The 72089-nt window shown below is 42.3% G+C and overlaps 1 protein-coding gene across 1 annotated transcript; it reads left to right on the top strand.

The window, feature by feature from the left end:
• Positions 1-24298: 24298 nt before the first annotated feature.
• Positions 24299-58993, top strand: T265_07010 (hypothetical protein; the record flags this gene model as incomplete). Its single annotated transcript, XM_009172431.1, has 12 exons — positions 24299-24427; positions 32930-32984; positions 33027-33144; positions 34337-34399; positions 34445-34505; positions 34548-34634; positions 35920-35997; positions 37965-38080; positions 48065-48100; positions 50275-50434; positions 57013-57064; positions 58267-58993. 12 exons carry the CDS (start codon positions 24299-24301, stop codon positions 58443-58445), a joined length of 1134 nt encoding a protein of 377 aa, XP_009170695.1.
• Positions 58994-72089: the final 13096 nt, after the last annotated feature.

The following is a 72089-nucleotide window of genomic DNA, read 5'->3' as shown; positions in this document are numbered from 1 at the left end:
GACGACACATTTGGTGGAAGGATATTATAAATATTTCATCAGCATTTACCCAGGTGACCATTTTCTCGATGGTGTGCCAAATCAGGCCGTTCAACGTAGGTTAATATAACCATTCCATTTATTCTCACTTCAGTTAACCAACCCACCGAAGACGATGAATGAGGTTGTTGAGGTTCCTGAACTTTGAATGACGCATAGGTTTGACAACCCCGAATATCAAAAGGAAGAATTGGGTTAGAAATTCAACGGTACTTTTTACACAAAGGAAAGCAAATTTATATAACAAACCTCAATCGTCCACATTCGTTGTGTCAAATAGTACACGAATCTGCCACTGACCGGCACAGTGCGACATCGACGTCGTCACACCAAACAACGGTTAGCGGAATTTTGGCTCAGTAGTGTGGGTTGTGGTCGTCCCTTCCGGGGACAATCTGCTGAACTGATGGCAGTGTGACTACACGGCAGTCATGACATAACAAGTCAGTACAAGCCCACCAAATGGGTCATGAACAAGCCTGGGTAAGTAAGTCAGCCGCGCACATTTACTCACAGACGCATGCTAATCACAAGTGTCGGATGGGACGGTCTTTGCGGCGTGGTGAGTGGCTGGTACAGATGAGCAAAACAAGTGGGGCTCAGAAGTATGTGGGGCGTCAAGTTAGATTCAATAGAGGTTCGACGTTAAACCACTTAATATCCAGAATTTGAATCCACTCATCAGTTGAAGTTTGGCCGAAAAACGCTACTCGACACAAATCCATTAACCCGGGTTCCGAGGCCTAGTCAATGAATGCTCTGTCATGTGCAATACAAAACTTGTTCCCCCGCTTCACACGTGCGTACGAACGCGCGCGCCCAATCTTCCAGTTAATTTAGCTTGATTTCTGGCCACTTCTTAATTCAGTAGTTAGTCGATAATGGGTGAGCTACACATTTGAAACGGACGCTTCTTACTACGGTTGCGGGCTGTGTTCCGCTGCTGTGCGCTGGTATTTCTCAGAACATAAACGAGATCTGACTAAACTATCGGATGCATCGGGAGGAGGTTTGTCATTGTACGCCAGGCTATGGTGGTTGATTCCAGGATATTTTAATTTCGTATTGCCGAAAAGGACCACGGCCAGAAAATGACGGTGCTTTGCCGATGGTTGTTATACTCTCGAGTAAAATGATTTTTTTTAAGAAAAAAGATCAGTATAGTAAAAAGTATTTATACAGATAAAGTGTCGCGTGTTTCTTATCATAAGAAACTGGCTTTGAGACGGAATTAATTGATGCGTTTCATGGGAGACAGAACCGGTCAGTGGCCATCACGGGGATCTCAGCAACCGCACATGTAGGACGTTATCACGAGAAAGTGTTCTTCAGTACGTTTAGTGTCGTGCTAGCTGAAACATGAAGCTGCCTTTGAGCAGCACATTCCGTTGTTATATGCCATAAAAGAATGAGAGATACAGTCAAGCCTTCGGCTGGCACCAATGCAAGTTCCAGATGCATGTATTTTGCCGAGTTCTCTGAGATCTTAATTGTTAGACACGTCCCTGTTAAGTAGCTCAGATATTTTGAGGAAGAAATTCGGGATGAAGCCCCTTACTAGTGCTGCTAGTCAACATAACTTCTCAAAATATCGGTCTAAAGTCGAAAACCCCTCAACAAGAACTTATCTCTTTATAGGGTGGGTAATATTCAAATGACTTATTTTGCTGGTGGAAACAAAGTTTTATCGATAGTTTGATTTTGAAAGTTTATGATATGCTTACCCGAGAAGACGAATATGACCCAAATGTGAGTTAATATAGGCGGCATTCACTGCAGTGTTGATCAATGAGGATTTACTTTACACTCCTGAAAATTAGTCTTCAACCGTCAGTCATCCAAGTGGCCCCAAGCAGATGTACTGTTACAGATATCTCCAGTAATATACACCTCCAGAGAACTAATATTTTATATTGAACCTTCTGGCCCCACCTCAATAATGCTTTGACTTGATGTTTTCACAACGTCACTCGCCCCAAAGAAGTACATGTCTACATTTTCTTACGTTAGACCTTCTTGGCATGTAGAATGATTTTTTAAAAGGTTCGTAACAAGCGTTATCTGCTTGCGAAATACCCCATCTGGAGTAGTTCATTTAGAATTTTCTCATGTTCTTCAAATGCGTTGTCGGATTTCGGAGAGTCTACTTCGTCAAACGGACCTAGTAACTAAGGCTTTATTTGACTTCCACGCCAGGCAAATCAATCTAGCCAGATTATGCTGCATGGTTTCATCCTGGCCGTTGACAATCGTGAATCGTCTTTAAACAAGGAACGGAGAACATTGTCACTTAGGACATAAAACAGTACATATTGCGAAGCTCACGATGTTAAAAATACTCTCATAAAATGCAGCTGCGCGAAAGAATTGTTAGGAAGGCATGCTGATTACATTATCTAAGTTGTTCTGGGTTTTTGCAGATCTCCCCTTGACACGATTGCCGACTCTCGGTCACGCAATATAATGACAAAAAGTATTGTCATCGATAACTGCAAACCTAATCAGCGCATTAGTAAGTACGTCTATTGTTTGTGTTCGTGGACCGCGATATCATAGGATCATTGAAAGTTCGTATCATTTTGTGCTACGACTGTATTAGATTCATGGTAATTAAACTGCCGCATATGGATATGTTATGTGTGAACCATCATGAGCAGAACCTTCCGGTTACAGTACTCTGATGAGTATTCCTGTCGATGAGTATGGACGTATGAACTGTTGGAAAAGCTGCTCTGTAATAAAACAGAACTGTTGAACTATTCCAACCATTAAAACACTGTAGAGAGTTCAACGAAACAGGATGAATCATTTTTGCAACAGAAAAATAGGTCTCAAATGATTTCAATCCTCATTGCAACTTAAGGAGAATGAGTGCCATTCTGGTGGAATATTGTGGCGGTCAACTACGGTCATCTTGGCAGCAAGCATTCTCACGTCGCATGCTCTTCATGTCATTGCTTCTGCATCCTAGTGTCCATCAAAACTTGACGGCATTTGTTGTTGCCGTGCTCCACTACATAATTATGCGTCCTTCTTTGTCTCATCTAAATAAGCACACAAAAGTTTTCTTGCTGTTGGCTGATCGATTTGCTTAAGTGAATACCAACTGTCGACTTCTCTCCACAGCAGCGGGCGATTGTGTTTCTCTATTACATCGCTCTTTGGTCAAACTTTCTTTGCCTAGAGCTTCCTTTCGCGGCTGATTCAGCTGGTTTGGGCGTGACTTAAAGCACATGCCTTTTCTAACGTTTAGGCCAAATATATTTATATTGGCTTTGTCACACACGGATCTATTTTACTTTACTTTGGGAGATCATCAAGCCGTACCATATACAGGAGGGTTTTTAGCGCACACATATTGCAGTTAGGTAATTGCTGTGTTATAAAGCCCAACCGTAGCTTATGGAGGAAACAGTTTATCACGTTTGACCAACCTATTTCTACAGACATGTTGTGTGGCTTCCTACAACTGCAGAAGCACTTTTGCATCCAAGAGGTTTATGGTGAATGGCACGAGGAAATTTTGAACCAAAACCGTCGAAAGCAATACTTGCATAGATATAATATACTGGCGAAATTTCGCTAGTTTTTCGCACTGACCTAGCTACTAAATGGTGTCATTAGGGAAGGTTGGTATCCCAATATGCGAGGAGCGGAACCTTTACGTTTTATATTGAAACGGTTTCAGGGGACTGACAGTCGTACAGATTCACAAAACATGTAACGGATGAACGTCGTAGTGAAGGCAATTAGTTATGTTATAGCCTGTTCCAACCATTTTGACCGTAGAATTCTGCACAGGAGTAAACTTATAGTAGTGTTTTATATAACGAAAAACTGGTTTATTTCATGTTATATTCGGGGAAGACTAATCTCCCATCGTTGCCCATGGCGGAATTTTTACCCGAGAATCCTGTAACTGTCGCGTAGAAGGATAATCCTTATGAATCTTAGTAGATAAACTATCCCCGATGTAGGCCGCACCCACATTAGCGCAAAAACTCGTGATATCACCGATGGCATCGTGTGCTTTATTAAATCAACATATAGACAGCCACGGTCGCGGTGAGACTCAAATTACTCTTGTGTACCATCGGCTATTTTATAACATTCATGTTGTGAGAATACTATGTGAAAACGACTACTTCACCGCGTTGATCACAGAACACATTCACAGTCGTTAACCATGAACGCAAAATTCTACATTTGCTGTTCACTTGCCTTCACATAGGTTCTTATTTACAGTTGGTCGGGTTCGGCTAGAATCTATGGTTATTTACCCCATTTGTAGTCTAGCATCCTACAAACCTAAATGACCTCAGTATCAGTCTGTTTCACACTAGTTGACAGGATAACACACTGCATTGACCAAGAAGGTTGAGTTATTTTCACCCAGTTAGCCAATACGAATCCCGCACGGAAACTTCACAAATAAATAAGTATAATACAGGAAATACACTAATTTGCAAATCAATTTGGTTTTCATGAGAGACTCAACTGATTTTCAAATTAGTGTATTTCTCGAAAACAGTTCAATTAGGGTTCGAGTAGATCATAAGGTTGACGGAAACTCGGGGACTGCGCCTACCTGATGAGCCCCAAGAAGGGCGAAACCGGTCGTGGGCTGTCGAAGAGTTTTCAGCAACCTTGTGAGTAGTTTCCTTCGTGAAAGTATGATACAAGTTTAGTTCGCTCAAATAAAATATGATCTGTGGAAAAAAGCAGTCTCATCTCATTAATATTTTTCTTCAATCCTAAACTTCTGACTCTTCCTTTAATCTCTTGTGGTTCATCCACCTAACCGCAACTTTCAGAATTCTGCAAAGACCTCCTGACTCCTTCATCTCATCATTCGGACTGGACTGCTTGTGGAACAGTATTTTTTATGGTCACTTGTGATACGTACTACTACTACTACTACTACTACTACTACTAATAACAATAATAATAATAAACTCCATGAACTTATTTCGAGTCGTTTTCGAAGTCACTTTGTCCTCAGGAATACTCTCGGTCACTTGTACGTTTTACTTGCACACCATCGTGCGCTCTTCTGGGGGGGGGGCACCCATGGTGCACACAAGTCAGAATACTAAAACAGATTCTTAAAAAGATATTGCCCTGCTCCATATATTGGCCACCTTAATCTGTATACCGTCCTTAACACTAACGAAGGCTGTATTTCTACCCAATCTCAGCGAAGCGCCCGGTAAAATCTAAAAGCGTGACATGTTAACGCACCGAAAAATTTTCTGCTTCAGCCGATCTTGCCTGTTCACAAATATCTCTGTCGACGGCGATCACTTAATGAGTGACTGATCGCGGGGACTTCATGAACACGTTGGCCTAATTTGGCAGCTCGAAAAAAGGCGTGCAGGCATATGTTCTTTGCTGCCAGACACCAAAGGGGCCGCGCACAAGTTTGCTCGGTATCATATTCACTTCTGTAGATAAAATGAACAGCTTCAAAACACGTACTCGTAGGCAAATGTACGCTGTTTTATTCCCTTTCTAACAGCTATACGCCCATCTCCAAAAGCAGGGTCGCCTTGGTTCTGTGGACTGGCCCTCTGCTTCCAACACAGCAAGTAGGAATGGCATCCGTGGGACATTTCTGGAACATTTAGAAGCAAAACTGTGGAACACAGGGATTTTTCTTCTAAAAACATTCAAGATATCCCTTTGAACGGGCAAAATGCCGGAGTGAAATAAGTTGCACAATCTTGTCTGCTCCAGAGCCGTTTCATCAATATTTATCGGGCAACGGTACCCATGTTCGGACCGGGTTAGCTGAAACGGGACAGAATAGAGTTTGTGTATCATTAAGTGTCGGTGTGTCTCCAGATGTTGTGGTATCTCATTAGATGTTCATCTAGTCTTGAGTCAGATTCTCTGGTGGTAGTTGTCAGGACTGAGCGACAGACTTACAAGGAGTAGGCTTTCTCAGTGCGTCCAGATTAGGTTTTGTTCCATTTGCACTAATGCTCCCTGATGCGTATCGTCAGAAGAAAAATGTAAACATTTGGGCGATGACTGAAAGCATACCATTATGAAGGTTGAAATGTGATAAATTACTGTCCGCCTGTTTTCAGTATCGCACGAAATAACGCTCCAGTATGGTCTTGCACGGTGTGCGTATCTGAATTTAAGTGCCACAAATGTGGTCAGTCTTTGAGCACCTTCTGGCGAAAACTGCTTTGGTCACCGAAGCGCAGGTAAGCATGCGGTGTTTGATGATTGGTCTGACGAGGGTGACAGCCATTGTGCTGATTGAGCGTCCCCAAAAGAGAAGGCCCATCTTACTGCCCGGAAATGAAAAATACTGTGCTCCACGATTTTGAGATCGTCGCAAACCGGACACCCCGATCTTCTGCGGAAAAGTGAGCTAGGGTATAACGCCTCTTCTAGACAGGGTGCTTACTGGCAAATACTTGCAATTACTATGAGTGACTTTGCCCATCCCCCAGAAAGCGACATGTATTAGTGTCGCAGAAAGGTGCTGTGCTTTGTCTGTGTAGTTGAGTGGGTACATTATGACGGTCATGTGTCCTTTATTCTCAGGTGTTTTTTTGTTGAACAGCAGGCTGAAAGTTTCGTTTCCTATGATAGCCAAGACAATCTGACGAGTTTGTGTTAAGCGTTCGCATCCATTTTGGGGGATATCATTACTGTCTCCTAGCTGGTCAAGAACTTCAGAACCAAGTTTTCGAGGCGGGTCAGACACAGCGAGAATGGCAGTATCGCCTACAACGACAACAATGATAAAGCATTTGTCACGAATCTCTCCACTAAATAATGGACTATTCAAGAATGGGATGTCCTTACCAGAGGACTGAACTTTAATCTCAAAGACATACTGGTTTAGTATGCTGTATTTCACCTGTTTTATGGACAAGCTTCTTTCGCAATGTAAACCATGCAATCCTTTTGGAGCGGATGGCTGTGACAAAAGATCTTCAAGAATGTGCCACGGTATCGGCATTCCCTTATCAGTGTATTTTTTGTTGGCCTTGAAGCTCTTCCCTTTACATTGGGTTAAGACATCCCAACCCATTCCCAAAAACAACTGTCGTCAAGACCAAATCAACGACTACCACGGTTACCTCAAAGACATCTGTTGAAAGGCAATGGAAAAATCAAAACACTTGACTACTTTACTTACCATCTAAAAACGAGCTCCCCCACTGAACAAACTATTGTTGTTTTTACCCCTGTTTCCCTGTTGTGAACCCAATACTCCCCGGCCTCGATTTAGCTGTTAAGCATAGATGTATTCAAACTACTAACCGGGAGGTGGCGGGTTTGAGACTTTCTGAAATTCCATGTGGTGCATGTATCTGACGAGTTCCAATACGCATACATAGCTATACAATACTTCCCGGCATTTAAACGTACATTGACTTCGCCTACATACCAGTTCTCCTTTAAAATACTCAGACCTCTTCAATATTTACCATCGTTTTATTATCATGCTTTCAGCGGGCTCCCAAGGGATAGCTGTCTAAACTCATTTGGTCCTAACTATTCATTGAAAAGTCTTCCATCTACATGAACGTTAGGCAGTACCCTCGGCTGGAAATTCTCGCTGGTTACGTAAGGACACCGACAGTTGTTGTTCACAGATCACAGCCAACTTCCCACTTGCAATTCATAGGAGCCTACACATATAATGAACCTAGACATCCTCTCTTCCTCGTTTATTTTTGAAGAGAACAATGCGGATCCGATTTGAATGTATAAATACTAAAACATTTGGAGGGTTTGGATTACATTTAACCTCTCCTGCTATTTGGCAGCTTGCAGCTACCCTAAACAAGAAGTCAAATTAAACATGAAACCGACGGTCTCAACAGGCCCTTGGTAACTGCATTTTTCCTCACTGGCATTTGTTTTTCAGTGATTCTGATGAATACAGATAAGGGTTTTTAGCATATAGGTGCGATCGTCTTAACTACCTCCTTCGTACGCCGCAAACACGGCAGCGACCGACGTGCAGCTGATCGTGTGGCATATCCAGTTATCAGGTGCGTCTCAAACTTTCATATGTTCAAGTCGACTATTGGGGTTTGTCGCCTAGCAAGACCGACCCTATACAAAAAACACGTATGCACAGCTTAAATGGCGCCGGCTTTGGCTAAAATTTTATCCACAGCTGCTTCATCACTTCACGAGACGCAGGAGTAAGCGTCTGATTATCAGCTACCTCCTGATGAAGTACCACACTCTAATTCGTGGGGGGTCAACGTTTGGGACTGCGTCCGGCTTTTGATCAGGGAGCGACAGTTGGGACATATTTCCTGGTCACTGACAGGCGGCCCACACGGAGGAATTCCCCAAGCTTTGAAGCTAAACTTTTTGGTCGTTCCCAGACACACTTGCTGTAATAACGCACTAGGGGTTGTATGTTCGGCGTGGGCAGAGAACCTACAAGATTTCGCGAATTTGGAGCACCCATCCATTGTGACGCTTGATTTTTGGTTGCAGAGTGTTTGTTCTGGTTGTCACGGGCACTTGGTCGGGACACGTTATCTTTTTGGGCAGTAGTTATTTCACTGTCACTGGTATTCACCAATAGGCCTAAAAACTAGTCCGGTATCGACGTTGCGTTTTGCGTCACTGTTTCTTTTTTGCTTCTTGAATGCACTAGCTCAATATTTGGTCCACTCAAACGCAGTTCAAAACAAAAAAAAACAGTAGAAACACTACAGAGGATGTAATAATGTGCTCTAACACAACAGGTCTATATCCGCTAGAAGCGTGGTTTGACATTCGGGCAGAAAACATTTTGCATGTGCTTTGATTTCTCTGGAACTGGATGGAGTGACCACTGTCTACAGCGCGCACAGATAGCATTTAATCGGTGACTAAGCTGACCACTCATACCACTCAGAATGCACCTCTAAGTCACCCCACGTATTCTAGCCTAATCTCTGGGTATATAAAAGAGAAACTCTTTTAACTTCGTCTGAAATTCGCACCAAGTCATCTTAAATTTGTCGGAGTTCTTCATAAGCTAAACAACACCCGCAAGGTCCTGCAGTTCAACCCAGTACTGCAAGAAGCAGTTTTAACCTAACCATAAGCCCTAGTCACAAGTGATGATCACGAGAGTGAAAAATTATCCTGTCGCTTCTGAAGGCAGGGTGCACTTGCTCATTGTTGTGTGCGATTCCCGAAAGTCCACAGAGAACTGGTGGATGACACGGGCATTTTGTGCATTTTTGTTTTAGGCAATTTCTGGCATCCCGCTAATTTTCGGCAATGGCTGCCAACCCACCGCAGAACATCTCAAGGCGCTTGGTCCCATCACAACTCTGGGTGCCAAAATACTGTCTTCTGGTTGCTTAAGAGTTATCTGCTTCAAGCTTTGCAACTCAGTAGCTTAGGGATTTTTGTTTTAATCCACGAAATACCTTTTATACTTAAGTACAAATCCTTCTCGCCATTTCCCGTAAATGGGACCTTCTTGATAGTTTCAGTTTTCCAGAAGTGCGGTTCCGGTATTTTCGGAAAGTTGAGAAGTCATTCTCACCTGTATGAAGATATGTTTTGCGTGCTTTTCTCACATCTCTAGCAGGAAGTGTTTTGAACGCGTTCTGGCGCTTCAGCTGGCAGTCACCTTGAATAAGTGCGGGACGTAGGGTACGACGTGTCCAGTATGTCGCACTTACAAGCTTTATTTTAGCACCAAATACCAAGTGCGTTTTGGTTTTCACAAAACGGAGGTCTGATTTGACGATTTCTTCTTTCTCGCTGCTACAAAACTACATATACTCTTGGCGTTTTTTTACCGTTTACCAGCAAATGGCTGAGTAACGGCGGATTGGCCAAAAGCCTGCCAGCCACTCAAATAATGCTGAGGCCCTTCGTTGAAATCAAAGATAGCTTCATATCAACTTGACGAGTTGATTATCTATTTTTCTGAGGGAGTAAAAACCCTTCGTCCTCTTGTGACGAACCGTTTTATTCATTAGTGCTTAGATAAATGTCTCCTGATTTTTTTACTTCCGCGTTCAGAAGCAAAGGGGTTTCAGTCGAAAAAAACAATCATGGCACGCCGAAAAATGACTTAAGAAATGCTTCTTCCGCCAAAAATACAGTCCTATTGTGTTCTGGACTATAAACCTCAATGAAACCAGTCATTAATAGGCAATTTGCGGCTGATGGGTCGACCCTCTAGTGCCGGAGCCCTGATGCTTATGCCTCATTCAGGGAGCTTTCCACGTCGATTTACTTTACACGTCGGAATGAAAACGTGATTAGGCTTCGCTTGCGCACACCGTTGCAAATTTAACGGATCAGTATGGAGGGTGCATGGCAGGGTCCTATCGAAAACAAAGATATATGCACGGGAAATATTTTGCTAACGCTGGTATTCTGCGTGGTAGCACAGTGACTAAAGACTTACAAATGCGTGATTGACTCCGTTGATTGCCCAGGAACAAGTCATATGACTGCGAATTTTAGCCCGGCGCATGATAAGCTAAAAGCACCTCAAGGCCTCCGCATTTAATGACCAACCCCAGGTCCCTTTGGATGATGGAATCAGCTGGGTGATTCCTCAGTGGCGGGGCCGAATTTGGACGGTTATCCTTAAAGTTGATGCTGCTTCTCGGAAATCTGATTTGGCGTGGTGTGTAACGCGTTTTGCGTCCGTCGCTAACGTGCAGAGTAGAAAATCTCCTTATCATTATCTTTTTTCGTGTTCGACGGCATGGGTACAGTTAGAACTATGCCTTCGGAGTTTGAGATTGAGTACCGATAAACCATGGAAAATTTTGTTGACAAAATTCTTTAAATGCATGGAAGTAGATCAAATACTTCAAGCCGAAAAGAAAATGACAAACTCTTTTCACCTCTCAGCTTCCCGGACCTGATGTCTTGGAGGGTCTTACATAACTGGACTCTGCAGAATATACCAATTATGATTGCCTTTATTTTTTTCTGACAGGGAAAGTGCCTTTATATTTGAGATTTGTAAAATAAACTGGCTATTATTGTACTCAGTGCCAAATTCTTTGGAAAATCTTCTTCTTGGTGTTCACAAGATTCCTCATATCACCATATCGATTACCAACATTAGTGAAAAATGTTCTGTTGTGTTTCGCTAACTTGTTTATTGCAAGGCTTTACTGCCGCCAAATTTTAAAACTGTTCTCTGGGCTGGCAGCTGGTTTTTTGTCAAAGGAAATAGTGGTGTAAACCAACGTTTGTAATTCAGAATAACCTGCAATTGGGCAAAAAATTCTGTACCAGCAACTAACGACAGTGTCACTAATTCGGTTTGACGCTTGATCAACAGAATGGGGCTGCAGAGTGCGCGACGGTGCTCAGATAGGCTAAATGTAACATTAGTAAGAAAGTAAGTCTTCGGTCATTACGACCACATTTGAGACCCTCAAGGTGAATGATAGGATGGTTAGAGCGCATCAAAGAGTTACCGAACGTGGGGCTAAAACCGGTTGATAAGCAAGTGCACGTCGCGATCATCGCTTCCACCGGTGCAGGTTCTAAGTAGGTGGACGATAAGGCAACGTAAGTTTGACTCTCTAGGGGTGTTCAATAAATTGGGACAGTCACCGGCATTTCACCCCAGTAGCTGCAGAATCACCCAAAATTGCCGTCGGTAAAGTCTAGGGAATGAACTCGCCTTGGACTCACATACACTTGAATCTTGCAAAATATTCCGAAACCGTAGCGGACTTATATATACAGACTGCTGGCATTGCCCCATGGAGCAGCTTGCCGGACAAGTTGCTTCAGAGTTTGCACAATAAGGGTTGCTGTAAACATGGAAGAACAAGACTCCGATGGCGGATGCAGACTAGCAGGCAATAATACTGACATTATTGTTAAATTTGGGCCATGCAGCATAGCTCATTGAGCCTTCAGACTCACTAATGGTCACACTACGACTTGGTCTGGGCACTTTGTGACGGATATACACGCTCTGAATTTTTGATGCTTACATTAGATCCAGTGTAGCATAGCAATGAAAATACCCCCACCCAACAATAGCCTATTTACTTGTGAGCAGAGGGGTGAGGTTAAATGGTTTGTACAATATTCTTTGGGGTATTGGTGCACACCGGCCATCAGATTTCCATAAGCCGACCAAGTGTCAGTCCCCACTAGGCCGGCATGAATGCGTAGGGCGCTTCGCGAATTTATACATCTGCTTTAACACAATAACAGTGCTATGCTTTTACAAACGTCAATCATAAATAGCTTCCTAGACAAGAATTGATCTGGTAATCCCACGGGTTTGACCCGGGATATTCAGTACCAGTAAACACATACCAATAGGAAAAAGCAATTTGTACATAATGCAGTGGTTGGATTTAATTCGAGTCATTTTAAGGATGTTTTATTCAATAGGGAGGTCATGGCTAAGGTAACGATTGTACATTGCATCTATCACCGTTTGCAAAAATCCTCTTGAGCTTGGAACAAACCTCATTGCAATCCACTGTTCGGAAGTCGTGCGGCAGTGACCAAAATCCGTATTTTTGCAAGTTATTTTTCTTCAGCGAATCCCATGAAAAGTTAATTGAAATGTAATAATAATAATAATAATGATAATAATAATAATAATGTATATTCCCAACTTGTGGGTAGAATTCCGTCTGGCATGATCATGCGTTAACAGTCAGGCTGGGGTATGATATGATAGGGGGCGGGTGGTTGGGATTGTGCAAAAAGGGGACAATGTCGTAAACAGTGGGAGGTACTCAATTAAATAATAATAATATGTTTTTTTGCAACTTGTATGGAACAGTAGGGATGAGGTCCGAGTAATTGAAAGACTCAGTCGGCTGACATGAACTAAAACTGGAAAACCATTGCTGGCCATGAGTGATGTTGGGCGGTTGGGCACATGGCCGGAGTCATAACGAGCAAAAGTGGAGGTGGAGATGGGATAATCCGAATTGGGGGAACACGGCAAGTTTAGTCTCAAAAATATGGTGCAATCTGAGAACAAGCAAACTCACTGGTTGCACTGTTGTTGGGAAGTCAGGTGAAGGGGTGAGGTTGGATGGGGACGCAGAGGTGGTTGAATTCGAACGAGTAGTCCAATAAATTGGAATGAGTGTCATGGTGGTCGCTGGGGTGAATGAAACGAGTAGGCAAGAGGGCACGGTTGAGATGAGGAATGGAACAGTTGCGGGTGTGCTATCAAACTGAGTATGGCAGTGCCGTGCCATCATTGGCCTGACATGCTTCAGTTTTCGGAGAGCTCCGCGACGGACGTCACATTTGAGATGATTCAGCTGGGGATGTGCAGTTCATTGAGCAGCGGTATTCATTTCAGCCTGGTCGAGGAAACGAGCTGGAATGAAACTGACATGGGGTTGTAGGTTTTCTTGGTCCGCTTGGTGATCCCGGAGTTGTAGATCATAGGCCAGGTGGAGTGGAGGTCAGCTAACCAGGTCGTCCAAAGCGGGCACTTCCGAAGTTCAAAGCTTCGGAAGGTGAGGGCATGGGAGGAGATTCGCAAAACGTAGTGAGTTTGAGGGGGTATAAAATGGGATAATATGCATTAATATACACAGAGAGAAAAACTTGGCGTCTGATGCAACCAGGGTGATGACAAGTGATTACATGTAGTAGGAAGTAGATAGATTTGTACTTAGTAGGCTAGCGACCAGGGGCTGAGTTTGCTAACATGCGATATTATATTACAAGGGATTTAGCAAAAGCCGATATAAGCGCGCAGAAGCGTTGTATGTGAATCAGATGTGTGAGGGCTGGCGGGAATGGACTTCTAAGCTAACTGGTTAATCGAGTGTTTATTACATGAGTTGGATAATACCTGGAGAGAAAGTGTGCTTGAGAAACAGTTACCAGTCTCCGAAGCACTGCTATTAGCTGTAACCTGTAGGTGATGCATAGCAATGAAGACTTTCGTGTCTACCACAGGGAGTGGTGAGTAGATGTATTCTCTGTTTGGATGACGGAATGGGCTTTGGTGCGGTGTAGCCTCTGTTCTGACGAAAGCAGATACAACTATGCTCGCCGGTGTAGGTCATGGGCATTGCAGAGTATCTTCGGGCTATTCCAAATGATGATTAGTTTTCTTTTTTTACAGATGAGAGGCCAGTTTTTTCCATCTGTGGTTTATGGCATTGCCAGTTGCATAACTCCACCGAGGCGAGCCCAACACCAGCAGCAACAAACGGAAGTCAGCAGTACTTTTTTGATTTCCTGAATTTAAAGGCCAGACTCAGAACCACCGACGATGGGCGATGCACCCGTGCTACTGGAGGGGTGGCGGGTATACGAACGCACCACTGTGCAACGTAACAGGGCGACCCTCCCTGTAGGGCGTCCACCACACGAGGGTTTTTCTCCCTCGTGCATGCTACCAGAGCTGCAACGTGGAAAACCATCCAAGCAGTCATAAGTGCGGTTTGTGCATTATTAAATACTCCAGCTACCATTGTTTATGGTTGGGGAATAGCAAGGCCAGTAAAGACAACTCAGTCAGTCCGAACAAGCAGCAGCATACAGACGCTGGTAGGGGCAAGTCGCGAAAGAGCAGTGAAATGACCGTTGTCAATGAGTCGGTGGGACTGGAATGTTGATACTCACGGCGATTGCACCATGGCTAAACGGCGTCGGAGCGTTGGTATGGGCTGCCGCGTCGAGCAAAAGCGTTCCGCGATATTGACAATCGGAGGAGGCCAAAGTTTCTCGGTCATTTTTTGGGATAAATATCCACTGTACGCAATACGCATATGGACTTGCTTGGTTGGCCGCTCATCGGAAGTGAGCCGAAATGAGTTTAGTCGAAACTTTGGGGTTTTAACGTTGCGAATTTTACAGGGCTTTAGTATATTGCGTTTGCACGTTTCAGTGATATGTAACCTTTAGCAATTTGTTTAAATTAGCAAAACTTCAAGGTCGTCGACCACCACTGATTCGAATTTCACTGCCGGTTTATGGGGTAAAGCGCAAAATGAAACTTTAACATATTTTAGTGATCTCAAGTATTCTTTACAGGTGGACTAACGTCTACAGAATATTCGGTGCAAAGACCACTAAAAATAGTTGAGTAACATGTCCATGCATAAAACCCCAAAAACATAACAAATTCTATGGGTAATTCAGTTAACTTTGGAACAACACAGTTTTTGGGAAGCTTGCCTTCCGCACAGTGCAATAACGGAAGTGAATTTGGTGCTTTCTGTGGTATCAATTCAAGCATGCGTCTTTGTGGATGAGCCACGTTTTCGGATTTGCATAACTAGCCGGCAGATATATTCATAAAGGAAACTACTCGCAAGGTTAACGAAAACACTTTGGCAGCCAACGAGCGGTTTTGCCCTTCTTGAGGCTCATCAGATAGGCGCAGTCCCTGAGTTTCCAGTAGCCGGTAGCTGCGCAAATGAATGCCATCTCCCTAAATATGTTCCTTACCACATGCTGGGTTACACACTCCGCCTTCTGCAATAGAGGAAAGAGAATTAAAAAACGGAGCAAATTTAGTCGAACATCCGTGCCACTGGCTCATGCTTGCAGTGGTTGAAGCATATATCCCGGACAATGCTTCCTTGTATCCAAAACATCATTTATATATAAGCAAAATTTTCCCGAAGGGGACGCACTAAGCACATGCGGCACGACTCTTCCGAAGCAGACCGTTTCGCAGTGTCCCCGGTCGTTTTTGAGCCCTAATTGTGTCATTTGGAAAGCATCTCATTTTTCAAACGTGCAAAACTACCAGGAATATCAAGTTTTCCTTCAAATTATTGTTTCTGCAATTGCCGAACTATATTAGTTGCGCATAAATTAGTTATTACACGCCAATCATATTCACATATGCCCACACCTGTTGCCATCGACCGCATTCCTACATGTATGAAAATCGATTACCATTTTTTGAAATCGGGCAGCGTCAATTCGCTGCAGCAATTAGAAACTGAACAATCTTGGCTGCCCTCTATATCAGGGCGCAGTCTTACTCATATCATTGTGCCGTCTAGCTGAGTTTTCGGCACTTTTATTTTGGGTCGCCTTCTTGGACGTGGCTGTATTATTGGTTCGCTCGAATAGCAGCAATAAATTATGCCAAGCCCTTGATTCATCTAAGAATATCCTCGATCAATGTTAGTCTCAATCTGTCAGTTTTCCAGAGTTAAGCCTAACTACCATTGAAAGAAAGAAGGCCTTCGCTGCGGATGTATTTATTAGAAAATGCCAAATGACCGATGACGCACCACTGGACAGGGAAGCAAGACTCTCGTTTGCATCTTATTGACAAGAACTGGATGTCTATCTTCTCCTGTATATTCACTGACTCCAATCATTCATCGCTCAAATCCAAGAAAATGCTGCAGAGTGGCTCCACAAATTCCTCAACAGATCTCTCCTTTCCAAGAGACGCAAAGCGAAATTCCACAAACGACACATACTACTCCCCACCAATAGTATCACCGTTACACCATGTCAACCCCAAATGACTCATTCGGAATATTTATGTACTTGACCATCCACGAGCCCAAGTAAGACCACCATGAAGGTATCGTGACAACCACGCCCAGTCCGATGGCTTGCGTGTTGTTTGAAACATCCCTGCCATTTCCTCACTTCACTGTACTGGCCGCCCTATCGTACTGTCCGCTAGTTTTGCCCCTAAAATCCAGTGGTGCCTTCAACGGCACCACCCTAGCTTCAGGTCTCTGTGAATGTAAAACCTTGTCGTGCAGCCGATACGGCGTATGCCGACTATCATAAAAAACTTACTGGCTGTGATAAAGTCCTTGGCTTTGTCTCTTGATACTCCTGTTGCACCGGTAGAAGCCTTTTTCACCTGCAGATCGAGAATGGTTACTGCATTGTAAGTTTATGCGGACAAAGAGCGTAATTATTGTTTATGTGTTCTTGTGGTGATTTTAAAATTTAAAACAGAAGAATGGTAATGTGGAAACCAACTTCCACAAAATTTCTCACCCTCTCCATCTAAGGCATCATTACGAGCCATTTTCAGCCAGTGGCCTAAGAATTCCGCTCTCAGAAGGTGAGTTGATTAGGCTTGAGCAACTTCCAAGAGAACTTTAGTCGCACGAGATGATTTTAGGCGCAAGAACAAATACCATCGGATGTTAAATATCCCGACGTGCTGGATTGTCCTTCGTTTGAACTACGGTTTTACAGAAATTTGCTTTGTACGTCCAAAGGTAGGGGCTTTGTTGTAATGTATTTCACAATTTTTAATTTTGGCACTTTCGGAGAGTAAAAGACTTAGGCTCAGAGCAGCAGCATTCTTTACAATCTTATTGCTGGTACAAGTAAAACCCAAAATTTCATCTACATTTTCTCAGCTACTTAAAGTTTGATTGCCCCAGGACAGTGGTAAAAGGTACTTGCGCAGGCACAAACTTTCGGCATCCGACTATTGTGTTTGCTTGTTCAGATAACCAGATATAATCAGTACGAAGATGTGAACACCAAAAATATATGCCTACTTAAAAAGTAAAAATTATAAAAAGGGTGACCTCTGAAGAAAGTTGTTCCGGAAGATGGATTTCCCTCAGAAAACTAGATGTGGACGACATCCACCTGTGCGATGATGATTTTTAACCTGAGCATACTATTTCTCCCATCCATTTGTGGAACCTACCGTTTCTGTCTGATACGAAAGAGAAGCCAGGTTATCTCTGCACAAATCCTTCAATACACGTGCTTTGACCGTCGACAGATGATTTGTGTTGATTTTTCGGACCTCCTGACCTCACTGCCGGAACATGAGTTTGTGGTGTTGTAGTTTACCGATATTATACCAGCTTATATCCAACCGAAAGTGTTGAGTGTTCCACAAAGATTCATTTACTTACGTACTCCCATACCATATTAATTGATTGTGTATCGAGTATCCCGTCAATGTCACATCTCCGGATAGTTGCAGTAAGTTTTCCATCCAGATACCTATAAGTATCCACCAGCTGCTCACATAGTGATGGCACATTATTATCATTTTTCATTCACAGAGTACTTCCCCATCACTGCATCAACAAATGCCTCTCCTTATGCTCCAATAATTTTCCTTCAGTTTTGTCCACTTCATCAATCCTGTCTACTGCATTCGGAACAAGTAAACGAGTGCACAGAGATAAAAGCTTCCAGGACCCTGAGGATGGTCCTTATTTGCGTTAGTGCGCCTGGGTTCTGACAATGCAGTGTAGGTAGTCATTTAATCCTATGTCTTCTCACATCTATTGAATCCCACCGCTTCCACAAAAATCCAGTTTGTTTTGGAACACCTAATAAGGAACAAAGCCCATAATTTGCGGTTTTAGAAGGTTCAGAAAAGGTTCGGTGGGCAAACAGTATGATTATTCTATTCATTCTCTTCCTCACTCAGCCGGGCTGGCCGATCAGACCTGCATGCACCAGATACAGTTATATTTGTGGCTGCCGAATTCGCACTGCGCACAAGTCCGAAGAGAGCCTTGTTGAAATTTTAATTCACAGAAATATTGCTGACCTTCAAGCAACAATTCCAAGGGCTTCCACGGGCAACATACGGAGAGTTTTTCCCAGCCAATTATGATTCCATTTTGGAGAGGCCTCTCCGTTTTCTTACTTGTGCACATAGCTAACAAACAGCTTGCAGCCGAGTAGGTTTACCTTACCAGTGAATATTTTCACGTCGCTTTCACGTGTCTTTCCGCATTCTGGTGCCCATTGAAACTTACCACTCTTTTTGCCTTGGGCTATCGGCACTCTTGTGACTTGCACTCGAAAACAATAGTGTCACCACTTTCTCAAATAGTTTTTGAAATTTGTGATATAAATGCTTGCGATTTCCTTGGGTATCAGGTCGAGTTTATGGCTGGTGCATATGGTGCTTCTTTGGTACCAGCAGTTATATGGCCTTGATTCTTCCAGTCGGTTTTAATTTCCGCTGATTTAACCGGAAGGCGAATGAATATTACCTAGTTATATCAGTGCCTCCTCAAGTGATCATAGAGAATACCCGAATATTTCAAAAATATTCCCTGAAAACGCCTCAAGATTCTTTCGTATCCTAGAATCTTGTCTCATACTTTTCGCATAAATTTCGTTCTTGTTCTTCATTGGTTCCCGTTAATAATAATAATCAATAATAATTATGTTTATTCCCAACTCGTGAGTGCAATACCGTTAGGCATGATCATAATGTTACATTCAGAATAAAAGTAGGCCTGGCGGGAATTGTGGGCATAGGGTGTAGGTGGGGGGGGCGGGAATTATCCGATGTAGGTGTGGTCACCACTAATCCGGTGCGGGTAGCGAAGCATAGTTACTGAATTTTTGGGGAGAATATCGACCGCGATAGGATCGTTAGGATTTGAAGGTGGAGGGCGAAACAAAGCGAGGGCGCAAAACAAAAGCTTCCTGCCTGACACATGACGATAAAAGTGCAACGGTGAAAAATGAGGAACCGGAACATGGGACCTGGTGCATCAGCAGGGATGGCGTCATCCAGCCGGTCAGATTGAACAAAAGCCTAAAATCACCGCTGAGGCCCCGTGGCTTTGGACTGAAAGAAGGAGCGCAGCAACACTCCTTAGGTTCCCATTGCCGGGTGGTAAAGTTGGTAGCACATGACCGCGCATAAAAACATCCGAAAATGATGTAGATTGGTTGCAGCTCGGCAAAGACCAAGGAAGGTTATTTCTCTTAAAGTGAGGAAAGCTGGTGTCCGTTTAAGTGCCCGCTTCAAAGATAAAGTTGTCCTTACCATAAGCCAGCCGTGTATAATTTGGGTAAACAACCCTTGTTAAAATAAGGCATTAGTAAGTCCTGGGTTTAAATGGGACGAAGGCAGTCTGGGGGAATCAGTTCGAGTATTTCCCAATGCGTTTTACAATCAACAGATCTTAGAGTAATAGCCAGTTCTGCAGTAACACACTGGACACTCTGCCTAGCCTGCGTCTTTTCTTAACCATGAATGGACAATCTAGTTGGCATATCTCGGAAGCGCCAAAATATGCTGTATACAGTATCTTGAAGTCCATACGAATGGTACAGAGAAAGGTGGAGGGCGCCATACAAAGAACAGTAAGAGAATTTTGAACGAATTTTCGTGCTTGAGTGCGGCCGTGTCTGGTTTTAATAACGTAATATCCTCTGTCTATTCTCACAGTGCACGATAACGCTTTTTTGAGTCTGTTCCTAGGACTTGGTCGTCCTCATTAAGGAAGACACCAATCCAGTGACTGATGTTCAGTGTCACCGAAATCCATCTGGTCTTTTGCGGCAACTGTGTGTTCAAAAAATTAGACACAAACTTGAAAGCAATTCCACGGGTCGTTGGACGTAGACCAAAACAAGGAGCGCCTTGAAACCGGCTCATAAGATGAGTAGTTTATCGGTTTTTTGCTCAAACCACTCTATACAAAGAAAAGGCCTTAGCAGAGTAGAATTTTTCATTGCACCCTAAAGGCGTTGAGCCCGTGCAGCAGTAAAGCGTCTGGAGCAAAATCGACCGCTTTTTGGAGATCAAAATAATTGGCGTAGAACACGAGTCTTGTCCTTGGCTGGTGTTGGGCTGTCTACGTAAATGAGTTTGTTCCTCAAACAAGAACGCTGTCTCAGGAATCCTTTTTACATCGGGGTTATTAAGTTGTTGAGTGAGGTGTTATTTAGAATTATCCACTTGAGATTATGTTCTATAAACTTGCAGCTAATACAAGAATACTTGCAGAATGCAAGCATGCATAGTGTTCTTTGTAGGCTTTAACCATCGGTTCACCCGTGAACTCTGAACGTGTGATCTCAGGGAGACGGATTTGAGTCCCTTTATTCAGTCGCCTCATTACCTAAAAAGTATATTTCAACTTTTCAGTTACATGCCTAATATTGTAGCCTTTTTGTAGGTTGAGTTAGTGGATCTCCAATTTACAGCGGGTTCCTGTCCTACGAAATAGCTGCCTGTCTTCTCAGTGCCTGAAAACCAGTTTAAACTGTACTCCCGGAAAACTTTGAGTCATCCTGGGTAGTGTTTGGGTTGGTTTAGTAGAGCGTCTGTTCCTTCAGAGCGCCACTTATGTTGGTTTCTCGAATACTCCAAAGAATGAATCTGCATGTCTACCTGATGAGGCTGGACCCGGAGAATATGCGCACAACTGCCGATTCTGTGCCCCAAAGGATTCCAAATCAACTTTCAGACCCAGGGTTTCTAGTTTAGCAGTCGGTGACATTGAAATTTCACGAACTCTGGCCACACTTTCAGTTGACCGACTGGGTGCTCCGTTTTTGATAACAAGACTCAGTAGAAAATACAGTCGGCACGGGCAGTATCCGGTGGCTGCTCCGGTGTTTTGAGTACAAGCGATCCGTTGCTCGACCCAAACAGGCGCCGATGCAAAATGCCCACTAGATTGGACGTGTAAAAACACCATCCAGAAAGCCTGAGTACTGTCGAATTTGCCCACCAGCAAAATAGGTGCAGTTTTATCTGGGTGTCATATATTGCCTTATATGATGAGGGGCAACAGTATACGGAGCCAAGTGGAAGTGGACCGTCTTCTGCAATGGTATACAAGTCAGCAGTGCATCAGAAAAGGGCGTTAAAGTGTTGTTTGGTGGTCAATTGGACTGAACAAGACTTAAGTATGAATGAACTCTACTCGCCCTTAAGGAAGTAAGCCAGAGTCCTGTCAGTTCGATTGTGAACTGCAGTTCACAGGGTTTTTTGAAAAGGGTGAGACAGCTTGTGGACCAGCAGTTTGACATAATTCTCGCCGTCTGGAAATCATGGAAATCATGATGGATTGCTAGCACCAGTGGTTGACAGGTTTTATAATTTGACAGTGTCATGGACACCAGAATTAGGAATGTTTTTCTTGGTTATTTAAACTGCAGCATGAGACTGGAAATCATGGAAATCATGATGGATTGCCAGCACCAGTGGTTGACAGATTTTATAATTTGACAGTGTCATCGACACCAGAATTAGGAATGTTTTTCTTGGTTATTTAAACTGCAGCATGAGATCGAAACAAGAATCACGGATTTACGTTAGGGTGCACATATGTTTTGCATCTTTTGTCTAGAACTCGAGTGACACAGTTTTCATGCATCTCTTTGGGTATATTTTTGATCTGTCGAAACCATTTCGGAAACCATTTCGGCCCCTCTATTGTTCTCAGTGAGACAAATGAACCGCAGAATGTTGCAAGAAGCGTGAGAGTTAATTTTTCCAGTTCCTGCAACACCCTTTTGGGAGCAGATTCGTATTCAGTCCTTATTCTAACTGTATCAAGGACCCATTTTGCCAGCTGCGTTGGGATGGTCGCTGTATCACTAACGTACAGTCTCCACTAGGAAGTAAAAATAGTGAGCTGCACATATCAGCGATTTCTTTCTTACCTCAGAACACACCAGCTTCGTGTCAGATCAACGTGGGCTGTCTACACACAATCTTCGATGGTCCAGCTTAGAAATGCCATTATTAATCATTTGAATGATGCCAGTCGCTGCACGAAATCGCAGCTGCACTAGCCAGACGGTCTTCTGCATGTCATAAGGGGTTTGTTCCAGTGCGTCAGGTGAGAACTGTGAGATGTGAAGAACATATCACTATCACGAAACAGAGATCCAGGAGGGTGATCCAGAAGTGGTCTCAGTGGCCTGTGTCATTTTGAGACGCTTACGGACACAACCTTAGAGACAACAACTTAACCCGACACGAGTTAACTAGTTTGGGAAAAAACGACAGACGCTAGAATTCCCAAAATGCCATAAACATAATGAAACAGTGGATTGTCTAAGGACAATTCTTGCAGCGCCGATACTGTGCGTCTGTAACGGGTGAACTACCGTCGTTGAACAATGTTGATTATTCTCGACACAAATGGCGATCTCGGAACAAAGATGACTTCTGCGGACTTTGTGAAATTTCGACAATCCTATCAAGAGACAACCTCTCCCATCATCTTGGATGTTTTAATAATCAACATTACTCAGAGTATTTAGTGGCTTGTGAAGAGGCCCCGTTGTTGCATCGGACCGAGGTGAAGCAATTAAGAATGCTGTGTCCCGGAAGTCAGTGTGGGCCTACATTTTTGGCCTCAGGGAGACTCGAATCGGGTTTATACGCGTAGCAGTGGTTTGGAGCGCCAGCTAGAGGCAAGTGAAAAAGCCTTCGGGCCGTTGCTGGGGCAAGTTAAATTGCCTTCGATGCAAACCTGACCTGACAATTGGGCAGGTTTACTACCACGGCGGTGCAAGCCACACTTGCTGGAATTTTCCTTCACCAGGCCTGGGCATTCCAGGAAGGCCGACAGATAAACGCCAGTTCACCTACCACGTCCCTGTTTCCACAGAGTCAGAATCAGTCTTTGAGGTGGTTTTGCAATAAATCCCGTTAAGTATAATTTGATACATGATGCTAAAGAGGACTGAACCTGATCAGATTGTAAGATGTTCGTTCTATACGGGGGCGCCGGATTATTCACGTAAGTACTGTATTACCTAAGGCGTAATCCTCAGCAGACACAAGATACTAGGTATAGCACAGTGAATTGTCACTTAAGAATGATGCCACGCAGGCACGTGTGAACGAGAATGTTCGCCCCCAGAATGCTGGTTTTATAGAGTAAGTTGTGAAATTGATTTGTTGTCGGGCGCACCGAACTCCTAATGAAATTTTGGCAACCTAAAAGAAGTCATGTACTCACCAAATAGGACAAAAACTCACTGGGCACTGCTCTCCAAGGAAGCCATAAAAAGTTTTTGCCAGGATATGTTTTCAAGTAACCAGGTATCGTGGACCACCAGCTGTATTTTATGAGGGATTCCAACAGATAGTTGGTTTACGTTGGCTTTAAAGGTTGGAGTCAGACTCAACAGCTCACGATATGCATCACTAACACCAAATCCTGTGACAGACCTCTGGTGTCGACTGCGAGACTCCTGGTACCTAACGCAGTATGTAACGCCACCGGCAAACATCGTCCCTGAGTCTACATCATTCGGTTTGCCATAAGGTTTAATCCATGAACATGTGTCATGCATGAGGACATTTGCACCTTTTATCCATTTTCTTCAATATGCACGCATCAGAAAATTGGACTTATCATAGACGTATGTGCCTACGGCGTAGTAACCGCGAAAACATTGTAGTTTCCTAGCTACTCTCGGCCCATCGTGGATGTCGCCCTCGCGATTCAACATTTTCAAAAGGTAACAAACAAAGCGAACAGCTTACTGTTCTTGTAGCAATAAAATTCAGCTTCTTACTGGCATAATCAAATTTTTTTACGCTACAATGAAGTCGTTTATCCATGAGTATCATGAAACTGGACGCTTGTTTGATCATGCTATATTGATAATATTCCTACCAGGCGTATATTTGTCTTGTTCACGAAATCAATCATTATTCGCTGCAATGATCCAGGTATGCGGTTGTTTGACCCTGAAGTTTATACATGTTGAAAGAAATTTTTGTCTGTAGATGTGAGTCTATCAAATTCTCTGAAGTCGTCCCTTTTGATTTAACTTGAGGAATATTACGGAGCAATGCAACTCAGTTTGTGTTTCCTAGTCTTCCCATTGTCTCGGGTAGTACCTTTCTTGCTAGAAAAGATAGGCCTCAGACCAGTACACCTATTACTAAATGCAGTCACATTCGCACGAACCATCAAGGTTCCTTATGGTCCTTGCATCACCCGACCGCGCTTCAAGACAGGAAGTGCGTACCAAAACCGCTGGTTGTATTTGATAGGCCTGACGTCGTCTAAGTTTTACTGACTAAATTCTCAAGTACGGAAGGCGAAAATTTGCAGCCAAAATGAACAGAATTTGGTCACAAAAACTGAGGCACCCGAGTTGCATCCGTTGGTTGGAGCATGAACCGTCTATCTTCGCATACCACTGCACTTTATTGAACATGATTTTTTGTATCGGAACCTGGGAGGGCGGGAGATTTTGGTGTTATTTTTGACTAAACAGACTTCGCGGAGGTACAAGTACAGGCTTAATAAACTCAGGTTTTAGGGGAAGCTATCAATTTTCTGCTTATTTTCAGGGCTGTAAAATTGTGGAGTAGTGTTTTTATGGCATTTCCTATTGTGGAGTTCAAGCGCTTGCTTCCCCTAAATTGTGGGATAGCTCCAAGAATTCAAACAGCGGCCCGAAGACTAGAGTTTGTATCATACAAACATTTTCAACTTTGTTTCTATCCACTGTCGTTTTCAAGCTGAACGTAGGTCTGAACTGATGAAAACCTCTCACAATCTGAATAGGATATGCTCGTCTAGGCACATAGGCATCCACCTCAGCACCACTGTGAGACAAGCGTTCAAGCGACCCAAGGAACCCGATTAAACCTCTACGTGTACTAAGCTTATAAATGTGCTCAAGACAGGACAGTCAGTGGTGCAAACATCAGATTAACTCTCTTGTTAGCTGTTAAAACTTTGCACGTGGCTTGGTGGTGTCGGTTGACAAGCAGCCAGAGATGTACTTTTAGCATTCCCCTCAACTGTCATCAAAGAACTGCAGCATGACTATGGCCTGAGTTGCCCAATCTTTGAAAATAACCATAATATCAGAAAACTCATTATTTATCCTCCAAATCTTTCAGTTTTGAATAACACCAGCGGTCTTACTGCCAAATAAGTAAAATGAATTGCTTTTTCCCTCGACGATTCAATGGCCACATATAGAAGAATTGCAGAAAACTGCAGAACTGGAGTATCCGGTAGCACATTCAACCTTAGGGTAACCTTGTTTGTTGTACTGTGATCCTGAACATCAGAACTGCTCCAAAAGTCTGTTGTACTATTCAGCTGCTCGTATAAAACCTGGATCCAATATCATCATTAAACATGTACGCGGATTTAAAATGAAGCAGTTTTTCGTCCTTGGTCTGTTTTCCTTAGCAAAGTACTGTTGCGCTGAAAAGTGTCGACTGTTTGCGGAAAAATAATGCATCTCAAGAAACCATTTGCTAACAACTTTTCATGATGATTCTAAAAATACATTTTTACGTTTGAATAAGATAAATCCAGAGAGTCAGAATGATGAAGAGTAAACATTCATGTACTACGCTGCGTTAGTTAAGGTACTTGTTTACTTGCGTAGAATGGTATTCCAAAAACGCCCAAATTGTCTAACTCTACTTACACGGACTTCTACCTCAACACAGATTTTGCTTAATTGTGCCGCATAAGTTTTCGAAAGTCCTGCTAATTCCTCATTTCAGTTGGTAGATTTTAGCACATTACTAGAAACGGACGTGTTCCAAGGCAACTGAATTTGAACGCGTATGTTGTCTGTCACTGTTCTATAGGAAGGATGCTCTGGAGTCTTACTCTTATAAAACCCAAATCAATGATGCTGCTCATTAAGAGTCCACGAAAGTTTTTATATTTTGTCTCTGAAGCGCCCCAATGTCTTCTACCAGTATCTGACTCCACGGAAAGTGTTTGCCGTTCAACTTCACCATCCGTGAGTGCAATCTATATAAGGCACTAAGCTACGTCACTTGAGGCCTTTTATAATAGGAAGGCGGAAAACACATTCCAGTTTCACACTGACATTCGCTGTTTCAGCAAAACGAAATTTTCCATTTATTCAGGGTCTTGGATTTAACCATTGCCTTCACTTCACAAGCCACCATGGGTCACTTACGTTGGATCGCAGCCGTTGCGCCAGCGGACAGTAATGATCTTCTTGGTTCAAGGCGCTGTATCCCTTACGGTTTGAAGTACTGTTTAGCTTGACTATTGATTAGGCGGCAACTTGGACGTGTGTGTAGACCTTTGTGTAGACAGAAAGGCGTGGTGGAGTCAGAAATTCCAAGAAATGGAGGTCAGTGCAACTTAAAGTGCACGAAATTCTTCCTAGCTAATCCATCAAACAGGACATAAGGTCTCTTGGTAAGTGAGCTACGCAAAGACAACAAGAAACTAGTCTAAGTCGCTGAGCGGGATACTTTTGACAGCAGTATTGAGCCGTATTCTGTGCGTTTAGGTCCCGCCTTACTTGATGAGATGTTACTGTATCGTTTTGCCTTGAGTCAGTATCAGACTTCTGGATCATATTTGCCAACCCCAGCGTTGTCCAAATATAGAGAAAAACTTCGTACTCCACTTTGTATAGATTTTATGTACTTAGTTGGGAACAAGAACAGTTTCCAGAGTTGGTGCTTGTTATGCATCTTATTTGTGTTCAAACAAGGTGTCTAAACAGACTATTTTGACTGTAGAAATATAAGTCTTACGCCTGTTGCACCAAGATGACTGGCTTGCGCTACATTGTGGCACTTATCTTCATCACGTGAGGCCAAGCCTGGGAGCACCAAGCAGGATTTTACCGTAACACATGCTGCAGTATCTTTACGTTATGTCAGTTGCCTGAGGAACACCACTTACAACGCCGAACAACAATTGCGGTTTTAATCTGCTTTAAATGGGCCTCTATCTCTTGAGATGTTTGCTCTAATCATTTTGGCTATAAGTTTTTAAACATTCTCCACGCTCTTTATCCCCTACCCCCGGTCGGATTGGAGTGTACAATGGACTCTCCAGAAGCTTCCGTGTAACTATTTGAGCTCGCCAAGTTTGTCTCCTTCATTATTTTTCCCCGTTCGCTTTTGTTACCAACTTCATGATAAAGAGAATACACCAGACGGACGTAAATTCGAGTATCAAAATTGCGTCTAGAGAGAAACTAGTTGATTTGGATCACACAGTTGACGTAGTTTTGTTATTTGGTGATTACTTATCTGCACAAAATACTTTAGCCAGAATATTGGAGGTGATCCCATGTTCTCGTGCACACTTCTCGTTGTTGAAGCTCAGAATCATACTTCAAGCTACACAATCCATTTGTTCTTTTCTGAGAATTCAAAATGGAAAGCTTGAGTTTTTTTTATTAGTTTGCCAATCTTAGCAGCTAAAAACGCCGTGTTTGTAATCTAGGGGATAAAACCAACGGGTTAATGATGGAGTTGTGAGCAGCGTTTGAAAATACTTGCCGTTTACTCTGTCAGGGTCCTAATTTCACCAGAACCAATGGGCCGTGTATACAAGGCAACTGGATGAGCGGTCTTACTATGCAGATTTCAGACTTGAAACTGTTCAGGCTCCTATGACCTTAGACGTCTTTATATGTTTGATCTATGGTGTTTCTGTACCATGGAAAGAGTTACGTGGCTGCATCAAATATGCACTGAAGTAGTGTGTGAGTGGAAACTTGGTAATGATTCCAATTAGTTGGATTAGCAGATAAACTCACCAGGTTAAGGTTGTTGTGGCATGTGCTATGTATTCCAAACCTTAGGATACATAAGATTTTTTACTGCTTTGTACGGCTGTTGCCAAATGGTCGTGGGTGGACAGGTCACGACTGCTGTCAGACCAAATGCCGTGGGATATTTGTGCCTTACTGGCTGTGTCCCACGTGAGCGTGATAATCTACGCGGTATTCCATTTGGTTCTTTTAACAAGGATTACTTTTTGTACTCCTTTACGCATTACCAAAATGTATACCACTAGAGTGCGATCTCCATCAATTCGGTGATTAACGGTTTTAAGTTGTTGCTTTCTTTGTGAGTTTCTCGTTGATTTTCACTGCCATCAAGGAATAAAATCATTATGCTTGAAATAACTTCGCAACTTGTTGTAAGAGACATCTGCCCAACTGGCACTTTTTAGTGCCCGCAAATTAAGTTGCAAATTAGACTTCATTAAGTTTACCTTAAATTTGACATTTACGACTTTCTACAACCATTTTTTAAAGGTTAAGTGGATTTACCTAAGTTTGAGAACACAGTACAATTTCTTTTTAATCCGCGTTTTACCTGGTGAAGCCAGCTATACTTCAAAAAAGACAAAAAACGGATTAAATCCATGAAGCAAGTTACGGTAAGGACGGCGGCAATTGTGGTTGTTTGCTGCTCCCTCAAACTAACACAAATCTGACAAGAAACACTGGAGAATATAACAGCACTCTAAGGTGACTGTTTATTTCTCGATCCTACTGTATCAAAACAACATGTCGTGGTGCGACCTCAATACATGATGTAATGCCCCCGGAAAGAGAATATTGTCTATAGGTTCAGTGACTTAGTGGACTTGTACCACCTAACACATGTGCAGGTGTACACGGTAGTCCTAGTTTTTTGAGCATATGGTTTTTTCCCTCTCGAAAGATAAAGACTTTTCATTTCTTTCGTCAATTCCTATAAGGGACTGTCAGCACTGATATTTTGCGCATAATCAAGTTGCTGTAATGTGAAATACGCAAGAATGTACATTATTTTGCTTAAACTTAGTAAATGATATCAAATAAGGTTTTAGATCGTCTTCACTGTGTATGTATTTTTACCGCGTTTTACATCAACTCGCTTCAGTTCAGCTCAGTTCATTTTTAAACTCCCTACTAAGTACGCTACTAAGTAGTAGCGCACATTGGTTTGGGATGCTTTGCAATTCACGCGATTTACGACATACCCAGGGCCGTGCACATACAACATTCGAAGTGACAATCTATTCTTATCAGGCTAGCTGAACTTTGTTTGTTACAACTGTTACATCATTCGAATTCTCTTTACAGTTGTTGTTCGCCTAGCATGTGATCAGCAGATGAACAATTCGTTGCAACCTCTTATATAAAACAAGTCTGACAGGGCTCGCACACTTTATTCGTAGTGTTAGCCTTATTTGCAATGACGTGACTGTCCCATTTGCCGCATGTTTCTTTGGTACTGGCTTCAGTTTTTGTGAGAAATCTGTTTACACGCTTGGGTGTGTTTCTCTTCTACTTAATCTTTTCCCCCAGTCGACCACACTTTTTTTCTTCCTAACATCTACACAGTCGAGTACCACAGAGTTTGACACATTCAAGTTAAATCACAGTGGAAAATTAGTGAAACGTTTTTCTGAAAATGATTGACAAGCGTCCAAGTAAGGGGAAGGTTGAAGCAACTTTTCCACAAAAACAAATACGGCTGTGACGTCTGCTACCTATTCTATTTGATTTGCTCAAAGCACTTTTGTGTGTTTTATTTTTATGAGGATTACACATGGCGTTTTTTATTATGGAGAAATTCCCTATGCTAGTTTGATTCTTTATGCATTAGTCACGAAAAATCAGTATTTTTATCTCTACAGTGATTTCATAAACTGCCACATGAACACTCCCGGTTCTTTTGAGTGGCTTGTTCTGGTTGAAAAGCTGGATTCTCAAACTAAGCTGTTGAGTAGATATCGAACTGGTTTTCACGAAAGACTCAGCCGAGTCTTTGAGTTATGATACTTTTTAACTGAGTGTGCTTCACAAAGATTGTTTCATGTTTCAGTTGGTACGGTATTCAAGATATTGCGGCTTATTTCCACAAAGGAAGCTACTCACAATGATGCCGAAAACTCTTTGACAGTTCACGACCGGTTTTGCCCTTCTTGGAGCTCCTCAGGTAGACTCATCCCCCGAATTTCCGTCAATCTTGTCAAAAACAAGAGAATTAGTTGAGTCCCCAGTGAACATCAAATTCATGAGGGAGTAAGAGTATTTGTCGAAATATGTCTAATTTTGGTTCAAGATGAACATAAGGTTGATGGAAACTTGGAGACTGCACCTACCCAGTGAGTCCCAGGAGGAACAAAGCCAGTCGTGGACGGTCGAAAATATTTCAGCAACTTTATGAGCAATTTCTTTTATGAAACAAACCGTTAGGCACTTTGTGTATCCATCTTGATTGGTTCGAACCCAGCCGGTATCCAGTAATTGTTGAATGGCGTGAATGGTTGGTGCAAAAGTTCATGGACCAGTATCTATAGATGCGAAAGCCCATTCGGAGATTTTGAACTCGAGATGACCGTGGTTAATATGCGAAATTACCAATCGAACGGTCCATGGTTTGAACCCAAAACCAGCCTTTCGACTACTCCCGTCTTGGCTTAAGTAGTATCTCAGTCCCAGTTTTTCATTCGATCGGCATGACAGCTTGGCACCGAATGCATAATAAAACTGGACGAATATACTATTTTGTTATTTTATCCGAAGATGTTCCAGAACAATGTGTTTTTAATATTTCACTAGTCGAACAATTACAAAAATACTATTGTGAGCTTGTGTCGTAGATAAATTTACCGGTACTAAAATGCCTTTAGCGGTGTGTTAAGGTACTGGTAAATCGGCTGCACTTTGTTCTGTCAGGGAAGAGGTTTTCATGGTCGGTGAGCATAATAATCGTCATTGGAATTGTGCTTCACAAAACTTGAGTGTGGCCTTCATAGATCAGGGGGCCATGTGCATATATAAAGTGTGAAGTTACAGAGTTTAAAATAATCATTTCGCCTTTCAGTTGTTCGTGAATTTAAAAGCACCTTGGTTCAGTCATTAACTTAATTAAAGGAAAACTTTGCTGCAAAACAAACGATCTTTTTCTTTCAATTCTGACAAACCCCGAAGAACAAGTTTTTCATCTGGCAAAGCTTAGCAAACACGCTGGACGACGTTTTTGAGTTCGATTTGAAGATTGCGTCACCACAAGGTGCATTGGAGAAACACACATCTGGTCTCGTGAATTGTTGATCGACAGTGCATTCCTAACCGACAATTTTTTCTACGTAAATTGTAACATTCATTTCAAAGTGATTTCAAAACGTTTGCGAATTTCAATTTTTTCCCTTCATTTGCTCTCATAGAGGTTTCTCCGCAACTGACAGGGCTGCTCATTGATTAAGCATTATTGTAGTGTGGCGTTTCGGTAAACGTTTACAAGGGAAGTGGAAAGTATAAGGAAGCTCACTGGTCACATACCAATTAATAACAGGGGTCAGGCGCACATTTCCAGCGTTATAGGTTTTCGCTTAATAAGTGAATTTTTTCGCAAACGTCTACTGATGTTGAACTTTTCCTGATCCATCGGAAAATAGACTGATAACCTGTAAAAACATCGTTCGGGACCTTCTAAACCCTGAAAAATTTAGTAGCCTGATCCTTTTTGCGTTAAATTTGTTGCGATTTAAAAGGGAAGAAATGGAACATACTGGCGTGAAATCGCACAGATGCTCATAGTACAGTTTCAACAAAATGTATCTTTTTAAGCAGCAAGTTCATCGTAGATTGTGTCTCCATTCAGTTCTAAACAAAAGCTTTTTAAATCCTCTCAATCGCTTTTATCTCTATTCATGATGAAGTTTGTTTCCTTTGTTTCTACAATGCGGGTGCAATTTCCAACGTGACGAAGTTTGAGCGAAGATGCAAATTATTAGCTGGCGTGTTTATTTATTTTGCCTTATAGCAGCTGACTGACACTACGGGACAATCCAGCTTCTGAACACAGTTGTAACGAAGCAGATATTATTGTGTCGTGCTTGCTTTTCTGCATCTATATGCATATACACATATAATGTACATAAACGAAGGTGCTTATTCTGTCTAATCGTCTGGCCTTTTTTCTTGGTAAATCTGTGTAACAGTGTGTTTCCTTGTGTATTTCCGTTGGGGCTAGAAAACTGATTGATTTCCAATAGCAAGGAAAGTATACGGACTTCACATCCAGCGTAGCACGAATGGTTGTTTGCAGCCTTTGGAGGTTATGGAGTTGTAGTACAGTGTCGTTCAGTGATGCGCACCGTGTGAAAGGAGTAACGAACACTCTTTTACCACCAGTTGATTTATGGTACACTCGACCAGGTAAATTGTAGCGGAAAACCGGCAGAAAGTTAAACGCCTAGGCAGTTAACTGACTTTTGGGCAACTTTACTTCGCTTTTACGCAAAACAGGAGTCCGTGCTTTTTCCTATTTAATTCTAGCAAATAAATAACTCGATGGTTTTACGCGATTTTCACTTTCAGCCTGAAGTTGTAGATACGAAGACATGCGGACGAATTATCGTCTACAAACAGGCACGCATCTTTGTCTTTTTAAGTGCATTAACTTCAGGGAGCACAAAATTCCAAAGTTGTTATTTTGACTGTGCACGATTTGGGATGCAACCGTAAGTTCACCTTCGTAATTTGACGTCAAAACCTTTGGATAGAAAACGAAATGATCGATTTTGTCTCTCAGGATTGTATGGAACAGCTGGCTGCAAAATGTAGCTGGGTTCATGTCTTGATTCCCGGACAGGGCGATGGTGATCGTGATCTTCCTCCAAAGTGAGTTTTATGCAACGAAGTGACTGCCTGATTATGAATAACTGTCGTGGAGTTGTTCCTTATGGAATACGCACGTCCTTGTAGTGTTAAACTACTCTGAATTCAGTAAAGGTAAATCCTGTGTGGTTAGATGTAGGCGATAGGTGAGTTACATTGCGAATGTGAGAAAACAAGGTTTCAGGTGTTGTGAACGGATGTCTGGAACTTGAATAATGTAAATGAAGGTACAAGCTGTCTTGAGTGGAACTCGGACGAAAGCTTTTTCGGTTATCCAAATAGCAACAACTTGCGATTCGCTGTGGAAGCCATCAGTGGTTGATTCATTAGGTATGACGGAACATCATGGAGGCTAAGTGCAACGCCAAGCAGCCTCCTCCATACCTAATACGGTAGGGCACTTGTTCTCTAAGCGTCGGACATGTTTTGGTCCCTTTCCACGAAAGCTCTTGTTTATGGACTTCAGGATGGTTTACCTGAGTATAATAGTCTCAAAATGTAATTGTTAAATTTGTATTAACATATTAGTTTTATCAGAGGCGTTGACGTGACAAGCTTCGTGTGATTACAAGGGCTACCAGACAAAAACTTATCATTCATCCTAAGAAAGTCATGACAGTCACTTTACTTTGCCGCTTGCCGAATCCTAGGTGACCTTATCCTAGCAATAGTTACATCAAACTAATAAATTATGTCTTTTGTGTAAAGCGTAGGTTTTTAATGCTGGTTGAAGATTGAAAAGTTGAAAAATTCTGTTTTATTTCGCGCGAGTGGATCACACAACTGATCCTCCCAGGTTTTGACGCTGTTTGATGAGTGAAATTACTCCATTCAACGTGAACGCTGTTGCCGCCAAAAGAGAGTGTTGTACCCACAATCACATATTTTTCTCTAACCCTGCTGACATTATTCATTTGATCGACTGAGATGCCACTGCAGATGTTCGTTTGCAACCCACCGTTTGGTCCGAATATCAGTTTTACGGCACGCAGTGAGCGCTTAATTACTGTTTTATGATCTTCAAGGAACGTGAAATCTAGTTCCGTAAGTGAAATTGAACACGTTTGGCGAATACTTATTGGATAAATTGTGAAACATCAAGATTGACTCTGGGCTTCCCGCTGATCTCTTGTGCAGTCCTTAATTACCTTGAGGAATCTGCTAGAGCTTTTCTCTCTGCTTGCCCCTTCGTCAGCTACAATTTTCCAACCATGCAACAGCTTGGTGAGGCGATGGGTGAAGTCTGTGATGCAATGGGGTAAATCCACTTTTTTTTTACTTCTGATCATACGTCTTTATTTAGTCTAAAGCAGGTTGTTCTCTTTGGCGAAGGTGCTGGGGCTAACATTCTCGCAAGGTTAGCGGTAAGTCCCAACCAAACAGTACTATTTTGTTTGCATATCTAGATGCTCAGAGAAGACTTGGTTCTTGGGGCCGTTCTGATACATTGTACGGGAACGGCCGCTGGATTTGCGGAAACTATTCGGGATAAAGTAAGTGTAAAAATCTTGAGATTTTCAGCTCTCTCCTGGTCCCATAGATCCCTGTCTTAAGTTGATGATTTCTACAGGTACCTTTGTGACAACGTCAGCTCTTGAATTACCCAGCCATAGTGAAGCTATCCTCTTTTTGAATGCATATTATTTTCATTCTGTGAACATGTAATGCTCTTGCGGTACAAATAACCCTATTGCTGGTTGAAATTAGCCTAGTATTTCAAAGTTTTTGGCAGCTCTCTTATGTGTTACAATGGGATTCTGAACTTATCAGATAAAAGTGTGGAAAATACTTTTGTCTAGGTTTATTCACCTCCGGTCGAATCAGCTTAGGCTGTTTTTGTGGATCAGTTCATCAGCGGACGAAAAATGTAAGAATGTTCTTACTGTCGGGTCTATTTATCATGAAATGAAACTAATTATACGAAAAATTCACGATCGACTGGTGTGACGCCACTGTGTACGCTAAATGTGCGTTATCGGATTACACAGGTAGGGATATTCGACTCACCCAAAAAGACAGAAGCTTACATGGCATTGCCCAAACGATAAACGGACTGACTAGTTAGTAGTAGCGTTTTAAACCAAGTATAGCGTCATATATGAATCCGACTTATAGTGAGAAATTAGGATTGATTATGTAGAAATTTCAAATTTTTGCATGAATAAAACAGCTGAGACTGACAGGTTTTTAAGAGCCGTCGAAGGCTCGCTGTGTGGTAACAAACCTTGAATTGGGGTCACGATATCCCGAAGCAAAAGATCACCTATATCTCGCGTCTACTATAAGATAAATGGAGTTCAGGAACTTCTTGTTGAGTTGGAAACCAGAACTTTGTTTATCAATCTCCTGGCATCTTGGACTACAACTGCTACACTTGTATGATGACACTGTCTCTGTACACCGTTGCTGATGCGCTGACTCTTTCTAAAGTTGTTCCCAGGAAAAACCGCATTTTTCATGAGATTTACTCACAGTTGATCTGTTTGTGTCCAGTTAAGCGGTTTGATGCCTCCAAAAACGAATTCTATCTCTTGAAAAATTAATTCTTGCAGTTCTTAATCGTTCACTGATTCAGATGACTGTGTATCGAGCCTTATGTTTATTTTAAACTTGTCGACCGAGTTCCCGTTTTTCACCGCCGTAAGAGTCTAACCTACTGAAATGTTTGATTGAAAAGATCCCACTAGCACTACTAGGCGGCTGGCGCCCTTTTCCTTGCACAGAAGAGGTTTGCTTGTTCGTCATATATATTGACTAGTAGTGTTTCTCTTTTCTCAGCTGATCGGGTGGAAACTGAATTCAATCGGGATGAATCCAGCTGCAGAGTCCTATATGCTGTTGCATCGTTTTGGATCAGTAAGTGAAAAAACAGTTCTTCCAAACAGTTTTTCATGCTGACAAATCTAAAGCTTATATGTTTTGAAGATAGATCGTTCTTGTCACATGGTTTTCATCATTGCCTTGATCAGAACATTTCATTGGAGAAGACGTGTGCCATTAATAGTGTTTATAGTACTTTGAGACAATCTTTCGTCTTAAAGCTCGATTGTGACGGTCTGTTTAGAGCCATTCAATAAATGTAGTCCGTTTGAAAATCCAATTGGTTTACGGGATCCTATATTTCGAACGAAGTGGGATATAAATCTATGCAGATCTTGCTACCTACCTCCGCGATCGGCTAATCATGGACCTTGAAATTTCTGGGATTGGCTGTCACTTAGGTGGTAGGCTGTTGCTCACAGCAGATTAAACTGAAGTTATCAACCTTGAGCAATACAGTGAATTTCGAAGTCCAGAGCTCTAATTCTAGGATTAAGTGATGCAGTAACGTGAGGCTTGTAATCCGATTGAGCTTGTCATCTGCCAGCTTTAGTTTTCCGAACTCAGTCACCCTCGTAATAGGCTTCAGGTTACAACGCATCACAAACTAGGCTCCTTACAACATAAAAGCTTGTCGGCGAGTGCATAAAATCTGGTTGATTAGACCCGTCATACACTTCAACACGCGTTATTTCGAGTTCACACCCAGTTTTCCGCTAGCAGAAATTAGTGTCAGTCACGAGCTAATTCTACTGTGTGCACATCTTTTTAGAAGGGAAACGTTTATCCCCCTCGTTTGTTGTCCTGACCTGATTCGCAGAATAGTTCGTACGTCACTTCAGCCACCTCTGAGGGTCAGAAGATAAGGCAGTGCGACTACCCTCATTTGAGAGCTTTTATGAGAGAACAGTTTGCATGTGAAATTTCTTCAAGGACAGACTCCTCGATAAGCGCGTTCCGTTCGACACAATGAGATTGCTCTCTACAACACGTTCGGATTTTTCTTCCTTCTTTTATTTTTACACCCTTATTTCTGAAGCAATATGAGTAAAGCTTATCAAGACGTGGGCGTGAACCCAATTCGAAGACAACCCCTCGTCGAAATGGTAATCCGTGAACAAAACACCCAGCGATTGCACCCCAAACACGCTGACTTTACCACTTGACCTTCAGTAAGGTTACTTACGGCTACTGCATTGCACCAGAAAGACTGCACAATGGTCTATGGTTGACTTTGAAACGCCTCCGCTTCTCCTCGATTGTCGTGCTACAGCGTTAGTTTGACTTCCTGTTCCGCTTTATATTAGCACGTTTATATAAACGTTTCCGTTTTAGTTTTATCGTTGCTTAGTTTGACCCAGTTCTTTATTGTGGTGGCCAAGTGCACATGTAACAAACGATCAACGTACACCTGGAACAGTTTAAAAATTCTAATGCACTTCTGCATACAATGTCTGTCTGAATTCAGTACGGGGACAGATGGTGATATCCGTGAGGACTTTCATAATGAAGACCTTAAATGAATATGGGAACTTTTGGGTGTTGCTCCTTAACTACGTACACTTCTAACCAGCCTGATCCGCATCACCAAATTTCTTGTTCGACCTCAAACGTATGAGCACCCCGCTGATGAACAGTTAGCGAGTGCTGATCTAGTCTGTTATGAAAACGCAGTCAAAATGGATCACCCATGAACGTCTTTTATTTTTCATAGTCCCAGTCAACAAGTACCTAGCCTTGTCAGCCTGCCAGATAACGTGGTAATGAGGATTTTTAGATTAGGCTGCGCTTATGGCAGCAGTAATTAACCATAGGTAGTTCCAAGCACGGTTTCTTTTTTAACTAATCGCAGACTGTCTGTTTCATTCCATTAGGATAAAAATGTCATTGGTTTTTTTGAGCGACTTTTCGAACCTCAAGTGATGTAGAAACTATCCTCTCAAAAACGCAGCACTGTACAAAACCTATGACCTTTCTGATACATTTACCCATCCGTTGTTCAGATTGGGGACGCTACAGACGAAATGGAAATGAGGCATGCGTTGGACAGGTTCAGACATTCGCTCCGTGAGGCAATTAATCCAAGAAATTTGAACAAATTTATCATGTCGTTCATGGCGTAAGTTTATCTGACTACCATTGATGTGGGTCTTTTATAAATACATTTTATTTTAGTTTCCCAAAGCAGATTAATTAGTGACGTGTTGCACGCCTCGGAACGATTTACTCAAGTTGACTGTATGCGACTAAGATATTTCGCAGTGCTGCCCACGTGGCTTCGGTGGTTTGAAGAAACATACAAGTGTGGCCGTAGGCACCAACTGGGAATAACATGCGACATTAGTTAAATTTGAGTGGGAAACGGATTCAACGACTTTTCTCCAAAATTTCGGCTTGCAATTATTAACGATTCTTGTGTTGGATAGCGTTAGTCACAGGTGAACAAACAAGTGGGTAAAAAGTAAAGTAATGGGAGAAACTGTTGGATACATTCAGCAGACGGAGTCGCTTGGAAAATTGCTAATTCTCATGCGTACTTGTCCTCACTTCCTACTTCAAATGAACGGTTGTCGTTCTATCTGTTTTCATAGTCAGCTTCTAATAAGAAAAGAGAAGAACGGAGATAGAGATCCTGTTTCCTAATGCGTCACACCTTTATGTGGTACCAGAAATCACGTGCAAAGGCTATATGGAAATCACGGCTACAAGCTCTTTAATTAAAGCAAAAGGAGTAAGGGGTTAGTTGGGAGGTACATGGGTCAGTAGGTCACAAAATCCTCTGGAAACTGAGAATGACAAGATGCAGGTGATTGTAAAAACAGTGTCCAAAGTATTGCTACGCCTTAGACAATCCGGAAACTTTAATATGACAACAAATCCTAGGCTCTGTGATCTCCAAAAGTGCTTTAAACCGGTATAGTTCTCAAATCCGTCCTCTATATATTAGATTCTCCTCATACTGCTTTGGCTAAATTGTTAGTCAGACTGTTAGATCCAATTAGGAGAAAAGTGTGGACAGCCTGAGAGGTGGTTTTGAGTTTGTCGACCAGATCAAAAATTTGAAGTTTGGGAAACATTCTATGTTTTCTCATGAAGAGACAGGTAACTACATTTGTGACTTGATTAAATGTGACGGAAAAGATATTGGAAGTCCCATCTTGGACCTTAAGGAACTGCCGCTACTTTGTGCCCACAACGTTCATTTCGACAGAAGAACGGTGTCTGCTTTGGGTTCCGTCTTGGCGAATTTCCACATGACCAAACTTAAGACACTTACTGTGCAGTTTAGTTTTTTCTTTCATTAAAGTGTATGTACCCATGATTTCCGCATAACCTCTGCACGGGATTTCTGGAATCAGAAATTTGTGATCTATTAGACAAGACGAGAAGTCACCGAAAACAACTCCTGTTTGCTACCTCCGTTCTCCTCGTGACTTTCATGGGTATTCCTAATGGAGTGAAATAAGATTTCATTGACTTGCACTCAGGGAATGATAAACAGAACCAGAACATTCGGGAAACCCCAGTCTGGCTGGATGAAGTTATGTGTCAGCATCATTTCACCTTCGTCGGTGGATCAATGTACTATCACTGCATGTGGACAATTTATGGTAATAGGTGAGGTGTTCATGCGAAATTACTTAAGCAAAAGGCAGCTCACATATGCTTGTTTGAGTATACCAAAAATGTCCTACTTACAAACACTCGAAAAGGTGCCGTGCGATCATATTGTAGTCGTATAAACTGAATGGATTCTTTGTCCAGTTTCTGAGCTTCTACTGCGGTAATTCGAGTGAAGAACTATGGTTCGTCTTGGGTGGACCTGATGTGTACGTTTGTCAACAGAATATTGTCTTTATTTTATTCTGTTATGTTTGAAAAGACGAGACAGAGCTCCAAACGCTTCTTGGTTCCCCATGCACATGTTCATTGTTGAAGTTCCCAATGCACCGTGGTTGTTTGTGTTTCGAACGACCTGAAGCAACATAGTTTTTCCAACATCATTACCATCTATCAACAAAAACTCCTTAGCACACAGGATGGCTCTGAAATAGATATATGTTCACCCGGGATTACAAGTATTGTGGTCTTAAGACAGTTTCGCAAGTTGCGTCAAGCATTTAGTAACAGCTCTGTTTGAAACTATACCCTTTCGGCGTTGAAGGAAAAAGGATTATGACAACTTACACACTCTTTACATACTTGCCTGAGATTTTGTTCGTTTACCTTGCTCATTGATTTTCATTACTTTCCCCTGCGATACGAATCCCCTGGCAGGCACGTTTCTTCCAGATATTTCCGGAAAACTGCTCCGATTTGGACGTTACTGCGGTCAAGTGTATTGTATTACGTGTTCTGGTTGTTTTTTATTGCCGGAAGTCCCATGACTCTGCTACTGGAATAAACGCTCATCGGATACCAAAACTATCGACTGTAAAGCCATTTTCTAACAAGATCATGATTACCTTTCCCTTGTGAGGGTTCCTTGAACCGAAAAGCTCACCAGGCCGTTAGCATAGGCGAGAGTAAAGGTACACGCGATCGTGGCACATAAACATTCAAGACTTAGTCGAGGAGCTGACAAGTGAACTCGGCATGTGACACTGTGGACAAACGTGGGGACAATAGTCAGACGGTCAATCGGTCAGTCAGTCAACCAATCAGTTAACACCCCTTCGGTGCAAAACTGCCGTGCCATCCGAATTAAGTACGAGGGGTGAGATAGTTCCGGGTTACCCAAGCCCCGACAGGAGAAAATACGTGTTTTTGACTTAGCGAATATACACTCATTTGCAAACTAATTTGGTTTTTTCGAGAGACTCACCTGGAACCCAGCTGAACCTCTCGTTTATGATGTTCCCACGTCGAACGGACGGCGTTACTGTCTTACGCTACGGTGAAGCTAATTGCAGTTGGTCGGACGCAGCAAAACGATTGTGTAACAGAGTCTTCTGACTAATCTGCATCCTACTGCGGTCATTCAACTCATGCTTCGTGCAAATAACCCGTTGCTTTCCTTGAAAGTTCACTCATATCGTTGGTAGTAGGCCGTAATCCTATTGCGCGCACCTACTTTGGGGAGCGTCTTTCCTTTTAAAGCCGATAATTCTGGAACCAAGCAACTTCGTTCATCTTGAAAATGTTTTCTCTCCTCAAGGGTGCTCTATCGTGAAATGGAGCACCAAACTCATACAGAGACAATGAACACAACGCAATGGATCCAGTCGATCCACCGAGTTAAAACCTACCGTTCAAACAGTGGTAATAATTTTTATTGGTTTCGAGCGAGGCAGATAAATAAGTCACCTGGTATGGATAAAAAGCTAGAGGAGAGGAGTAACTCGAGTGAGCGGAGAATTGCAAATCAACCACCTCAGTCAAAGTGAAACGTCTCCACAACAGTCTCTGCACTCGTTCCAGCATTTGATTCGTAGGAGAACGGGACAAGTCACAGCCGCGGCGGCACATTAACAAACCACCTGACGTCATGAATTAGGGAAAGTGAGTTTCGTTGGTGTGCTAGTTTGAATGAATGGTTGTGCCACCAACACGAGCTTGAGAACGACCGATCACTAAAAAAGGAGTTCCGGCGGCGGCCTCGCTCTAGTCTGGACAAAACTCCTTGCTGGTTGAAAAAGTCAGATTAGGGTCTTATACGGATACCAAGTAGAAGTATGCCTTAACACCGTCAACGGTAATCCTTCCCGATACAGAATTGATCATATTACTCCAGCACTAGTGTTTTGATACAACCGACGTACCCCAAACAAACTCACGGCTATAGTTTTGCACTAAGAAGGTTCCTTATGGGTCATCTCTAACACATATCTCAACCTGGCTGAGAATGTTTTGACGTCATCCAGAGGACTTTAGTCTTATTGATATCAAATAAATGATCTTCTCATATGAAGAAGACGAACTTTTGCCATTGGAACCGGGTTAAGTTCGGTGATATGTATTTTCGCTTTATTGAGTAGAATTTACTACACATGAAAACCAGGAATCAATTATTAGCATTTCACGACCCCCACGACATGACACACAGTCCAAGTTTGTCCTTCTGTTTATTAGAGATCGACGGTGGAAGCACGAGTCACTTTTTTAATTTAAAATTTTACTGAAAGTTTAACGGATCAATTATGAATGGGATCTGAGATCTCCCGGATGAACTGAGGTTTCAGGTCATGACATTTCCATCGGTCCATTTCCAATAGCTGCGACATCATTAGTTTTTGAAAAATGTGTCAGTGACATTGGTTGCAAGAAAAAATATCAGTGGTTCAATCGGGAGAATCTGTACCAGTTCGAGTTTGACCACTCACATTAGACGAAAGGCTACATAGAATTTTGAGCAATATGCAAGTGAGGACTCGGCATGTCCGTTACAATAGAAACAAACCGACAAGTATGTAGTATGTGACACCAGAATCAAGTATCACTATTGGGGACGGCTCCTACGACCCTCATTACGTTGAAGTAAATGAGAAACCTGAGAGTTACTGGGTATGCTAGCTTAACAAAAAAACCGATAACCAGGAAGTTTGTCAACAAAATTGTTTTGGAGTGCGATGTAGTAGACCAGGCGAGGAACAGCGTTTTCGTTATATAACCTATCGATGCTAAAAGGACCCCAAAAACCTGATTCAAATGTTATTCACACAACTATTGCAGGGGGTTTCGTATTCACATTTCACGTGAAATGTAGACGAAAATCAATTAGATGGACTTTGTTCTTGTGAATTGTATGCTTGTGAGTTTTTCTTGGGTGGCCTTAAAGGGAGTAAGAACAAAACCTGAGCTTGAGAGTTTACCTAATGATGCGGTCAGCTTACAAAATGCCAAGTTACGGGTGGCCTTTCGTTCCTGCTTGAAATAACGGATTTGACGCAGGTGGGAACTGTTGAGTGGCCCAGTTGTTTACAGTTATAAGCCTCTGGCACTCAAACCGTCTTGTTAGTATGCAGTGGAACACTTGGCGTTTTTGTTGATGATGATAATGATGGTGATGACGGCGAGAGAGCGATTCCGGGAGATCAGATTTGCTTCTGTGTGCAGTTACCCAATGGGAATTTCTATACATACGTGCAAAAGTCTCCGTCCACTCAATGAAATCTTAACAATGCTTTTGCTCACATAGCTTGCTTGTCATTATTATATACATTGTTCATTAGTAAGTTGCCTACTAGCAACGTGTGACAGAACATTTGTTTTTAACATGGGCTTTATCACTAACAGTTCCAATCGCAACGTCAGGTTTATCTGCATGAGCACAAGCCTGTTGGGAAAACCGAGTGGCCACTGTCGGAGGTATATCGCTATCTCTTTTGGTCCTACCGCACCCTAAATATAAGTTTTTTCCATTCCTTTGAGTGCCAGAAACAACAAAACTTTGTATCCACCATTGAAAAATGCTCAGCACACCATCTCCTCGATGGGTTGACTTGTGTCGCTGTTCTTTCTACCCAAGAAGACGCTATCAATAGTGACTATGCCCTCCTATATCCAGGCGTTTCCCAGACTTCATTTCGGTTTGTCTTGTGATTGACTTGCTGAGTATTCTATATTAACAATTAGGGAGCACATGTTGAAGATAATCTAGCACGTTCATTGACAGACAATTCAGAGTTGCCTGAACAGTTCCAAAATGAAGGCAGACTGGCGGACGTTATTGTTTTCGGAGTCTCGTCGTCAGAGAGTGCGTATCTAGGGGTCATTATAAGGTAAATAATGAAATAGACAGCTAAGATTGGTTATCAGGTTAAACAGGTGGAGTCGCACATTTGATTGTCAGTACAAACCAAGTATAATCTAGCTAGATGGCGTAAGGTAGTCTGAGGGGCCGTTTTGCAAATAGGTTGATCGATTCAACTCACGTAACCAAGGAATACTTAGAATTCGTACGAATGGTTTTTGACAGCCTAGCACCGGATTTCGCAAATGCTCCGGCCGCAGTCAAGCAGTGCCTCCGGGTCGATATTGGGAGTTTGTGAGGTGCTTAGTAAATAACGGTACATGGTTTGCTCGGATTGACCGCATGACCGGATTTAATAACGGGACAATCTAGCTTTTGACCGGGTTATTAAGAAGTAAGAGAGATGCCTACGTATTCTCTTAGCAAATCGCTGTGACGTGTGCCCAATGTATTCCGCTGAACAATAGTAGACCAAGCAATACACGGCCATATTCTCAGTGAGGGCCGGTATTAGTCCTCTGAGGTTTTAATCGAGGAAAGGGATGTTCGCAAACCAAGAACATAAAGCTGCAGCGGGATCATGCGTTGTGGTGATTGAAACAGACTGCCATTGACCGTGTCTACTCGGCAGATTAACTTCATGGGGATGAAATCAAGCAGATTTGCCTCATTATCAGGGTCATGAAAGACCGCCTGATAGGACGTTCACGCATTCTTGGCCTTAAATCTGTCTGGATAATCGTCCTTTTCAGTCCAGAGTCCACTGTATCTGCGGACCGGATCCGCCCCTCGGTTTGTCAAAGTGTAAGTCAGGATTCGTTTCTCTCTCCAAGTTATGTAGTACAAATAGAGAAAAATTTTTTAGTAGGTCTAGGCCCCCATTCAGTCGTTCGAGTTCGAGTTTATTCATAAAAGCATCACGCAACAGAAAACTCGAAAGATAGCATATGCTGTTTCCACTAATTCCTTTTTACTATGTGGCATTCCGTTGAGAGTGTACGCTGTAAGTGGTCCCCTCAGGATCGTGGTAGGAAATAGGAGTTTCAAATCTGATAAGTCAGAGTAATTACAGATTTATAATTTCCATGAGTCAAACGTTGATACGAGGGGATGTTTCGTCAGACAAACAGGTAGTTGTGAAGCTAAAATCAACATCTTTTGTCAACTGCACGAACTCAAGTGTGCGACGGGGAGTGAATCGGCATAAACGTTGGTGTACGTTTGCGTAATTTTGGTCGACCCCTGGGCAGTTGCATCATGTGGCGGAATGCAATATCAAAATAGTTCTCAATGGGATATCTCTTTTATGAACCTTAAACAGACTATAAGTTCGTCGGATCATGGTGCAAACAGGTTCGAGAAATTGAAATAGGACTGGAGAATAAATCTTACCTCAGATATTTCAGGTAGGTTTTTTGCTGCTCCTCAATTACTTGAACCTGGTATTTTATCCTCTGCTTTCTGCCAAAAGTGTCACCCAAGATCTGTATAATCTTTCAAGCACTAGCTTAATAGCGTCCCCTCAGCTTTTTAGGCTTTTTAGCGGTGTACCTATTCTCATTTGGAGGGCACCTGGCACGTCCACATGTTTCTTAGTGAGATTATTGTTATACACCACCTTCACGTGAGTGCACTCGAATTTAAGGTGGTCTAAGTTGAGGTTGCTGAGATCTGGACGAAACCACTAGTCCAATCAAATAGAACCTCAAATCGCACTTTAGCAGTTATTCAATTATCCTTACAACATGGACAGCAGAATTTTGGCCCTAGCGATAAGAACTTTGAAAAAATACTTTGTACATAATCCTCCGGCTTCTCTAGGAATCTGGCTATCGGCTTTTGCTTACGCAGTGTTCTTTTAGCTTGGATGTTTTGTTGATAACCATTTAGCGCACTATATAGGCTACTGACGTTCATGGCCTGAAACATCCTTTACAATGCAATCAAGACTTGCTCAAGCCACGTGAACTCTGGAGGTTTCAGAAAGGGTCAGTGAACAAAGGCTCGGTGCTCATACTCACCACGAATCGGGCATTTCACAAAGCATTATCACGACAGACGGCTAAACTTACGATGTATTACTCGCTATCGTTAGTTGAACTTAAACTGACATGACAACGGACAGTGTCTTTGCTCAACCAAGTGTATGTACCACACTCCACGAGGCTCCAAGATTCTGTCTTAGGTGGATCAATTGTCACAACGCTATCGTTTGCCGAAAGCCTCTCAGTGTTTTGTAGATGGAGCATGGATAACACTACAGTACTGACAAGACTGCTCCGCTTTCTAAAGTGATCGTACTGCGATTACCAGGATTACCACTCGCAACAGGCACAACCAGAATAGATAGTTGATGTACGACCTGATCCGTCTGATCAGACTGGAATTAGAGACCAGACGTTTTGCTTGGTCCGTTTTCGCTCATACTACGGTTTTGTTTTGCTGTTCTTAGTTACCGATGCGTATTGCAGTTTGTAGTTTTCATTGCCAGAGTTAATAAAAAAAGTATCCGTGAAGTGCAGTAACTTGGAGCCTAACTTGGTTTTTATCGTAGTATGAACGGTTTTTTTAATTTTTACTTGAGACCTCGTTTCGTGGGGAGAACAGTCTATGCTGGATAGCCTAGAAAGAGGGTACGGTGTACAGTGTCTTACTGTCTCTATTGGGAGTCATCAGCATCAAACATGTCGCAAAGCTATACGGAATTTCGAGTCCACAATCTTTCGGCCAGTTGGTGAACACTTAACATGAACCTCAACTAAATATCTCATTTATGCTATTCTTCAACTAAACGTGTTGCATGCGCAAAGCCGACCTCGTGTTCTAGTTGTTACGATATTGAAGATCTCACAGTACATTTTCTTGACGGAACACATTACTCATAAGGTTGCTGTCGAAGAGTTTTCGGAAGAAAAAAGAAAGCAAGTGCATAATATCTTAAGGCAGCATCCGGCAGCCATCTCAAGGATGCTTTTGCGGAGATTCAAGCCCATATCGTCGAAACGCAAATCCGTTGAACTGCGCGATTTCAGGCATCGGTAGAACAGCGAATAGATCACACCGCACAATGCTTCCAGTGACACGCAGATCCTTCACGACTAGGGACTATAGGAATTCACTCGTGCTTTGTGCTTTAGATGGTTGTGCTGATGGGTTGTTTTGATTTCAGAAACCAACGAGCCTCTTCTGTTTCACTAGCTGGTTTGCTGCAACTGTGCTGCGTATTCATTTCCACATCTTCGTTGGTAAGTTGCACCAGACCAACAAGAAACAGACTAAAAAGGTGTCGGATATCTTTTGGAACATAGGACTTCCTATGAGAACACAGCAGAGAATTGTCCGGGCCCAACTCATGCTACCAGACAACGACACAACTGCTTTTGTTGGCGTAAACTGTGACCCCTGAACTTTAGAAAGAGAGTGTGATGAGAATTTTTACGTCAGTATTTTTCATCAGGAAATCTGTCATTTATCGGTGACACTGATGCCTGAGATTTTGAGTAGATGGCTGTTAATGTGTGGCAATTGTGCCCAGCGGGAGGATGAATCATTTTAAGTCGTGTATACACGGTTGACTTCCAGTTAATATACGTCGCATTCACCGTTTGCGTGTTAAACTCGGATACTACAACCGGGGATTTCTCAATACTACGAGTGACTTGATCTGCATGCTCCACTTTTGAAGTACATAGTTCACTTGTGGGTCACTTGACTGTCATTGTTTGTGTAAACTCTGAAACCACATATACAGTGCGGCTTGCCTGGGCGTTGTTTGTAACATGCCACCGATGCGATCCGACAGTTTCGAACATGTGAGATTTAGTGGTTATCAGTTCACTTTGATGGTCAATCACACGATATTGCCGACAAGCAAGCTGAAGCTGTGGGGGATGTACTTACACACCAAAGTGATGGTGCAGATTTTATCGTTGCAGTCTTGACCTACATAGCCGCTTGACAAAATAGTCAAATAAGTGTTAACTTTCACCAAGGTTTCGGCCAACGGTTCGTCCATGAATACTGGTGCGTTTGTTTGTATTGGGGGTTGCAATATGCACGTGCTAACGGCGGTGTGGTGGCTGATGATGATGGTGGTGGTGGCGGTGGACCACCAACGAGGGATTCGCAGGATGCTATCAACTTCCGTTGATTCTACCGGCTTCGGCTGATATTCCGCTGGCAGATATAGTTGACCTCAAAATGTAGGGGCGATTGGTCCGAGTGGTTTAGGTCTAACAGCTCACCAAGGAACAGCAGAAATTTGGTCCATATTTAGGTCAAGTTGTATCCATCACATGGAATTCGTGATGCAGTCAGGACTAAACACGGAGTCTTGTTAGTTTTCTTTGAATGTAGGCCACGGCCACACTAACACTTTGTCACACATGAAATTTCCGTTTTCCATTTTAGACGTACCAAGATAATCGAGAAAGTCGACTTGCTGAGGTGAGTGTCATGAAACGTACCAGAGTTTGGATGTGGAATCTAAGGTCATTTTTCTAATCAGTGACTCGGGTGATACCGTTCGCTCGATTTAAATACGCAACATTATTGATACTACGTTCATTCGAACACCTGCTCTCGCTTTGGGATTTGAAATATCCCAATCTTGCAAGTGACATTTGTGGAGAGAAACTGGTCTTATCGCGTTTGTAAAATGTATCTGTGTGAGCTTCAAAGTAACGTTATCACGACCGCCATCTTCAGCAAAAATCCTTTATATAACCCTTCTTTGTGCACTACGTTTGGGTGACATAGGGAGAAATGCTCAGACACAACCAAACTGCGGGTCCGTCAGGTGTTTCTGTAGATGAAGATAACATTACCGTGCATGACCGGTGAATAGTTCATGTAAAATGCCTCTTGGGAACTAGCAGTGCTACAGTGAACTTGCACAGCCACAACAAACATTCGAGCTTTCCTATACAAGTCGAGCTATCGAAAAAACTTTAATCGTCTGTGCCCAACTATGTGCCGCATTTCTCTTTCTAAGAAAGGCGAACTTTTGGTGATGTGGAAAATTTTTTTAATGGGAATCCTCTTCTAAATAGTAAACTGTTCATCAATCCCCAAAGTTTATGGGGAAAGGGGGTTGTCAAAAAAGAAGTGAATTCGTTGACCAAATCCCGATTAGTTGGTCAAACAACAACAGCTGAATGCATACATGCGCGCATCTGTTGGTCTTGTTATGGTTCCAGACTCTATCCGGTGTAACCCTGCGAAACCAGATGAACCGATTGAACTCTTATCAACCATTGAGGGAATGCAAATGGCAACGATCTTTCTGAATGGAAACTGACAACCAAAAGCCCTGCTGCACAACTCTGAGTGATGACACCTGAGTAATTGTTCCTATGGCCTATTTTCTGAGAAGATGATTGTGATAATTAGCTCATCAATCAGATCGTGAACAATGTGTAAAAGTGAGGAATGCGTGCGCTGACATCAACAAAGGCCGAAGATACGATGTATGAACTTTGATGAAATTCAATAGAACCGTAATGGAAAGAATTTTCAAGTTAGTACTCAGGAGACTTTGTAATTCGCTGTGGGAAATAATATTTTTTATTCGTTGTCTTCAACTGGCCTCCCTCCACAGCAGGATTTTTGTTTTGGCGTAGTGCTGGACTGTTGTTCGAGAAAAACCGGCCAAAAACAATGACCCCAAGCGGACGTTTAAACTGTTCTCAAAGCAAGACAACTTAACGAGTCACCTACATGGCTTATCAAAATGCTAGGATTAGCAGACACCCGTTCACACTGGGTCAAATTATTCGAATAAAATACCAGAGGCTTCTTTGCTGTTGAGCATTTAAAATCATCATCTTTCGATAGCTCGAGGCTGCTTCCTAAAAGATATGGTTTTGTAGCCAATAGGGAATATCTCAAGAGAGAAGCATTTCTGGTGATCTGGGATAGTGATTTTTCAAAGAAAGTACATCTGCGTTTGATCAACACTTGAGATACAGCCAGTGTTAGGCACTTGAGAAGGGATTAGCACACTTTGGTTCCTTTGTTATCCAAACTGCATGAAAATGTGGATGTAGGAGAATGAAATGTAATAGCGTGCAGTTAGATGTTGGTGGACGGCAAGCCAGCGGTTGCATTTTTATTCATGATGTACCAGCCAATCTAGCGGTTTCCATTGTGAACTTCGTGTTCCACTAGTCTTAACCTAAAAGCTTGTTGACCTCTACCTGCTGATATGAAATATGGAGTAAAAGAGCCATCTAGTCAGCTTCAAAATGAAGAATTCATATCTTGGGCGAAAAGAAAATGGGGGGGCTAATCTGGCGTTTGGTCTCAGACTTCGTGTTCCACTAGTCTTAACCTAAAAGCTTGTTGACCTCTACCTGCTGATATGAAATATGGAGTAAAAGAGCCATCTAGTCAGCTTCAAAATGAAGAATTCATATCTTGGGCGAAAAGAAAATGGGGGGGCTAATCTGGCGTCAGTTTTGGTCTCAGATGCCTTGTATGGGCTGTGTATTTGTGTGTATGTTCACTTTTAATCAGTTTCCAATGTTTTTTGGTGGCGTAATTTGAGTCCCGGTAGGATATTTATCAACTTACCGACTTTTCTCATTCTTAACCCTCAACCGATCCCGCAAATCCTCCAGATGTCCAGTTCTGCTGATTACTGGTTCTTTGGGTGCCCACAAGCCTTCCGTCCAGCGTTTTTACAATGCTCTTCTACAGTCCGCCCGCACTGACCCCGATCGCCTGAAGCATATCGAACTTGTTCAACTTGACGATGTCGGGAATGTCTTGAGAGGAGCAGTAAGTCATTCTCTTTGATGTGCAGTAGACGCATATTGAAAAGCGTTGTCTAGCACTACTTAGAGTTTTGTTGTAGTCTGTTCGGTTGAACGGACTAAAATGAGAGGTCTATCTCGGTTTTAGCGATTCCCCGCATAATAAGCACGTCTCCCGTGCCAGAAATCATCTTGAATCTCACCCAGGTCTCCTCAAGCTTGATGTCCCCATTCCTAAAAACCTCATTCTACTTTATACCAAGAATGCCAAGATTTTCCTCCACGGGGCCAGTTGTGAGCACGTTTATTTTATCGCCATAAGGAGCGCTTTGGGACCAACCCTAGCTAACATTTATATCCAAACTTGAGCGGTCTGCCGAAGCCGGCATATAACATGTATTACGACAGTAAAGCTAGTTAATTGATATGTTACTGGTCATGAACAGCTAGAGACAAGTCAAACACCTGCTATATGTTTAGAATACTCTGCGTCAGAACGGTTTCGTGTCTTGCTCTGTATATAGGAAAACTACGTGGAGTAGAAACCAAGTTGCGGAGTTTACGCGCGATGCAGTAAGAACGTCCACAGGTACTGGCTTCAGTCCACAGAGCTAAACAGGTTTGCACCTTGCATCTATCCACGAGGGAAACCAAACTGATGAAAGATGCACTACTATCAAATAACGAACCTGACCACTTCATCGAAAAACAATTGGCTCAGAGCGATAAACCAAAAGGATCGCTCACAGTACCGAAAAAGATTTCTATCGATATTCCATGCCTTTAGTTTATTTTAATGTATCTCTGCACCGTACTTACAGTGCAGAACAGTTTTGCGTGAAAGCATATCCACGGGCTATTTAGCACCACCAATAAAAATACCGGCTTTGGTTTTATCTGTAGTTCATTGCGTTTATCGATTCACCTATAACTGCGCTGGTGAGTTAATCAGTAGAACTGGCAGCAGACTTGAAGCGTGAATAAGGTGTTAAAAAGCTCCGTACCACATCAGATGAGCGTTACACAACGCTTTCAAAAAGATTGAAATTCCTTGTGGCCACACTAATTAGTAGTTTTAAGCGTGTCTTCTGCGCTCAAAATGACCTAAGGTTCACTCGGGCTGTCTTGAGTCGACTGTTTATTCACATTGTTTCAGAATTGCATGAATGCTGTAAGCTGCATTGTATAAGGTCTTACACATTTTTGGACGTTTTATGGCCGAAGTTTACGAATTCAATTCATCCCGCAAGCTTATTGAGAGACAGATAAACTGCTATTGAGGACAATGTCGGGAGCTCAGACAGACAAGTGAATTTGAACTAAATGTAGTTTGATACGCACATTGCAAGTCCTAATACTCTACTTGCGTTACTGAGCTTGTGATCGTCAGGCGTGGGATAAGAAACAGAGTTATCTATATAATCATGCCAGATTCTTGCAATAATTTATTCAGTCAGGATTTATTTTCTTTGACCAGTCAAGGTAAATATCGTCCGACTAGTGAATGAGAACAAAGAGGACTTTGGTTTGAGAATTTAGCTCCTGAGACGCGGAATATTTTCTGCTGTATGGAACACACCCTCAGCGGATTAGTTTTTCGCCGTAACATAGGACGTTCACTGGACAGACGGATTGATTTCATCTACGAGGACTGATATGAAACAAGTGTTTTTGAAGAAAAAAAAGCGAATTCTGACGTATTTGAAAGCTACTCATATGTTACAGGGTGTCCGTGCAAACCACTGCCTTTTTCATACTAGGCTGTTCTCTGTGGGGAATACTGCACTTTGCGACTTCATTCTTTCGTTCACACATTGTCCCCGAATTCTGTCGGGGCGTCACCATGGGACAGCTTTAGTGATAATTCGGTATTTTATGATTAGCAACATGCAACATGCGTCACAAAAGTCTTTCTTTTCAAGTGTGATGTTCTTACTCGTCTCACCAAGGCCTTCAATGAGTGTATGTGTGCATGTATTTACTCATGCATGTATGTATTTATTCAGCACAGCCGTCGGGGCGTGGCTCACGTTTGGTAGCATGCATACTCAGATTTCCCCTCACCACTAAAGGCTTTGTTTTGTTGGTGTTTTGAGGATAATATTGAGGGCGAAATTCTGGGACGGGGACAACAAATCATAGTTTGTTTACGTTGATGAAAACCTTGGGTTGAGACCATCAATTATTAAATGTTGGTTGTCACAACTTTCCAGTTTATCACAAAAGGCGATAGCCTTTGAAACGTTCATTCAAGATTTGTGTAAACCGGCTTAAAGTTACTTTTCGTAACATATGTATGAACAGTTATCATGGAACGGGTGTCGAATGTGGTTCCCACAGAGCTATACCGCTCCCCTAATCAACCCGACAACATTGAGTAACTCTGATTGGCGATTGCAAGCATTTTAGTGCAAGATCTGTAGCACCATTCCGAGCTGAGATGAACATCTAGCGACCAAAATAATCCGACAAAAGTCGGGTATTTAATATACACGATCTTTTAGTGCAAGTTGGACGTTGCATGTCACATGCTGGTTAAGCTATAGTTATCTTGAAATGTGACGAGCAAGACGAGGCTTGCCATGACATCAGTATTCACCCCTGTGCTTGCACATTTGAGGCTCTTTCAACCTCTAGTAGGTTGACTTATCGGTTTAACCTTGAGGGCTATCCGAACTGAGGCCTGTTATTGGGAATGTGCCTCTTCTCAAAAGTGAGAGGGTGGAGATCTGCTTACCTTCCACGTAAATTGGTGATTAGTTTCGAAGATTTTGTGTGACTAGAGAATCTGACTGCCTTTTCCAGGATGTGACCAAATGTAGTCACCACTGATCGCAACAGAAGTTAGGAGTAAACTGATGACATCACTGAAAATATACCAAGTGTGATAATGTTTGATCGAAAATTTCAACTCCCTGCACAACCGCCCCACTAGTGCCGAATTTTCCGTAACCATCTTGATGGGAAATAGACCGTACGCAAAAATGAGGTCAAGGTTCCGTATGTTCTTGGCTTACTATCATGGAATTGACCCTATGCTTCATTCTGTGTTCATGCATTCAGGCAGAGACTATTGGGCTAGCCCCTCATCCTGATGATGGCATGCGCACATGATGCATAATGTACACAGCGGTTGCTTGCGTGTACGTTACCGCTATATCCATATTATGCGTTTTCTTAACTGCTTTGCTGTTACCGAATTCTCACTCACACGTTAAAGTTAGGTTACCACAACTGACAGAAATCCTTACATATGCGACCACACTATGCAACCATGTGAACTGAAACGCAACATCTGTTCTACTAATTTACCGGAAACATGTGATGCAAAGGGTAACTACCGCCAATTCTGGTCGTATGTGCGCAGCACGCTATTTGTATGCATACTGGTGCGCAGCGAATATCACTCAATATAAACTCTACTTTTGAGGTACGCTTTTTGACACATTAACCACAAGACCACTACTGACATGATGTTTGTCGCGTTTATTTTCGTTGGTAAGTTCAACTGGTGTTGATCTAACATGCAGCATTACCAGATTTTTTAGTCTAGTCGACTTGTGACGACGGCACTGGTCGGAATATGTGTGCTACAATGCTCCGTACGGGCTTTTATCATGAGCTAACTAGGATGAGTTACCTGCCAAGGCCTGTTTACTACGTTGCACCCAAAGATGCAACAAGCCCTTGCTACAGGACTGGACGAGATTAGTTGCGACTGACCGAGCGCTGGCTCACCCACTACGTTTTTGGACCACGTTATGGATCTAATGGTATCATGTTATTCTAGCTTCTGGGAGCTGAGAAATGAAGATTGTAGAAATTTGATTTTATTGCATTCCTCCCACTTTCCTTTTATTTGGCACTGGACAACGTGGGGACCTTTCGAAAATTCTTTACGGATTAATTATTAACTGGAAAAGTTTTGAGTCTTGACTTTTCAGCGGGTTGGCATCGGATAAAGATAAAATGCTTGCCACATCTTGCGGTGGGGGAAGTTTCAACCTAAATTTTGTCTTTGGAAGATATCTGTAGTAAAATAGTTTGCAACAAAACTGACGGTCTAGTCAGTCCAGCTTTGCGAGTATCCTAAACGGGCTTCTAACTGATGTCATGCTGGATAAAGGTGCATCAACCAACTGTTATGCAACACAATATACCACTCATAAGTTTGCTGAAAACTCTTAGACATCTCACCCTTATTGAGGCTTATCAGGTCGGCGCACTCACGTGGGCTGCCGAGGATTTTTTAGCAACCTTGTTAGTACTTTCCCTTCTGAAAATATACTAAGATATTTTCTATAGAGGAGAATGTCGGTAGCTCAGGTAGCGTAGATGGTCGTTGGCTTGTTCGCTGAGCTGGGCAATTTGGTTGCAAACGTTTCATCAACGTTTCAGCTAAATTGCCCAGCTCAGCGAACAAGCCAACGACCATCTACGCTACCTGAGCTACCGACATTCTCCTCTATAGAAAATATCTTAGTATATTTTCAGAAGGGAAAGTACTAACAAGGTTGCTAAAAAATCCTCGGCAGCCCACGTCAGGTTTCGTGCTTCTTGAGGATTACAGGTAGGTTCAGTCCCCGAGTTTCCATCAACCCTATGTTCTGCTTTCAACACAGACTGCACGAAATTTGACTTATTCACTCATTTGCACGTCAATTTGGTTTTGACGGGAGGCTCACCTGGAACCCAGCGAATCAACCTGTGGTGATGTTCTTAAGCAACTGAATTTGTATTACGTCCATACAATGAGTCGCGAAATCTCGAATATCGTATCGACTGAAACATGAAGTGGCATGGTGCGGCACATTCATTTGCTTGAGAAGATCATAAACCAGAGGTTCATCCGGGTTCCAGGTGAGTCTCTCGTCCAAACCAAACTGATATGTAGATGAGTATACGAGTCGAACGTTTGTCAGCCCATTTAAGAGTCTTTTAAGTCGAGCCTTTTTAAAGCCAGAGGAAAGACTCTAGCACATTCTTCAAGTTGTCACAGACGATTGCACTCTGAGCATTGAGCGAGTCTGAAGGGAACACCGGATCAGTAGTGCTGAAGTAGGTCGAATGGTATTAGGAGGAAATAACTCGCCCACGATAGATGAACTAATCAAACTGCACAGGTTGCGCTGGCTTGTCCACGTGCTCTGTATGTCAGTCGACTAAATTCTTCGAAAGGTTATTTTAGCACAACCACGTGAAGGATGTAAACGAGCCAGGGGAGGTCAAATAATGAATCGACAGCGAACTGTGTGCCAGTACACTCAGTTGCGCTTGTCTAGTAATCTCTCTGGCTGGGGAACCCAGAAGGGACACATCAATAGTTGGAGATATTGTCAGACATCGCCCAGTCGCGCCCTCAGTGGCGCTTGTGCATCCAAGCAATTGCCTTCAATGCATAGCTCACTTCCCGATTCCTCCACTTAAAAGTCCACGACAGCCCTTCATTTACGCACCAACTTATCGGCTCCCGTCTCCAATGTGCAGCTATCTACCTCGCCTCCCAAAATCATCGGTTGACAAAACTGTGGCAACAACAATCACTGTGCGATTAATACGCCATTCTCATAGCCGATAAAGTGGGGGTGATGCGATAAAACGTTGTTCCTGATTTGACTTCTAAATTTCTGATAACTTTGATGTTATCTGTATGCTTTTATTACTCCTGATTAGCGAAGAAATTCACTTTAGTCTTGATAATGAGTTTGTGCCAGACGGCAAACGTCGATGTTTATACCAACTAAGGTGCACGTCGGTGTTTGCTGCCTTATCATAGGAACAGTCAAATATAAACAAATAAATGGATCGCCAGAATCAACCAAGGTCTACGTTCATTTATCAGATGGTTTGGGACTTTGTAGTCACATTGCCAAATAATCTGGGCGTCCAATAAAATATAACCATTGTCGGTTCGAAAAGTGAAGTTATTTGCCGTTTGCCTAGCCGTTAGAGCAAGAGAGAAAAGCAAATTTATGAAAACTGTTTTCACTGGACAGATTACATCCTGATTTACTCGCCCCTAAAAAGGATGCTCAACCGGAGCCAACTTTTGCGGACCTGACTGGGGAGGCAAGGGTTGGCGTGAGATATGTACAATTCACTCTAGGTTGGTTCAAGCGAACTTTGGAGGTTATAATCGATGAAGCTTACGCCGTAGACAGCATCTTGTTTAATTTTTGTACGCTTGTCCAGAGTCAGAAGCCAAGCTCTATATGTCGGTGGTTCGAAATCGTGGTCGGGCGAACTCGGGATAAAAAATGATCTGTCAACAACCATATGGAGACGGGCAGTACACGGCAGGACAAGACAAGTAGGGAATTAGGGAATGGGTTGCGAAAAAAGTTTTGTCATTTTCTTGAAATAACAAGATGCATACTTTGTGCGCACATTCAATTAAAGAATATCATTATTGGTTGATATGTCTAAGTCTCTTGTTAACACCGATGTTGCTTGCCTTTGAAAGTATTTTACCAATCGTGTGATACTTCTTTTTTCGCCACATTTGTTACGTGGTGAATACGTACTTTTTTCGTTTCTTTTGTCTCCTCTGTCAGATGTACTAACATTTTCATCCAGCATATTTTTTATGTTTCTGGTTTGCAGCCGGACAAAGTTTCTGACTGTTTACAATACTTCATCCAAGGTCTTGGTTTAGGTAAGTTTATGGCATCACCTTTCTCTTCGATTTTGTGAAGCCTTCTCTTTTTCAGTTGACAGAGTTTGCACTCAATACCTACCAATCTTTAAAAACGTTGTCTAGTTTTGTTGTCTAATTCGATAGTGTATGCAAAACTCAGACATCATCGAGAAAAATGTTACACTGTCGTCTCTTGGGAAGATAGCTTACGAATCTTCGTACATGAAACACTTTCAGTTCTCTTTAGTGTCCGTTTCACTTCTGATGAGTGAAATTACGGAAGCGTTGGTCGTTATCCAACATCTAACTACTGGCTACAGGGTCCAGTAGATATCGTCACTTGCACCATTTTTGTATACATCTGGAAAGCCCGATGGTGATCAAGTATACCGTGACATTTAATCAACTGAGCCCGAAATGAAATACGCATTGAAGTTGGAAGACCTTCGATTTAGGCAAATTAGACAGCGAAAACTACATGTTACTCATAGTAGCGTAACTGACAAGAGTATCAGAGAAATACCGAAGGACTTTGGCAGATGCATATTTTCCACATGTTTCCACGATGTAAAGGACAGAGTTTTCAGTACTTTGCATCAATCCTGTGTTCTACTTGCAAACCAATTTGATAGATTTCGACAAATACATATCAATGTATATCAATTTAGTTTTGACGGGATAATCAGCCGGAACCCACCTGACTCTCTCGTTTATGGTGTCTTTAAAACATCACAAAAGAAAGGTTCAGCCGGGTTCCAAGTGAATCACCTGTCAAGGCCAAGTTGGTATGAGTGTATTTGTTCGTACACTGACGTTGCTGCACAGCAGCGGAACATTAGCGCAAAACGTGGTACTGCTGGCAACTCAAATACTAATGATTCTTTAATGTTGGCGCTTCGTTTTTGAACTAGTGAGTGCATGGAAGTTATCCAGAGAATCACCTAAAGTTAACCCAAAAATCAGACACGGCGCATCATTTATGAATTGTATAAAAAACAGAAATTCATTAGAAGGTGAAAGTATTTCTCGCTATTTTGGAGACCGATTAAGTGGATCATTTTTGCATGAATTATCCCAAGGCGTTACTGGTACAGTGGTGAGGTTTCTACGGAGGGTGGAGCTGTTGGTGTCTAGACTTTTATGGCCTGATTTTGTCAAAATAAGTTTGCTGAAATTGATACTCAGGTTGCTTTTCACTAACGTTTTGCATCCGATTTCAGCCAGCGGAATCGTCAATCGACGAATGAGCAGCACCGTTCGCCCATTTCTTCGTGGCCGCTCACTCTCTATGGAAGAATATGACCAACCAAAGGGTGTATCCTCATGCGTTTTTGATAAAAACAGGAAGTACAGCACAGCAGTGCCCGAGGGCGACGAACTAGAGGAATATCGCGCGTAGAGTTAGTAGACCCCAAAGCTTCCAGCTTGATTTGTTGTTAGATGTTTCACAAACTTCGCGCCCTTTTGCACTCAGGCACCAATAACGCATTCACCATAGCGCACTTGTGTATCAGTCAATCCCATACGCACCTTTCCATGTACCGACACTGCAACAAAGGGTGTCTTCTCATCTCCAATGCTTAGTGAACACTGTAGCTGGTTCCAACTTTGTCTGTTTCGTGTCATTCTTGTCTACAATCCAAGAAAACTGTTGGAAAATGCAACTTCCAGCTTGTTACGATTCTACATGTCGATTCATGTGCCGTTGAGCGGCGCAGCTTGTAGTAACAAGGGACCCACTGTTGTATTTGAGGCTGCATTCAACATCAGTTCATCGCCAGTTTGTGTTCCTTGGCACATGTGGATTTTTCTATCGGGCGCAGAATTGTCACTCGCTGTTCTAACTAATCGGTTGAATGCATCCACACAGTACAGTTAATAAACAACTTACCCACATTGCCTCTACTTATTCCGCTCCCTGGTGTGACAGCCTAAATGTTTGTTATGTGTAATCATATTGCGCAAGTGAACTTCATGAGATCAAACAGGTCTGGGGAGCGACAACCGCTGTATGTTGCCCCTCCCATGCCTATCTCGTGTGTCTCATTGAGTATAGGAGCGCTTTTCGGTATTTGACTCCACGTTCATCTTAGATAACCAGCAAAACTTCAGACCCATGACCTCCGCAGGCATTATTGATTAATCAACCTACACATGAATATCCGTCATCGATCAGCTGATTTTTTGGATTGGTCAAAGGCTGGTTAGGCCCAGATTCACGCATATAATCGAACTCACCGGCCATGCAAACTGATCTTCGGTTGCCGCGATTACCCTCCTGTAAGTAATAGCCAAAGATCTTTCCAGGCCCACCTTATCCTCCTTAATAAACTCGCGTATCTGAGCCTTTGGGAATCTGACCCCATTGTCATCTAAATTAGGCTCTCAACTGGCCGCTTACAACCACAGGGATAAAGCAATGGTATACTATACCCACTGGCTAACTTCCGACACTTTTTTGAATGTGAATATTCATCTAGTTTCGGGGTGGAGCTTGTTGGATGATGTTTGCAATACATAAGGCAAAATCTGATAAGGAGCAATCGCGACCCATCTCGTTGCAGTGACAACTATTACTTCACCAATCTAGCGAATGAACATTGCTTTAGCACTCGCTTGAAACTGACAAGTTGCTTCATCTATCCAACCGTCTGTGCGATGTGGTCGCCTTACAGAGCACAGGAATCACAAATGTTAGGCCATGACAGCTATGATACATTTGAGTGTTTCTAGATCCTGATTCATGGAAAATATCGTGCATACATTCTACCACGTCCAGTTGTGAATATTCATCACCGTCACTGGAAGTATTTCTCATTGTCACTCCACCAAACACAGTGAACTTGTGACCAAAAACTATTTTTCAAATGTGTGAATATGTGGATTAACGTCAGAGGACGGACTGCCTTGGCGAATACGGAAAGTACAAAAGTTTTTCATCTTCCACAATGAATCCACACTGTTATGAGCTGTAGGGCTATCAGACCTGGACGATTAATTGGTTTTGTTGCCAGTCAACTGTGTTAACGTAATGATTCCAATGGTAAATTTAACGAAACCCCTTTATTGTGCTTGGGCAATGAATGCTATCGCTGGACACGACAGTTGTCCCAGTTTGATGCACTTGACCAAAATGAAGGTTGGATTTCCCGTTTAGAAGATGCCAATTCAGTGATGCATCCACTCAAATCCATTTGTTCAAAAGTATCACAGTGAAGGGAATTTAGGAATTTTTCCCCATGTACAGACTAGCGCACTATGACAAGGATGTTTTATTTAGAGCTCATTCACCGAATACGGTGCGGATTTTGGAAAGTAGCGTTACGCGGAAAATGAAGTAGGCAACAGTGAAATTTGAAAATCAATGAATGAAACTGATCAGTTAACAAGTTACTTTAAACTACCGCTCCTTGTCCTTTTATTGAGCTTATTAGGATACGAACAGTTGTATGTTTGTTCCAGCGTACCATCATTCACGGAGAGAGCTCATACAGGCGAAATGTTATTAAAAGGCTTCAAATAAGATCAGAAGACATCTTCAATCCACAAAAGCCCTATTATCATCAATCTAAAGATTAGGACGCTCGAGTGACGTCATGATTTATAACGCTTGAGTAAGTTGTAATTGACTATCTTTCTATGTTTATACTTGCAAACAATTGGAAACACTCAGGAGAGGTCACCCTCTTTGTCATTTAACGGACGTCTCAGTGCAACAAGACAACGCTTGGTGTTATTTCCAATGGAATCGGCCTTCACATACAGATTGGGACAGATTGTATCGTTTTGTACCCATCAGATCTATCTTGTTGGATGCCGAAATCAGGCATTTTTGTTGCTAGGATACATGAAACTAGACGGGCGTCCCTTGATTGTCACGGAAAGTGGATGATTCCAGTTCCCCAGAATTTTATTTAATCTCTTAGTCTTACAAAATACAGTCCTGAATCTCCGGGTTTTCTGATCTCTGGAACCAACCAATTTGTATAAGAAGTCTTGTATTCGGATATTGTTTCGTGGAACGTGTGATTTTTGTCGAGTTTAAACTTGAAGGTGGTGGTACGCCGCTTACATGTTAGCCTCCGTCCTCCCAATTGATTTGTACTGTACTGGATTACTGTGAATATATTTATATATATATATATACTGAATATTCTGTGCATTTATAAAAGAAGATTAAGGAGTAAGTCCAAAGCAACCCTCGTTACAACTGTGTCCGTGCAACAAGCGACACAGTGAAGTCCTATTCGTGGAACCAGCTGAGCTCATCATGTGATGGCCAACTTTGATCTCACTAATCACGAAAGGGTCTTGAACGCTGGGCCTTAGTTTCCTGCAGAAATTTTGTTCTACTATTTTTATCCGTCGGATACTCGCTGTCTTATTCCTTTAGCGGTAAGGTTGATTCGTTTGCTTGTGTGTGGTTGTAACCGCCAACTGTTTGCCATATATACCTAAACAAAGTCTAACCTGATTAGTCACGCAATATGGATTGGCAGTCATGCATGTATTCTAAAAATCCGTCTGCCGATCCATATTTACTTTGTTGTTCATTGTGGAGGTAGCCCCAACTCCGATTACCTTGCTCAAGCTCGAAGCAGTGGTTCCATTTGTTCTCGGTAGCGTTAGTTCAGGTTATAGTAACTCTAGTAAGAATGTGGCAATTGGAAGAAATCAGGCTGGTTGATCGGCCGGAATTTTAAAGCTGGCTTATCTCACATCAGTGTCCCCGGAGGATATAGTCTGCCGATTTGCACCTTTGGCATAAAACCGTTGGTCAGTGCGGTAGGAGATAACTGACAAAGTGCTTTGGTTCGTAGGTTAAAAATTAGACAAAATCATGAGGAATAAAAACGGTACAACGGTGACTAGGTAGCCACCAGTGTAAGCCACTGATACACTAAGTGCGGTACTCAGCAATAGTGCCGTAATTCATTTTCTACCTCGAAATTCCTAACTGTCTTGTCTTTCTGCGCCCCTGATGTAACAACTAGGTAAACGATGACCCACTGATTATCTGGTAGTGAATCGTGCGCAAACAAGTTGTACAGCTCAGTGAACAAACAAACAATCAACCTTAACTTGACTTAATTCTGCGGAGGAAGCCACTATGCCTTATGATAAAGGGAGAATCTACATGTCAGGAGTGATCTCATGGAAACGTAGCTTTTGTTCGGGAATGCATCTCTAGCGTTCACACAACAAAACTCCACCTTCAGGGTGGCGTGAACTTTGTCCAGCGTGAATAAAATCGCAGCGAACCACCAAATTCTGGGTTTAATATCACCTACTCGGTTATTTTGTGTCCAGTTTTTCCCATGTAACCGCCGTCTAACTACCTTCATACCAGTCTACTGAACTCCTGTGAATCGAACCAAATAATCAACTATATCCTTGACAATATGCTCACGGATAAGCCCGATGATTGCCAACCATCGATCAAAAATAATCTGGTGTCACACAATTTTTCAAAAGCATTATGCAAATTATGCTAAATAAGCACCGCAGAATGAAGTCTGATTGTGTTGTTGGGACTGTGCCAGTTTCTTCACCTACAGACCTTTACACACGGTTACAACTTTGTGGCCTTGAGAATGACTACACTGATTGCTCTGGTGGTCATACGATGAGGGTGTGTTGTCCACCACCTGAAATCCTGCGTATTTTTTCCTCCCATGGACAAACATAACGCAAACACCTCGAAGTTTTTGACCCCACGACCTGTAACTGTTGCAGACGAAAATTCAGATGGACGCGTTTGCTGGTCCAGCTATTTAGGTGGAATTTTGCACGACGTAAATGTAACAAAAATACACTCCATGTTGATTATCGCATCACATGACGGACATATTCACAGCTCAGAATCACACTGTTTGATGTGTGAATCCGTCACGCTTGAATGTTCTGTCATGATTACCTCACCAGACGGGTGGTATAACCCCAAAATTTTGTTCTTATCAGAGCTAGCCAAATTATAACTAGGTATTCTCTGTCAAATCAATTACTTGTGCCGTTAGTGACCACTAATCCGGAGGAATGCAGCATATCATCTTTGGGTTTTTGCTCGTGAAACAACTTTCGACTACATGTAGACTGTTAAAATAGTGTTACCAATTGGATACAATTTAGTTCAGTTTGACAACCGTATACCTATGCATAGGTGTTTGAATCGCCACATGCTATGGTGGTGTACAGTAGAAGATTGGGTGGACAGACGAAATTCATATAATTAGGAACCAACTGGGAACAAGAAAATAGACACAAGGCCACTACCGGTTTTATGGTATGGCTACATTGGTGAGTAACTCCAACCATTGATGTGGCGGGTCTCCGATACCCAACTCACTGACAGCATCCAGCAGACCGCCCAGGGCCCTTTGTTATGGTTCTCGCTCTCCGTTTTCCGGTCACGCATCTTCCACGTTGTGGTATCCCTCAGTCGAGAGCTGCCTCGGGGAACAGGGCAAGGAGATTCCGTCGATCACCTGGAATACAGTACGTGATGGAGCTGTCTTGGTTAGTGCGGCTGTGAAAAATTTCATTGCTTTTTGGCATCGCTGATTCGATTTTCACCTGATACGAGCATGGTGTCCCTAAGGCAACGAGAGTCAGAAGCAAGTGAACTTCTCCTATCTTCAGCACACACCAGGCTTCGCAACCGCAAAGTAACACTGGACACCTTGCCGCGTTGTAGTCCCTGCCTCAATGTTACATCCGTCCTGGTATTATTTTAGTTAAATGAATGTAAGAACAGACTTTTAGGACTCTGGCACCCACTTCGTTGGCGTGATGCAACTATCTGGTTAGGTAAATTTGTTCGCCATCTTTGTTGGTTCTGATACAACGGCCAACTTTGATGGTCGGATATATTAATCGTTCACGGCATCTCACTGCCAAGTGATTTAGTATGCCCACTTGAACTGACCGCGTGCACTCGATGCTCAAACCAGGTGTGGTTCACTGTGCCCACAATGTCTAACGTCGGCCAAAATATATTCAGATGTGGTTCAGGTATAAACATAAGAAGCTTGCCTACCTGAACGTGTACCTTCACATCCCGTCGAAATCCAGAATATTGGCAATAGGAGTTTTTCAGAGCAGCGTCTGTCTAGTTTGATGACATCCGTCACCCTGTGTTCATAATGAAAGGGACAGAGCACTTAAGTAATGCAGATCTGAAACCATGGCTTGGAAGAATGTTTACTCCCAACACAAACATATTCCAATAGTTTAAAAAATGAGCGTAAATTCGAAGAAGTTCCCAAGGAAAAATGCCTACGTTCACCAAAAATACTCGAAAATGTATCTTGCAGCTTGTGATTCCTGTGCCTTTATTTTTTTTTTTTCGTGGGGGGGGGGGGGGCGAATGTTTTATGTTCTTATTTTAATGACCGAACCTATACAAACGGCTGATTAGTATGTGATGGCCTGACAGCGAGATCCCGAAACGTTGCCATCCGTCACCCTGTGTTCATAATGAAAGGGACAGAGCACTTAAGTAATGTAGATCTGAAACCATGGCTTGGAAGAATGTTTACTCCCAACACAAACATATTCCAATAGTTTAAAAAATGAGCGTAAATTCGAAGAAGTTCCCAAGGAAAAATGCCTACGTTCACCAAAAATACTCGAAAATGTATCTTGCAGCTTGTGATTCCTGTGCCTTTTGCAAAGCACGATTTGTTAACTCGCCATAAGTCCTGTTTGTTAAAGTATTCAGCGAGATGAATGTATTGCTAGTTTCGTTCCCTTTTCGCATCATCATATTTATGCAGATCTAGTGAATAAGCGTCATGTAACTGAAACGTTTGATAGTTGTGCTATACACATTTTCCGACGATCACACAGAATGATGTGAACCTGGCTGATTGAAATCGACTGTACCTGGCAAATTAATTGAAGAACTACGTAGTTTCTGTCATATATATATGTATATTGGCGCTTTGACCACGGTGATTGGCATCGAGTCCCGTGCTTTTCTTTCATGCCACACCTATGCGAAATCATTTTCTCAGCTTTCAACCCAAGAGCCCAGTGCTATTCAGAGGGCACGCGCCGGCTGTAGGAGCACTAATGGTCACACTTCCATGACTTACCACTCGTGACCACGAGTAAGTCTAGCCCACATTGCGCCGCGTGTCATGCACTGGGACTGAAGTTTTAAGACGGGGTTGTCATTTAATTTTTGTGAAAGACACCAAGCTTTATAAGTTGGATATTTCTGTAGCTGGGACATAGTTCTGGTTTTACTTTCCATTGATATGGAACAACACAGAAGTTTGACTGGAACATTGCATTCCATTTGTGGCCACTTGTTACACGTATCAAAGAACTCAGTTGGTTTTGATGGGGGCCTCAAATGGATTCCAGATGAATTCAATTGAATGTGCTGCGCAAAGACTGTCTAACGATTCCTTTGCTACAATAATCGAACTACCGCAGAATACCATTTTGAATACGAACCCAGTTACCCAAAAGTTTACTGAAGAATCTTCAGCAGCACAAGATCGGCTTCTACTTCCTGGAGAGTCATCAGTTTGGTGAGGTCCCCGATTTTTCACGTGACTTTGTGGAGGTCCTAGCCCCAGACCTTCAGTTTGGAAGCTGGGCTCAGACGGGAGTGTTTATTCAGCAGCATAATCAAATCGGATCAATATGGGATGCCATTGTTTCTTTAATCACGTATTTTGTACGAGGGTGGCATGCGTTGGTTGACTCCTAACATAAAGACGTCCCAGGCGGTAGACGCATAGGGCATATGTGATTTTTCCCTTTATGAACAGGTTACTTCTGGTTTGCTGATGGTATCGGGAGATTGTGAACTCTCAGCAAGTAGCGCGTGCCGTAGGATGAGTGCATTGTTTGAAATGGTTCCTTTGTAGTATTGTTAGTTTGAACACTCATGAAAATAATATTCGTGTACAATTGTATCCTTGGCCTTTTCCGTTGTTTATAAAAACAACGAACACAACCGTAACGCAGTATTTGCCGCGTCAAAATTTGCAGTGAACCCCAATGTGGAGCTTGAGCGCCTCAATGACAATATATATATGCCCGGAATGTTCCAAAAAGGAGTAATGAATGTATTTGAAATTTACATGACACCGTCTAACAAATAGAATGGTTACATTTAAACCAATCGCTTTTCCGAAATCTGCTTTCAAAGGAAACTAATGTCAGACTCGACCGACTGCTGTTTGTCAGTACACAAAGACACCAAGAACAGTTGAAATTAATTACTGAAATTAATTATTGTCGTTCAAAACATCAAGGCCATATAAAAATGTGAGCAAACAAAATAATACTGTAGAGATTTATGGAAAGGTCAGTCCGTAGGACGTGGACGATTCGAATCACCTTTGTCTTTTTTCCGACGCCGTACATATGGAAACCACAAAGCAGAGCAAGGTCATTTTTTGTCGCGTCGCGCAAAGTGAAGGTTGATTCTTCAAGAAGAAGTGATGACTCTTTTTGAGATATTTTCCAAAAGGCGCCAGCGGCATAAATGTGGGAAAAACGCTAAGAAACGCTTTGTGTTGAATATTGCCACCATTTGTTATTTTGTTTTATGAAAATGAGGTTTTACATAATAACAGGCAATGGTCAATATATCAAAACAACTAGCAAAAAAAGGCGGGCTTCGCAAGAGATAAGAACACCCAGAAAAGCCCAAAACGTCCGCAATGCATATCTCATTAACGGTGAAAAATGTGGTCGAAACCAATATTTTATATCCAAAATTAACACTTTGATAGAGATTTGTGTAGTGCGCAGTTTCGTTTCGTAGATTACGGACCGGCATCTCCCGATCCAGCGCTCTTAGGAAACAAAACTTTTACTCAAAATCATCCAACTGAGTTTATGGTAAACCTCAGTGTTCTACTCCGATAAGGAAAACTAATGTAGACCATCATTGTTGGCCAAGTAAGTGAGACTGTTAATTTGGATGGCCTGACAAAATGTGCTCATATTTCCAAGGGGTTAGATGCTTTTGTAAATACTAGTTCTTTACCAAAGCTGAAAGTGGGCTTGTTCTCAAGAAAAGCCTTGAAAAGTAATTTATTTTAAAAAATAACCTTTTGTTATAAAATGAACACAATCTAGGCAACTAAGGTCTTCGTCATGTGGGAGGGTAGAAGAGTTCTGCTTTTTTACTTCTGTCCGAAATAAGCAAATAAGTCGTCTATATTTTCATTTCTGTTACACTTTAATAAAGCTTGCATTTAAGGAAAGGATTTTCACTCTCGTTGCAGGCAATCAAAGTGGGTTTGTGCTAACATTTTTAAGGTTAACCTCACTACGAAGTAGCGTAAAGGTATCTAAGCTACGATTAGGTCTCGTTATCCAGTCTGAGCATTCTGAGTACGCAAAAATATTCTGGTTTGTTACTGTAACCATCTCATTTATGATTATTGGGAATCTAATAGTGTTCTTGCATGTGAATAGAGACTACACAATACGAAATACAGTGTAATAGTTACTCCAACTTCGCGATGTAAGGGGGACTCATTTATTGCACTTCTCACCTGCGCACACTTCCAACGCATCAGTTTATTCAGCATATTTGGGCAGATGACAAAATACATGGGTGCAATGTGGGAGCTTCCTATCGCTTCTTGTATACTGACAACATTAGCTTGCACGTACTATGGATGAGAATCTTTAAAGCCTGAAATGCGTAGTTGTTCAGACGGCCAAACTGAGTGATTGTATGTCGTTATTGAATCGGACTTTGATCGGCATGGAGACCACTGCATTTATAGCCAGTTTACCGCTATACTCATGAAAAACGGCCAAAATTTACCTAACCTGAGTAGCGTCATTCATTCGGGTTCTGAACCGGACAAAGACCTGGGAACCTAGCGTTAGCCACAATTTCACCCAACTTTGCTTAAGGCTTTTCACTGATTCCAAGCATTCAATTATGCTTGTGAGTCTCTTTGACCTACCGCTTCAGTCAATGCTACCATCTGAGCGAGACAAATTTATGCTTCTTTCGAGGGTTTTCAGTAACTCCATAAGTTAATATCTCATCCAAGTGTTCAACTGTACATAATTTTCCGGGGTTTTATTAGTTCACAGAGAATGTTCGTTTATGTGAATTTATTATAGTTGATAGGTTTTTGATCCCCGCACAGGAACGCCTTTAGTGGTAGACTGTGATGGGGAAGGAACCGTTCTATAGAAAGAAAGAAAGCGTTCAGCTAAAACACCCTTCCGGTGCCTAGCTGCTATGCCGCCCGAAGGAAGCACGAGGGCTGGGATACTGCCAGGTTGCCAAAGCCTAGACAGGGGAAGCGAGTGGCGGGGGTCGGATTGGAACCACGGACCTTCTGGTCAGTAAATTCGCGCTCTAACCACTTTGGCCATCTCGCCCCATTTCTATAAAGAATACTTACAAACTATGTAAATTAGGGAGATGTGGAACTTGATGAAGCTTGCTTCTCAAGACCAAGGCGCAGAAATTGATGGATAACATGATGCTATATACTCTTCTGCAACACTAGACATGTGATACCCCTTCTCTAAAAATGCGTAATTCAGTTTCGTGCGAACTGAACAACGATGACTAACTGGAGTATTCGGTGAGACCTACACACTGAAACGCTTCCAGTAGGTGCATTTTGGTTATTGCGAATTCATGCAAGGCGACGTACATATTTTTTATCATTGTATTTTAAAGCATTGGCGGTGGCCCAGAAGCTATCTAGATGCCTAAATGAATAAAGTGACTTCAAGGTCTGACAACCCTAGCTCACTCCACCGGCAACCATCGGTGGTCTTAGGCAGCAGCCCTGCTGGATATCAGTGAACTATTTCAGTAAATATGCGGGTTCGTAAATGGAAAAACTAGCCGAATCCAGACTTAGGCGAGATTTTCACGCTTATACGCAAAAGTGATATATGCAGAAAGACCACCAGCTCGAAGAACACGATATCAGAGTGCACCACAAGTAATGATTATGTCAGCTTTTATATGGGCCATTTTCGTTAGTTGTTTGATTTCAACACTTCAGAATTAAAAGGTTTTTAAAATACATTTTGGAAGAGGGGAACACGATTTAATTGTAAATTAAAGACAATTGGACAATGCTAATGGTTTCAGAGATGTATACTGCCGTTTAAGTGCTTGTAGAGCAATAACTCGTCCATTCCCACGTTCAGTGCGAACGTTTACGGCCATGAATTCAGTGCTTCTGTGATTTTAGCTTTTTTCATATTACAACTGCACGTGCATTGTTTTTTCTCAATTTTGCACGTCATTAAACAAGAAAAATCATCCTTGCGTACACAATCCGTCGCAGAACTTATGCATGCAGATAAAACGGTAGTCCAGATAATTTTACTGCGGTACTCGACTTGAAAAGAATGGCAGCTTTAACCTAGAGGATACCTTTTTGATTTTAGGATTCAGTCGTAAGTCCAGGAGCATGTCATTTACGTTACATAATAGCTCTTAACAACCAGGGTTTTAACCCTGTATCCTTATCGATGAAGGCCTAAGCTGTTTCATTCCTCGGGGATGGCTACAGAAATTCCTATACTTCATAGTTAAGACAAGACTAACCACGGGCACCACAAACCTAATGATTATTGGCGGGCAACTCATAATTGTGTCACCTAACTAGTCAAATACTGAATGCGCAATCAGTAAACGGATACTTGTACCTGAGGAGGAGTCCGTGGAAGTCAGAAATTTTACCTACCTTGTTACTGCCCCGACAAACACTGGAAAGCTTTCCTTCGATTTATGACATTTTCCAGCTAAGCACAATTACTTATGAAGAAAAGTTTGGGTGAGTTAATTTAAAAACCAAAGCTTGAGTAAAATTAGCCCAGGAAAACAAGTCATTGGAACACTTCTGCATTTCAATGGAATAGACTGTGTTGGCACTGCCTGTGTTGCATCGCAGTGCAGAGCAGACAAATTATAAAAATTATAATTATAAGTGTAAAATTCTAAAGCTTTCCTAAAGAGTGAGTTGATAACCTTTCAGCTTTGCGCTGTGAGTGGATTAGATGTGAGTATCACGGAAGGTTTGGTGGACTCATAATGACAATGCATGTCTGATTTCTCATTGCATTTATAGGTTCTGATATTCCTTAGTACGAGATGAGTCCGATATTCTGTTTGTTGGAGTTTGGCTCTAGAGGAACGTGGGGATTCTTCGCTTGGTGCAAAATGCATGAAGCGTTGCAAAATGTGCAAAGCCCACTACTTTTAAATCTTGTAGGTAAAGATTGCCACAAGTCAAGCTGACTGTTTACTAGAGGCACCTATAGATAATGCTGTGTGGTACACGATGCAGCACCGCTGATTGTCACGTATTCCACAGCACAAACCTGAAAGTCGCAATCCTCACTTTGTCTTGAAATTTCTGGCCAACTTAAACTCAACGTACTTTTGCATGGCGCAGATTACCTTTTCTAAACTAAACTGGGATACTTATCTTAAGCGAAACGTCAGTTGACGTTTGCGAAACTCGACTTGTACGTGCGACTGTGGTCGTCAGCCCAAGTGTAACGAGTTTAAACACTGGTAAGTCGATGGACTATTTAATTACCTTATGTGTACATCCTACTTAAATTTAAATAATCTTTCTATATTGCAATCTTATGCAAGTGGAAAGCCTCCTACTACTTTCTTCCACTACGTTATCACATTCAAACATTTTTCTAAGCTTCCGATCATCAATACATCACGGGAGAATCCCTTTAACGCATTCGGTTCTAAATCGCTCTTTTTTCGGAAATGGCTTGTACGAGTCGAATATCAGGACGTTCGAGAAACTGCTTGCTACGGGTCAATTTGAATGTAGGCTTCTGCGTATGCGATGGAAACATTTTTCAAAATATACTACTCCTACTTCACGAACTCTTTTCAGCGCACGCCCTCTAAATGATCATGTGTCCTCTCACATGTCAACAATCTGAGATCATCGTCCTAAAAATGCTGGTGTTTCCAATCAGTGTGTTATGAAACACCGAGTAAAAAGTAGCAGATTTATCATTACTTCAATAAATTTGGTCTGAATCAGTCCAAATAGGTACATAGAAATGCGTTTCTTGCCACTGAATTAGCAAAAAGGAATAATGCAGCCAGAAGATAAGAAATAATGTATAACGCAGCATGCTAGCTCGTTTTACTTAGCAGTGGAGAGTACAAAAGCGGTACCTTAAATGACTGGGTTCAAAAATATCGGTCCTCTGGTAGCTCGTAGTCTAATTTGTGCCTGTAGGTAATTTAACAACTTCAACGTTTTTAATACAATGATTGGGAATTGTCAAATGAGCCATTCTTATGAGCAAATTTAATTGTTACCCCAAAGACTAAAAGCACTGCAGTTGTTTCAACCTAATTGTAAATCACCAGCAGTGTGCAACTCAGGATTCTACGGAGAGATTTAAACTCACAGCATTTGGTTTGGCCACTAGTAGCTGATCAGAAGTGTGTACTTCAATTTTCATGTGTGTTTCAGCTAAAATAAACTCACGACTGGTTTTGGGTAATGAACTTTCTGGTTAGGGCTTATGAAATAATCAGAGCGGAGTTTCAATACCAAATTTTAGTGTAAAATAAGTGTCTCAGTGAAATGACAAACTTTGAGTCATTTTGGGAGCGTTTAAACAAATATAATACAGTCTTAGTATTTTTGTCGAAAAATTCAAACGTTTCTGCTGCAAAAACGTGGATTTAATAAGACTTTAAGCGTAAAATGAGGTAAAAAATTAACACGAAGTGCTGTGGAATAAGTTTCTTCTGCTCAGTTTTCACGTTGTATTTGAACCAAAATGTTCTGGCGTAAAGTTGTGGTTAGATGGTTTGTTTACAAAAGTTACAACTCAACTGTTTTTGGTGTTTTCTGTGTGGTTCACACCTTTTTTTGCCCGCGAAAATTGGTGCACAGTAATGATGGGTTGTGGAAGAGTTTTCATATCCCCAAGAGTTTCTCCGTTTCATTCAGCAAACAAGAATTATTTCTGTGAATTTAGTTTTCTGTCACTTCTTCGTAGTGGTAGCTAGAGTCTAACTCTCCAGGGA

The sequence above is a fragment of the Opisthorchis viverrini genome (assembly GCF_000715545.1).
Source record: "Opisthorchis viverrini unplaced genomic scaffold opera_v5_155, whole genome shotgun sequence".
In the NCBI taxonomy this organism is placed as follows: Eukaryota; Metazoa; Platyhelminthes; class Trematoda; order Opisthorchiida; family Opisthorchiidae; genus Opisthorchis; species Opisthorchis viverrini.
This window is presented reverse-complemented; position numbering and strand designations above follow the sequence as displayed.